Consider the following 67,743-nt stretch of genomic DNA (forward strand, 5'->3'; position numbering starts at 1 on the left):
CCGGAGTTCTCATAGAACTGAGGCAAAAAAAAGCATGCAGCTAACGTTACATGTTACACAACCTTTGGGTTGTACAATTGGATTAAGGCTTGTATGAATGTCCTGCTTAATATACGTGTCATTGCAAATAAACGGCATACTTAAACAGTCAACTTCAAGTAAAATGTTTTGCTACAGACTGTCAATGAGCGTTAGAGTTCTAGCTCACAACTGCTACATCCAAAATAATTTAGCAAAGATCACCACCAAATATAACCTTAGTGACTGTTAAAATGACATTGTAAGCCTATGAGAACAAAGTTATTTTGTTTAGAAGTAATAGAAACGTAATTCTAGGCTACGTTGAATGGGAACCCACTTTCTTTATGTAGGCGAAAGTCGAGCACTGAAAAGGGGCCTATGTCAGCCCATAAAGACAAACCGTACATGGTCAATGTCTCCACATAGCGGCATGTTTGGGAAATGCCCAGATGAGGCCCGCATCGAGAAACGTTCACCAGAGGGCCCTGAAAGTGATATTCCAATCAAATTATGTGAAAGTAGACTGCTATTCTTTATTTCTTATTGACTATTACATAATTACAGCTTGGAGGCCTTTAAAACTGATAAATATAAGAAACTATCTAGAAGAAAAATAAACGCACACCTATTTAGGCGAAGTGCTGGCTAGAGGAGTAGAAAACTTGAAAATAAATGAGAACCGCACACTCTAGGAGCTCGAATGCAAAAATGTAATTACCAACGTTTCATCAGGGTATAATCACAAACACTGCGGGATGACTCGTTTATATAGTGTCAAAAGACACTGGTGTCTGTAATCATGGCCAAGAGTGGCATATAATTGGTTAATTATCAAATATTAAAATGGCATACAAACAACAAATGGATAGCATACGATCATATACATTACTTTTAGACGACACAAGCTTACAAACAATGGCAAAGTCACAATAATCACAAGAATGGCTTCAGGTCTACGTTGAGACCGAAGGGAACAAGGGTCTTTAAGTTAAAGATCCAGCCTCTCGTTTTAACGATAAATTATCAAGGTCACCCCCTCTCCTAGGGAGGGTGACATGTTCGATGCCAATATAACGTATAGACGAAATCGAGTGGCCTGCCTCCAAGAAGGTGGCCGCAACTGGGTAAGTAACGTTTTTACACCTAATGGTGCTACGATGCTCTGAGATACGTACTTTTAATTCGCGCGTTGTTTTACCCACCCATATTTTTTTACCACAAGGACAACTGCCTTAGTGGAACACGTAATAACACCTTTGATTGGGATCGATTTCCCTGTTTGTGGGTGTTTGAGGGATCTACATTTTATAAGTACCATTGCATTGAGCACAGCCATTACATCCAGTAGGGGCGCAAATAGACGTTGTTCAGGAATATCTTGGGGTGGTAAATCAGTGCACCAATTGGTCTCTGAGATTTCTGCCCCGCGAGAATACGACCAAAGGAAGGTTCGAAAACCCATTACCGAGACTATCCTCGGATTTTAGAATGTGCCAATGTTTGTAATTGTTCAGAACGCTTTGAATAGCGGGTAGTTAGAACACAAGAATGCGTCTTTTTGCGAGACTGACCTTGAAAAAGGTCGTCTCGTTTTGTTTGGAATTTTCTCAATGGCAATATTAATCTGATCATTTTTGTAGCCCCTCTCCTTGAACTTTCTTTGCGTCTCAGCCATATTTCTGTCGAAATCTGATTGTTTTTTGCAAATTCTTTTGATTCGACAATTGGCTGTAGGGCAAACTATTTTTCAAGGGAAGTGGGTGACAACTATCTGCCCTCAACAAACTGTTACGATCAGTAGGCTTCCTGTAAAGATCAGTGTATAGAACATTATCTTCACACAAGATCAGAAGATCAAGAAAGCTGATTTGACGTGTATCAGATTGCATAGTAAATCTCAAATGATCAGAACAGGAGTTAAGAAAATCATGGAAAGCCTGGAGCAGTTTTGCATCACCTCTCCATAGAACAAAAATATCAACAATATACCGTTTCCAAATAATGATGTTAGGCAAGAAAACATTTGAGAGGTTTGAAAATAGACTGTTCTCCATTGTTAAAACGAGAGGATGTCTGGATCTTTAACTTAAAGACCCTTGTTCCCTTGTGATTATTGTGACTGCCATTGTAATTGTTTGTAAGCTTGTGTAGTCTAAAAGGAATGTATGCTTTCCATTTGTTTGTATGCTGTTCTTTGTATGCCATTTTAATATTTGATAATTAACCAATGATATTAGGCCACTCTTGGCCATGATTACAGACACCTGTGTCTTTTGACACTACATAAATGAGTAATTCCGCAGTGTTTGTGATTAACCCTGATGAAGACAGCTTGGCTGTCGAAACTTTGGTAATTACATTTTTGCATCTGAGCTCCTAGAGTGTGCGGTTCTCTTTTATTTTCAAATATAAGAAACGAACCTTGTGAATTTAACAAATTAGTGTAAACACAGAATACAACTTGGGCGGGGTCTTCAATGTGCCTTTGAGTGCAAAATTTCGTTCAGCCGCCTAGCTAGCTAATGAAATGTAAGATTGTCCAGCAATATTTAGCAGGTAAAAATATTAAAAACATCGCCCGAACAGGGACTTGAACCCTGGACCCTCAGATTAAAAGTCTGATGCTCTACCGACTGAGCTATCCGGGCTCTGGCTTCAGCTAGTCACGTATGTTATTTTAACAAATTTCTAAAACGCTAACCTCGTCTCAGGACCAGCTGTTCATATAGTTACAATGTCAGCTAGCGCCATATATTCGCTTATTTCACTAAACAACATGTGAATCTTTCCCTATTGACAATGCGAAATAGCTGTCCCTTTCTGTTCCATTCACTGCAAAACTCGTCCGTGGCAAGCTAAACGTAAACTGTTTTAGATCTCGGCCAGAAGCCACCAGCAAATTACATTATTGTTGCATACCACAGCAAAATTATCTGGGCTAATGTAGATTATACTTTATTCACTTACAATGCACTCCTCTTTTTTGTGGAACTGAGTTGTTTAGTGTATGTACACAAAAACAGCATTTGACATCTACACTTCTGTTTTTAAAAAAAAATGAATAATAATCAACTTGTCTTCCTTCACATATGACGCGACCATTGTGACGTTATTGTGTAAGGTATTTCGGGACACCGCAACCTTATATGAGCTAGTCCGTTACCTATCAACAGGTGGCTCCGTGGCGCAATGGATAGCGCATTGGACTTCTAGTCAAGCACTTGAGGAGTGATTCAAAGGTTGTGGGTTCGAGTCCCACCGGAGTCGCATCTTTTGCGGATTTCAGTAATTTCATATAACCCACGTTTTTTTCCCTGAAGTGCAACCAGTACGGTCTTTACACTCCTCAAGGCATATCAAACAATTTTAATCTCTATGCATTTCTCACGTCAAGTTTTTTACTTGATATCATTTTTTTTATAGCATATATCTAAATAATAGTTAATGTAGACCATTATAATCTAGGTAATTACTTTGAAGGGTATATATCTGTTTGTCACGTCAATGTCCAAGGTAGGCCTATTTCAATTAATGGGGATTAATGACTAACACTACTGAGTGAGGGGCATTTTTACTTTGCTTCCTCTACTTCAAACCTCTGTGAAAGGAGAGCACCACCCGGGTAAGGTGGACCCATAGTTTTAAAGAAGGGGATAAGCTAATATAGCCAGAAGGCTAAAACATTATGAACAGTGTAAGCTAACAGAACATTATAAAAAGTATAAATCCATAGATAGGCAAGCATACATTAGAACGTTAGCATTCCTGTTAGCATGCTAACATAAACTAGGCTATGGGAGCCGCCATCTTGGAATGGTCAGGGAGATGAGAGCTCAGTAGCCAGACATATTGGCATGCACTGTGCAGAATATCAGTTCTCAACAATGGAGAAGTATTTAATGTCCCCATTAGGCCTACCACACCATATATATATCTTATCATAAGCGCAACGTGATTCCAAGAGACAGGTTGGAACTTCTATATAGGACAAATCAACTATTTTTCTAAATAAGTGGTGTTTGAATTTGTTGATTTAATGTGGGACATGATTGATTGGTTGCAGTTAGCGGGAGGAAGGGCCACAATGCCTGAGTGTGTGTGTAATGCCCAAGGATATTTTTATCCCCTTTTTCATCACTTGTTTTATATAGATGTCCCTGAGGGGTTCCTGGCTTTCTCCAATGATATTCCCACAGATTTGTATTACCTTATTCAATCTGACTAGTGTTCCATAGAGCACAAAACCACCCCACAATATTAAAAGATGGGTGTGCTCCAGCAGCACTAGATTTCATCCTGAGTGTCTCTCCACCACTTCTTACAATGGTGTGAGTAAGGTTAAATCAAAGCTTAATCAGCGCCTTGGAAGATCACATAATGATTCATTAGTATTCTACATAACAGAAACAAATATAATAATACTGTATAAAAAGTTACTGTTACACAAATACACCACCTAATTTCTAATGAGATTTTAGGATGGTTAGCTGAATAGTCACAATTGTTTTCTCATGTGGCCAAAACTCGCACGTGCCACTAGGCAGAATGTGATTGGAATGAAACAAAATATAGGAAGGCTTTATATTGTTCTTAAGAGAATATGTATAGGAATAGGCAGATGTTGCAATTGGATGATGCATATTATACACTGAACAAAAATGTAAACACAACATGTGAAATGTTCCATACACACAAAAAGCTTATTTCGCTCAAATTTTGTGCACAAATTTGTTTACATCCCTGTTAGTGTGCATTTATACTTTGCCACGATAACCCATCCACCTGACAGGTGTGGCATATCAAGAAGCTAATTAAACAGCATGACCATTACACAGGTGCACCTTGTGCTGGGGACAATAAATGGCCACTCTAAAATGTGCAGTTTTGTCACACAACACCACAGTGCAATTGGCATGCTGACTGCAGGAATGTCCACCAGAGCTGTTGCCCAGAGAATGTAATGTTAATTTCTCTACCATAAGTCTCCTCCAACATCGTTTTAGAGAATTTGGCAGACCACATGTAACCATGCCAGCCCAGGACCTCCACATCTAGCTTCTTCACCTCCGGGAATGTCTGAGACCAGCCACCAAATAATTTCTGCACAAAATGTCAGAAACCATCTCAGGGAAGCTCATGAGCGTGCTCGTCGTCCTCATCAGGGTTCTGTGTCGTAACCGACTTCAGTGGGCAAATGCTCAACTTCGAATGCTACTGGCGAACTGGAGAAGTGTGCTCTTCAGGGATGAATCCAGGTTAGCCTAGTGGTTAGAGTGTTGGACTGGTAACCGCAAGGGTGCGAGTTCAAACCCCCAAGCTGACAAGGTACAAATCTGTCGTTCTGCACCTGAACAGGCAGTTAACCCACTGTTCCCAGGTCATCATTGAAAATAAGAATGTGTTCTTAACTGACTTGCCTGGTTAAATAAAGGTAAAATTAAAATTAAATTAAATGTCACCACCCATCTATGTGAAGGAGATGTTTTGCGCTGCATGAGGCAAATGGTGGTCACACCAAATATGGAATGGTTTACTGATCCACGCCCCTTTGTTTTTATGGTAGCTGTGACCAACATATGTATTTCCAGTCATTTAAAATCCATAGATTAGGGTTTAATTAATTAATTTCAATTGACTGATTTCCTTATATGAATTGTAACTAAGTAAAATCCTTGAAATTGTTGCATGTTGCATTTTATATTTTTGTTCAGTGTATAATGAGATTCAATAGGCTACATCTGTCGGTGCTGCCTCCTCAGAAAATGTCATGTAGGCGAGGCTGTCCTCTGAATGTCCAGCAAAATCATCCTGTTGTCCTACATTTTAATATTTGAAATGTGGTCACCCTAGGCCCTTTACACAGAAAAAGAGAACAATTACAATTGGACAATAGATCTACTAACAGGGCTGAGCTTTCTTTATGCAGCATCGCATCATGAACACAGACATCTGTGATTCAGAAGTTATTCATACAGTATGTCATCACTTTTATGTTGATTTGATTCATTCCAGTCAATCATTTGTAGGGTAACTATAGGCTCCCTTATTCAACCTAACATATCTCTCTTACCCTCTGTTTCATTCTCTGATACTATCTTGGTTTTCTCTATTTCTGTCTGTCTCTTGCACTCTCATATCAGCAAACTCTAGCTTAATCATATCCAATCTTGTTAATCATGTATTCATTTGAAATTCAATGCTTTATTGAACTCCTTCCCTGCCTTGTTTTCAGTGTTTTTTTTGTATTTTTATGTTTTATATGTTTTTGTATGAAACTAAATTTTGGATGAGCCATGACAATAATACAGTATTAAAGTGACAAGTGTTCAATGACTATGTACATAGGGCAGCAGTCTAACGCGCAGGGTAAAGTGCAGTGTCTAAGGTCCAGGGCAGGGTACCGGGCGGAGGCTAGCTAGTGATTAATGTTTAACAGTCAGATGGCCTGTAGATAGAAGCTGTTTCTCAGTCTCTTGGTCCCAGCTTTGATGCACTTGTATTGTCTTCGTCTTTTAGATCAGTGGTTCCCAACCAAGGGTACTGAGCCTATCTACATGGGGTACTTGAGAAGACTCATGAGACCATACACTTACTGGTAAAATGCACATGAGGGGGTACTTTATGGGTACTCCTGTTGGAGAAAGATTCAGTTGGTGGTACAGTAACTGAAAAAGGTTTGAAATCACTGTTCTAGATCCTAGCAGGGTGAACAGGCTGTGCTTCAGGTGGTTGGAAGTCCTTGATGATCTTCTTGGCCTTCCTGTGAAACCAGGTCCTGGAGATTTCCTGGCGGGCGGACAGTGTGTACCTGGGTGATGCGTTGGAACGCACCCCCCTTTGGGGAGCACTGCGGTTGCTGGCAATGCAGGCGGTTATACAGCCTGACAGAATGCGCTCGGTGGTGCATCTGTAGACTTTTGTGAGGGACTTAGTGGCCAAGCAGCATTTTTTTCAGCCTCCTGAGGGAGAGTAGGTAGTAGAGAGATACCATTATTAGCCATTTACACTTAGTAATTTAGCTACAACACCTACATAAACATTTCTTCCACCGACAAGGATGGGATTCAAACCCACGTCGTGCAGAGCACAATAGATTGGCAATCCATCGCCTTAACCACTCGGCCACCTCATCATGTACTTGTTAAGTTGTTTTTTTTGTGTTTTTTTTGCTCCAAGGGGTAAAAGATAACTTAAAATGAGGTACATGTTCAGGGTTTAATCAAAACTTTTAGAAATAATTTAGCGACACACTTTTGCTTCAATATACATTAATTTTTTTACAGTTTATAATTTTAAACATTTTAACCCGGCCCTTTTCTTGACCGCATGGGTAAATTGCAGGGGGGGGGGGGATCTCCTGCTTTTATATCCCACATTAACTGGATATAATATTTGAGTCAACACTCTCTCTCTCAGCTCTAAGGCCCGCTCTTGTTGTTATCACTAAGCAGGGGAAGGGATTTGGGGATAAGTAAATTATTGAAAGAGGAAGAAAAATACCCACATCAACTCTTGCTGAGTTACTCCTTCACCCCCTTTGTGACACCCCAATTGGCCACCTTTCGTTTACTCTTCTCTTTCCCAATGAGGCATTAGCTTCACCCATCTTTGTCTCTAAAGCACCAATGGCTACACGTTTTATTCCTATGTGGCTCTCCAAGTAAACGGGGTCGATAAAGCTGTGTAAGGGCCACGCAGCCAGAGCTCACTGAATGTTTGTACCCCGGGTCCTTTCCTGTAATAATTACAGTGTAATTGGCCCCTAGGTGCAAAACGGGGAGCAAGCTTTTACTCCGATCAGGCTGCGGAGCAGTGGGACTGTGGTCCATGACCAGGGCTAAATTGACTCCAATTCGCTTAAATCAAGCAATTGTTTATATGGATTTGATAAACATTTAACTAGATTTTTTTGTGTTTTATATAAAATATATTGGAAATAAACCAGTAACAAGGATATTCAGGGGGAGCTGGTGTCGTCAGTAGGTCAGAGACACAAGTCTGACTCTGACCCCAATCCAACTGAAGGAAGAGGAAGCCATACCTCACTCACATTTGCCACTGGAGCTATTTGTTAGAAATGAGAATGCAGCATTTAATGTGCCTTGCTCAGTTGTACTAAAGGCAATTGTGTGTGTACATCAGAGCATATGATTGTGTTATTACATTTGTATGCAAATTAAAGCTGCCTTGTTCATTCATACATAGGATTCATTCATTTTTTACAAATGCAAGCAGATAATTATTTTGTGGTGTAATGTTGCTAGAACACCATAAGGTAAAAAACATACTACTCATAGCATGTTTCAGCAGCATTGAAACATGCTATGAGGAGTATGGTCAAGCTTCATGAAATGTATCGATTGTTGCTTGTGATTGTAAATCTATGACCTCCATTGTCCTGTCTATATTGTATGATTGGTCCTTGCAATCTCGGTTCCATGGGACGACCCCATTGAAGTTGAAATAAAAAATGGTTACGATTAGGTACCGTTGTGATTAGGGTAACGGTAGGGGATAAATTTAGGGTTTAGGGTAGGGACGTCCCAAGGATCTCGGATAACACTAACCCCAAATGATTGGCCAGAACAGATAAGTACTTGCCCATGTATTAACCACTCCCCGCTCGCGCTTTCTTCACGTGATATTAAGACAGACGTTCCAAAGTTAAAAACAGACTTTGTTTATTTTTCAGGTCGCTGCTGAAAGGTGCACGGACTAGTTCTCTTTGCTCATCAGTTTTCCCATGCTCTTGTCAGATTTATTGTGAAAGGAGTGGTAGTTATATATTACTTTAATAAAAAGAAAGTGTCGAATTTATTTGATATTAATTTTGCTACTGCATTTCATATTTTGGGGGTATTACAGCTGACGTTATATAGCGCGAGCAAGCAAACTGAGGGTGAGGATGAACGTTCTCACAATTTTCGCCATGCATGTGCATAACATCAATGTATACTTTAGATGCACATTTTGTTTGTTCACGCTGTTTTGCACGTTTCTGCTATTTGTTTTCGTGACAGATCAAACGGTGGGGATTGCTATTAAACGGTAAACAACCATTTCAAGACAGCGCCATGGCGACTGAAGGGGAGACATGGACCACCGTTCAAAAGCATGATGGTGAGTTAGTTGAATAGCATATGCACGAATGCATGCTTATTTCAAGGCAGTAAGTCGTTTGGCTTGAACGAGGAAAACATGTTTGCCCACTTCGCTATTGTCTCGAAGGGTTGGGTTGCAGTTCCAGCCACACTCCACCATGTGCTCTACGTGCTCGAGCACTTGTACTAGCGCGAGACAGTTAGCAATTAAGCTAGATAGCAAGTTAGTTCGACGGCCAACTCACAAATTGCTGAACGACAAATTTGAGTATGTATAGTTTTTATTAATGACCCATTGTCTTGCTGGACATATATGAACACACACTAATATTTAACCCATTCGAAACTTGTGTTTTTGCAGTGTCCTAACTGGCTAGCCAGATACGTTAGCCTTTCGCCAAACAACATGCTGTAGTACACCGTTGTTGCGCAATCACTAGCAGCTATATACTGTCCTGTCAAATGTTTAAATTACGGACATTTGCCGACACATTTATTTGTATTAAGGGTTGTTTTGTGATTAACGTTACTGCTTTGAAAAAACACATTTCCTGTACCTCTTGTCTGGAATGTCCATAATCATTGATGCAACAGTGCTTTAATTTTTGGCCAATGATTAAAAACCATATAGCAATCTCGGTAATTTGATTAAATACTAAATACCCTGACAAACCCCTTTGTTTGCATAAGCATGCGGTCAAACGACGAACTCCATGTTCATGTTGTCAAACAACACCACGCCCCCTTACTAGAAGCGCAATCCGTTGCGTGTAATATCATTTTTATTGGGCTACTTGAAAAATACTTCAACAAACATCCGATTAACTTTTATGCATATTAGTTAAATACAACGTGTATGACATTGAACATCATTCATTATGTTGAATGGGACGGATTTGTAAATGAGCTCGACTCATCCTTTCTATCAGAACTACACAATGAAACCAAGATAATATTAATGAAATACACATGGTATAGAGAGGAATAGTCAGATAAATACTATATTAACTACAACTTAACTTCTTACCTTGGAATATTGAAGTCTCATGTTAAAAGGAACCACCAACTTTCACATGTTCTCATTTTCTGAGCAAGGAACTTAAACGTTAGCTTTTTTACATGGCACATATTGCACTTTTACTTCTCCAATAGTTTGTTTTTGCATTATTTAAACCAAATTGAACATGTTCAATTATTTATGCGGCTAAATAGATTTTTATTGATGTATTATATTAAGTTAAAATAAGTGTTCATTCAGTACTGTTATTGTCATTATTACAAATGCATAAATAAAAATTGTCCGATTTTAATCGGTATCTGCTTTTTTTGGTCCGCCAATAATCTGTATCGGCGTTGAAAAATCCTATTCGGTCGATCTCTACTTTATACCTGGTCAAACAACTCTGGATGGCAGTATGTACCCTTTCAGTTTGTTTGCCAACTCGTAATAGTAGAAGAAAATTGACTACTTCAAAATGGAGATGGCCTCAATCACGCCGTCTGTGTGCTCACAGACACCATAATGGGACATATACAAAGATGATATTTCTGTTTGTCACATACAACTGGGAAAAAGTCTATTTGAACGGCCCTCCATCTGGTAGATACAAGTGGGGAAACTAGTCGATCATCCTTCAGCTCCAAGTGGGAGGGTTAATTTACCATTTCATGTCGTAAATACCAGTTAGATGCATTTGCACACTGAACTCATTGAGAAACACCCAATTTGGCTAATGGCCAACAGGCTGTGTCAACCATAAACTAAAAGTACAGCTATCAGGCTTGTAAACAAATTATAGTGTTCAAAAACCGTATGAATAGATTGCATTAAAAATATTTTATAATTGCATTTATCAAGGTAATTTCCTTAGTAGGTGACATGCGGGAGAAGTCTGACTTGAGCGACGATAAATACGTTTCCCACAAGGAATTACCACTTGGAGGGCCGTTCAAATGTTTTTTTTCCCCCAGTCTTATGTGGTAAAGAATGATGAATATAATCTTTACATGTCCCATTATGGCATCTGAGCGCACGGGCAGCGCCAGTGAGGCAATCTCCATTTTGAAGTAGTACTTTTCCTTCTCTACTACTTCTATGTGTTGGCAAAAAAAACTGCAATGTTGTGTACTGTCAGTATGTTGCCTTAATACCTCTTCAAACAAGGTTAGTGATTTATTGCCACCTATATTTATGGAACGTTTGCTCACGTGTGTAATTCATTGCCTGTGATGACCTGGATGGAATCGTGTGATCCTTCCTTCACCGATGGGAAGGCCCACCCAGTTCACCATTTAAAATGGTAGAAGCCCTCAAGCGCAATGCACATTCCGAATTGGGTTTTATCTATCTGGAGTCCTATCTAACTCAGGTGGGAAATTCTCACTTCCAACTTGGTTACTAATGCAGCAATCAAGCCTTACAAGATTAGTGACGTGGGCATGTATAGCTCGCTATATGGACCAATAGAAATAATTGATGTAAGGCAGGTGCTTAACCTATTGATACTCCCCATCCTGGATCCGGGAGCGTAATCATCGACTGACACTAATTAGCATAACGCAACGGACATAAATATTACTAGAAAATATTCCTATTCATGAAAATCACAAGTGAAATATATTGAGACACATCTTAGCCTTTTGTTAATCACCCTGTCATCTCAGATCTTCAAAATATGCTTTACAGCCAAAGCAAGACAAGCATTTGTGTAAGTTTATTGATAGCCTAGCATAGCATTATGTCCAGCTAGCAGCAGGTAACTTGGTCACGGAAATCAGAAAAGCAATCAAATTAAATCGTTTACCTTTGAGCTTCAGGTGTTTTCACTCACGAGACTCCCAGTTAGATAGCCAATGTTCCTTTTTTTCCAAAAATATTATTTTTCTAGGCGAAATACCTCCGTTTGTTCTTCACGTTTGGCTGAGAAATCGACTGGAAATTGAGGTCACGGAAACGCCGAAAAATATTCAAAATTGGCTCCATAATATCGACAAACATGGCAAACGTTGTTTATAATCAATCCTCAAGGTGTTTTTCAAATATCTATTCGATAATATATCCACCGGGACAATTGGTTTTTCAGTAGGACCGATTGGAAAAATGGCTACCTCTGTATTTTACGCGAGAATCACTCAGAGCCATCAGCTGACCACTTACACAATGTAGCCGCTTACGGGTATTCTTCAACATAAATGCGTAAAACTACGTCACAATGCTGTAGACACCTTGGGAAATACGTAGAAAAAGTAATCTGGTTGATAGCCCATTCACTGCTCAATAGGGACGCATTGGAACGCAGAGCTTTCAAAACATGAGTCACTTCCGGATTGGATTTTTCTCAGGCTTTCGCCTGCAATATCAGTTCTGTTATACTCACAGACAATATTTTTACAGTTTTGGAAACTTTAGAGTGTTTTCTATCCTAAGCTGTCAATTATATGCATATTCTAGCATCTTGTCCTGACAAAATATCCCGTTTACTTTGGGTACGTTATTTTTCCAAAAATGAAAATACTGCCCCCTAGTCACAACAGGTTTTAATGTACTAATGTGAAATGGGTGCCCTTTTTACTTATAGTTTATAGATTATGGTTTGGAGATCAGGTTGCAATTGTGTCATTTGTTGAAGTATTACTAAAACCAACCTACAATTCCTACTTGGAATTTCTGATAAGGATTCAAATAATGATTACAATTCAGTGAAAATATTTTATTCATGAACATTAAATCCAACAAGTCTTAAGCATAATTAAAGCCAGGGTTTCATTCTAGTGTCACGTGTGAAAATACTCAAGTTATTGCCATTTGTAAAGTACATGCATTGGAATTTCTCCAACAACAAAAAGTGTTGCTTAGCAATTAGTGTTGAAAGTCAGTTTGGTTCCCTTTTTTTCCCCTTTTTTAAATGAAATAATAACATTTTGTATATTGCTTGCTTTTTATTTAACTAGTGTTATTTTTAATTCCACCGTCATCTCATCTCTGTGCAGGCAGTAGCAATCAAACAGCCAGACAACATTCTCTGTGTACCCCATACTGTACTGTCTTTAGTCCTCTTATATAGCTAGGCATGCTGCAGAGCTATCTGACAATCATTTTACTAGCTCTTCAAAGTAGATCGGGCATACTTTTATGAACCGTCTTTATCCCTCTCTTGGTTGTGTTCTTCTCTCGTGCAGTCTATGTGTGTCTAACATAGCAGGCATAAACGTGTATTCATCTCGGTCCGAGCCTGGAAAAATGGGCGCAATGGATTATGGTCATTGCAGTTAATTACCACATTGTTGTACTGAACTTCGCTGATTTTTTTTTTTAAATGAAAAACTACAACTCCATTCAGCCCAGCGTCCCACATAGGCCGTGGCATGATTTCTCTCCTGCAGGAATCTGCGTGCTGGGCTCATGAAAAAAAACTAAAAACTAAATGGAATTCAAGTAATTGAACCGAATTTGTCCACTTAGTTGTTTAATAACTGATTTTTTTGTTGTTGGGGTTAATCACTCAGATATACTAAAAATATTTTAAGAATCCCCCCCCCCCCCTCTCTCCCACATATGTAAGACAAGAAAGTGCACTTCAATGGTACCCTCTATAGTGTTGCTCTTCCATATGAGCTCTGTTGGCCCAAGTCTATTCGAGGAAGGCCTGTCGCGCTTGGTTAAACAGCTCAGCTGCTGTGGTGGTAACACTCCCTGTCAAAGACTCCTTTGTGTGGGTTGGAGTAAAAACCCTTCCGCAAACAGGCCTATGTGGGTCTATTGAGTTCAACGCAACTGTCAGTGAAATTATTTCACCCTTGAAATGCTGCAACGTCCACACCACTGCTTACATGTAGCCTAGCAGCAACTGGAACAAATTGCATTTGAATTATTAGTAGTATACTTGTTTGTTGACATTCTGATAATATACTTGCTTTGTCATGTCTTTATTTTATGATTATCTGACGCAGGTGTGGAACGTAACCCAGCTTTTGAATGGAGCAGCAACCTGCCTATCGAGTATTAATGTGATAGGCTGCTGAAATAGTGTTATTTTAGCAGCATTGTAGGGTACTACCTGTCAGCAGAACATGTATATAGACAGGCTGAAAAGTAAAGCATACTGGAGCGTGCACTACACTGAAACGGACGCTTAATTTCAAATGAGGACCGAAGACAAACCCAGCTGGGAAAAGATATAGCCTGTCCGAAATGGCACCATATTCCCCACCCCCTTCTCCCTCCTTAACCCAATTTGTAAAAATACAACAGATAAGTCTGTCTCGGATCAGGCCCCAGAGTGCTTGTTCGTGTTCAGCAGGGCACATCGAATAAATACATTTAGCAACAAATTAATTTGTGCTGTGGGTCCAGGTAGTAGCATCTCCCCCTTTAACCCTGTTTGAAAGCAAAAATTCTCCACACTGAACACGGCCATGTCGGACGGCAGATTTGGACTGCATTTCATCATGTGAAGGCCCCCTCCCTTGCCTTGTCTTTAGGGTTGCAAGACTTTGGTAACTTAACCAAAATCCTCAGGTTGGAGGATTCCTGGATTTCTTGCCTATTCCTTCTTGATTCTGTTAATCTTCCAACCAGTTTACGGAATCTTGAAAAAGCTTACGGATTTTTTCAAACCTACTTTAAGCCCATTACCACGCTGACTCCAATCCTTTTGGCTGTAAGTGACCTTACTGAACTGCCACTATCACCTCACACACAGCAGCCATTACAACTGTGGATCTGGGTCAATTCTCCCAGCTCCACTGACGCCCAAGGCCCCAGCCTCTCACCACATCCAAGCCAGTGCTAAGTGTAAACAGTGTACACACACTAGGGATGTGACAAATGAACAATTTTGCTTAACCTTTAAACTGCACATTTTTTACATGTTTTCTTTTCAAATTTGAAGGAAAAAAATTGAATAATGCAGAATAATGCAGAATAATGGTCCTGGTACGCATGTAGGAACGCTAAGGCCGGGCAATGAAGTTATATCTACCGCAGTCATATACCCTTGAATGCAACTCGGCTACTACAAGTGTACACTGGATTTTTAACGACGACGCAAAACCTTCTCTGGAGATAGTTTAGAAGCGCCACTGAACGGATATTTGATCCAGCAACCTTTCAGTTACTGGCCCAACGCTCTAACCACCTAGGCTACGGCAGGTCGGCCACCATACAGACTGAATCAGGACCGTGTACTAGGCCTATCTATCACCAATCAAAAGCTGTATTTCCCGGCTTGCAATGTCTTGCAACGTCAGTAAAGCAGGGCCTATCACCAATGAGTAGGCTAGGATATTCTATACGCTACAGACTGAACACACGCTCGCAACATTAGTGTAGAGAGAGGGCAGGCGAGCCAGCTGCAATGTGATTTAACATTTTGTGGGGAGGTGACGATGACAATTTCAGTTAGAGATCCCAATTTCATTCAAAAGTTCACTCACACACAGGCCAACTGAATACCGTTTACAGTTATAGTGGGAGTTAATCTCACGATTACCCATGTAGCCTACTGGCTACTAACACAGGAATGCAAGGGGTTGTTTTTGACAGCAAAGTTCCCCGTTGACTTGGATCAAGCCCAAAGCTTTTAGGAGGATCTGCTGTCTGCCCTGCTGTTTAGTGTTTTATTTTTATTCTGGTTAATTTACTAAGGTTACTGTAATACTGTTACGAGGAGTGATTGAGAGAAAATGAGTTTCAAACTGGGGGGGGGTAGCCTATGAGCTAGTAATATTATTGTCTGAGTGTTGGTGGGGAAGTCTGCATTAAATACAGAGTGCAGAATGGACCTGTCTGATTTGCATCAGTCATCGCCATGCAGAAACTTGCCACTCACATTTTTTAAAATAGTTTTTGAATCCACAAATTGCAATACAGTCGACGGATTCAAACATTTATTTTAAAGGACATATCTGGACACTTATGGCTACGGAAAGCACTTCTACATACAGCTAAGCTGCCTATGATAGACACTTGTTAAAAAAAATGTAAAACAAACTATACTGAAGTAGAAAAACTAGTTTCTAGCACGTTCAGTTGCCTATACAGTCAGTGACAACCCACATGGCCTCAGACCACAGATCACTGCATTATAAATGTCAAAAGGCATGTGGCCAGTACTAGCTAATTAGAGAGGGATAAAGTTACCTTTGCTTGTTAGGTAGCACATTTTCTTTTTCGGGTTTGCAGTGCTTGACTTGGCAGAAACCTATTTTCCTCTATGCTCTCTTCCTTTTCTTCCTGTTTCCAATTGGCCAGGTCTGTTTTTGGCTGGTTGACATTGGTCTTTCCCTAATTTACTGCTCTGGCATGTGCCTATTTGAAGGGAGTTGGAGGAGGACGAGAGACTTGGTCAGTTGTTTACAGGCCCAGGGAGTGGTTCTGACCAATGGTAGGCCGGCCCACGCTTGTGTTTAGAATCAGAGAGCGAGGACTCTTCTTGTGTATGTGCATACTGTACAGCAATCTGTTACAGCTTTTACACCCTGTAGGAATTCTCTTCACTTGTTCCATGTACTGACTGCTAGCTCATTTGAATGATTGACGTACCTGTGGGGTCCTGGCTCATACAGCCCTTCTAGGAGAGCAGGCACACAGGCTTTGTCCCAAAGTGCACTACTTTTAAACTGGGCCCACTGGGCTCAGAAGTAGTGCAATATCTAGGGACCAGGGTGCCATTTTGGATTTAGGCACACACAGCACTCATGGCCAGTAAAAGTAGTTTGGCTGGTGCTAGCTCCACTCCAGTCTCCAGACAGTGCTGGATCTGCTCTGTGGTTGGGCCACCCTCCTTGTCCCTGTAATCTATAGGGCCATACCTCCTCTTAGGGCTCTCCAGTGGGCTTTTGTAGGAGGGCTCTGGGGGTATTCGTTACACCCTTAGAAATTTCTGCTCCTCTTGAGGGGTCATTTGACTGCCTGGGCCCAACACTGCCATATGTAGTCAGACCCATGCAGAGGATTAGCGACAAGGAGGATTGAAAAAGCCCCCACGTCAGCATCCCCCCCCCATATGCCCTTTGCTTGCCCCCCACCACTACTAGGGCTCCACTTCATTTGTTATTGTTCCCACAGGATGCTTACAGTACACTGGGACTTGTCCTTTTCCCTGGCTCCATACACATGAGGGAATTATATTTTTTTGTTAATCCTCTAACAGTCTTAACTAGCTACTGCACCTGTGGGCTGAATGGCTGGTGAGTGCAGGAGAGTGTGTGTCTGTCAGTGTGGCTTGTGTTGTATGGTCCGTGTCCATAATAAACTGGGATTAGTGGGTTTCCCTGGTGTTGTAAGGGCAGAGGCCTTTGAGTCTTCTGTGTGCACAGGCTACCATGTGCCTGCTAAAAGGGTCGCCGCACAACTGTTTAATATTTGGAAGTTGGCCAACTATGCTGGCGTAGTCCTGGCAGTGTGTCTTACTGTGATTGGCATAATGCATGTAATTCTCGTTCTCCTGGTCTATTATTGTAGTTCAAAGGTGTTTCGAGACTTGTGTAGACTATTAGGTGCGTTTTGGTTTGTATATGTTGTGTACGTGTGGACTAGCCTCTGTAAATCACCTTATTAAGCTATGTAGTGTGAGCAGCCACCAGCTGGTAACGTCCCACGGGGCCTGAGCATGCTCTGCTGTTTGAGCTGACGTGTTGTTGATGTTAGAGCTGGAGAGGTTGGAGCTGGAGAGATTGAAGCGCTATCGTTGACCAAACCATTGGCTAGTCGTTTATCACTAGAATGCAAACCCTTTAAAAGCAGATAGGACTGATGGGTTATGCTTAACAGACCAATATTGATCAGAACTGACCTCCGTTCACCCAATTCTTGAGTTGACCTGATAATATAAGGCTTTATCGTAAAATAGGGAGGAGGCTCGACAGAGGAAGGTAACGGCCTAGTCTAAAGCTGGACTGTTTACCATTAAGACACCTTTTTATGATTCTGGCTTCATGGGTCTAAGCAGTTTGGTTAGTAAAGCTCTTAAACTCTGTAGGGCCCCATTCGATCGTGCAGCAATCAGCAGTTTAAACAACAAAGAACTCCCTGCCACTGTTGGACTAAAGCTGGGGGATGGGCTGGAGAAATGGAACCACTCAAATGTATAGACCGAGCTATCAATGCAAGGACTAGTTTTTATCATGTTTTGAGGCTATACAGTGTTTGTTTACGAACATTGGAGAAAAACAAGTGCATGTTTTGGATTCTGATGGGATAGGACAGTTCAACTAAGATCATGAGGCATTTATAGGTTATATTCTTCAAGATTCAATAGTTACTTCTAATTAAATTAAAGTCACAAAATTGATTGACTTCAGACGGACCCTTTTTAAAATTTAAAAAAAAAAAAATTAAAGCCACAAGCACACAAAAATAGACGCGGGCACATTTTTGACATGGCAGAACCGTGTCCGATGTGAAACACTTTGTGGTTGTTGGTTTAAAAGGTGCAATATGCAGAAATTGCTCCGCTACGGTATACTGGGGTATTTGGAAATAACCACAGGATGGTTTTTCAATACAGTTTAAACTATTTGTTCAAAGTTTTTCTGTAAATTATCATATTTGTAGCTACGTTAAACACATGCAGTCAACTAGGAGATAAGATCACATTCTTCATTTCACCTCACATTATTTTACATTATGAAGCTTACTGTTGAGCCAGTCATGTGTTTGTTTGCCAATAACACAATGGGAGAAAGCGGGAGTAGGTGAGTCCAACTGTATTGACAGGTGGGCCAGTAACCGGAAGGTCACTGCTTCAAATCGCAGAGCCGACTAGGTGAAAACTGTGCCCTTGAGCAAGCCACTTTACCAAAATTGGTTGTGTAAGTCACTCTGGATAAGATAAAATGTCAATTTTCTGAGTTAGTTCATATTAAGAAATCAGTCAATTGAAGTAAATTAATACGGCCCTAATCTATCAATTTCACATGACTTGGAATAGATGTGCATCTGTTGGTCACAGATACCTTTAAAAAATAAAATGGGCCTCAGGATCTCGTCAGTATTTTTGTGCATTCAAATTGATAAAATGCTGTTGTGTTTGTTGTCCATAGCTTGTCTGCCAATACCATAACCTCACAGCCATCACGGGGCACTCTGTTCACAATGTTGACATCAGCAAACTGCTCGCCCATTCGAAGCCATACATATGGTCTGTGGTTGTATGGCCATTGGAGGCAGCTTATGGTAGAGAAATGAACATTACATTATCTGGCAACAGCTCTGGTAGACATTCCTGCAGTCAACATCTGTGGCATTGTGTTTGTGAAAACTGCACATTTTAGTGGCCTTTTGTCCCAGTACATGGTGCACCTGTGTAATGATCATGCAGTTTCAGCAGCTTCTTGATGCCACACCTATCAGGTGGATGGATTAACCAATGTGTGCAAAAAATGAGTAGATTTTCATGCATATGCAACATTTCTGTGATCTTTTATTTCATGAAACATGGAACACTTTACATTTGCATTTATTTTGCTTCAGTGGATTAAGTAAAAATGTTTTGCTTCAATACAGTGATCAGGGGAGTGCAACTTTTTTCCTTCACAGAAAAAATGCATTGGTTCAACACATTCGGCAGAAAATGGCTTCATTTTCATCGGATAACAGAAGTGCAATGCTATTTGGCTGGCAGCCACAATTTTTCATAGCAAGCTCATATAATTAAGGTCTTTTCTAATGTTTATCCTAGAAAATTTGTAGCCAGCCACATTTCCCAATGTTTAGCCTAAATGTATCTGCATTTTACCTGAGAAAAGTAGGCTACACCGAAAATTAGAGGAGAAAATTAGCTACACAGTCAGAGCTCTTTTCTCAGTGGAGAAGTGCAACTGAAGCACAAAATTAGTCTTGAGACCGAGCAGAAATGACATTACCCCCCCCCCTCTTCTCCCCAATTTCGTGATATCCAAATTGATAGTTGATCTTGTCTCTTCGCTAGAGGCGGAGTTCTGCGTCCTCCGAAACATGACCCGCCAAGCACCGCTGCTTCTTAACACTGCTCGCTTAACCCGGAAGCCAGCCACACCATTCAACTGACGAGCGTGGTCAGCGTGCAGGCGCCTGTCCTGCCACAAGGAGTTGCTAGAATGCGATGAGTCAAGGAAATCCCCTGGCCAAGCTCTCCCCTAACCCGGGGCTCCCGGTCAAGGGCGGCACCTCAGGAGTGTAGCAAGATGTTTTTTGTTTGTTTGTTATCTGTGGCTGAATTAATAAGGAAGACGGGGCATCAGTGTTAGCTTTCTGCCGTGTTTGAGAAATCTGTACAGATGCTGCTAGCTTCATTTCCTTGCGTTTTTCTTCTCTCCTCTCAGTTCTCTGCCCATCTGCCACCACTCTTCTCCGAGCAGAGCAGGTAGGCCTGTTGCCTTAGCGACTCCAGAGTTCACACAGACACAGCGTGTACACATGCTGCTCCAGAGCCAGTACTGTTCTTCCTTCAGACAAGCATGCGTCAACTTTGTTCAATGTCTCTCATTCACATTCGCTTGTAAGTTTCCAAACGTACTAAAAACGACAGCCTCCTACCTAATATATGTATACCTTTTTATAAGTTAGATTGCTTGTCTTTGTAGTTTGTTTTTTCATTTGCGCTTGTTAGCATATTTAGCTAGCAGCCCCCATGGAAACTAAAACTCACATTTCTATGTGAATTTGGTCAGGTTGCCCAAAAAGTTATTGCAGCTTTAAGCTATTCTCAAAGGTTAACATGTGTCCTGTCCATTAAAAAGCCACCCGTCTCAATTTACACTAGACATGGTCCACGGTGCCAAAATAACGTTTGTTATCTGTAAGGGAAACAAGTCTCTTTTGAACATCGAGTTGTGAATATTCTCCTTGACTGACTGGCTCTCTCTCTGTAATCTGGACACGTTTCTCATACTTGGGGATTCTGCTTGTGTAATTTATGGTAGAAGTGTTGGCAGTTGACATCCAAATAGTTGTCATGTTTCCACAGACCTCTAAATCTTCTGAATATCCATCTCCATAATTTGCAACACTGAATGTAGTCTACACAACCAAATGTATACCTCCTGTTGTCAAAGGTGTATTCTTGTCTTTGTTCACCTGTGGCCACTGGAAGAACTGCACAAAAATGGTTTAATAAAAAATATGTATAATATGCAGACATGTATTTAAGCCAACCAGGGTTCAGTCCTGCCGATTCGATGTTATTAATATTTACATGTAATTGATTAAACTCCATACTGCACCTTTTAAACTCACTGCCTGTCCTTGTATCCAATTGCAGGGGTGTTATCCTTCGACGATGTGGACCATCCCTATGGCGATGAGGACGAGGCTGCGCTCGAGGCGGAGGTGAACGGCAACTGGACGCCACAGGAGAAGGCGCTCCACGAGGCACGGCTCAAGGCCAAGGCCAAGCGGCGTGTGCGCAAATCGTCATCCCGCAGCGAGTCGCTCTCTGAGTCGCTGTCGGGTGAGCTGGCCGATGGCGACTCCTACAGCTCCAAGGGCAAGGTGCCCGTCCCCAACGACCGCAAGTCCAGGACAGGCAAGGGCCGTGGCCTGCCCAAGAAAGGTATGTGCTAATAACCTTTGAGATGGAAGACTAAATGGGGCCTGCCTTTGAAAGGTCTGTGCTAGGCTAACTATGCAAATAATGGTTGAGATGTAAGTAATTTACTCTAAGCCCTGGTGGTCTCGTGCTAGTTTTGGTCTGGGGCTATAACAGTTTATATTTAGGATTGAAGTCTGGTAAACTGATCATAGAGCAGTAATCTCCCTGGGTTCACAAAACCCATATTCTAAACGTGTCTATAGTGCTAACTGACTAGCACTGATGTTGATGTGGTCCTTACACTACAGGTGGCGCAGGGGGTAAAGGTGTGTGGGGAGCAGCCGGGATGGTGTACGAGGTAGAGGAACCAGATGTCAAGGACCCCAACTACGACGAGGTTGCACAGGTGAGGTGTACGTGTGTGAACAACATGAGCGCTCTCCAACCCCAACCTATACAATAGAGCCTCTGCACGCACCCCTCTTCTCCTGTACACCAGTGTCCCACGTTGTTACGACAACAGTTGCTTACATGAGGGGTCTACTATAGGCCAGGTTCTTTCGGTCTGAGGGTTGTTGCTTATAATTTGTTTATATTTTTTACTTTAAACACGTCAGTTAAAAGTGGATATCACAGGCTTTGTTTGCTATCCTGTGTAGTGGGAAAGTGCCTCCAAGGCTAATGTTTAAGAGAACCTAGAAAAAGAATGGTACAAATTGCAGTTTGGCCTTGAGTGCCGCTGTTTCAGAAACAGTACTGGAGCAGTCGTCCTGTGGCAGCAGATAACTAGGACAGAGTTGGTGACACTGGAGCGCAGCTCTACTGACCTCTGAAAGCATATAGCCCTATGGGCCTGCCCCTGGTAAAAAGTAGTGCACTATATAGGGAATAGGATGCCATTTGGACGCAACATTCTCTTGAGACACACAGGTCTGCTCTCCAGTATATCCCAGTAGTAGTGTGTCTGGGATCCCCACTAGCTCGGTGGTATGTGTCGTAAGGGAGTGGTTAGAGTCACATGGATCCTGTTTGACCCATGGGTCCTCCTCCCTTCCTGGAAGTAACCGCTCATCAATCACGGCTGGGTCTGTGGAAGTTAAATGGTGTGATCAAATTCAATCAAGTTCGATCAATGGTTACTTTAAGGGAGTTGCAGAATATTTTAAAGTATTCCAACAATACCAGAACAGGTCATTGGTGCAGTCTGAACATTTGTGGTTATTCTTAAAGGTCAAGTATACTTCTGAAACCGGGAGGGGAAAACAGGAAAGTGAGTCGGTGTGTTGGGTAATGGCTGAAACCCTCCCTCCCTCTAGTGATATTTTCCCCTCTTTTCAACGCAGGTCAAAACAATAGAGGTCTCACACTCCGCTCTCGTTTCCTGAAGCCCTGCTCACTGAGGAAGTTTGCTTTCTCTTGAATCAGCCAAAGGCACTCATCTGCCTAAATTTGATGGCAGTTATTGACCCCTGCAATATACCTTAAAAGGCCCAGTGCAGTCAGTGATTTTTCTTCCTGTGTTTTACATAGATTTTGACCCAAGGTTGGAATAGTACTGTGACATTGTACAAATTATGAATTTGCCCTTTTTTAGTTTAAAAACTGTTTGAAAAGACCACCTGACATTTCTGCCTGTATTGGTGGGAGGGAGTTTTGGCCTTCCATGTTGACGTCACTGTGTAGTAAATTAGTTTTCGCCTCACCACTTGGACAGACCTAGCAGAATTCTTGCTTGACAAATTGCTCTTTGCTAAGAAGCCATTTTATTTATTTTTGACTAATTGAAAACAATCACAGTAAGGAACTTCATTGTTACCCAGAAATGGTTTGATATTGAAATAACAACAGCTGCATTGGACTTAACAAATGCATCAGTAGCATTTCAGAATTACAGGCTAATCCTGCCTAATGAGCGGGCCGGCCATGTTATTAGATGGCTATTCCTGACCTATAATGTCTATTTCATTTTGAAGGGAGACACTGTGTACGCAACAGTTGTTCCAGAGGTGGACGAGGGGGAACTGGAGAAGACTGTCAACCCCATCGTACGGGAGTACTTTGAGCACGGGGACACAAAAGAGGTCCAAGTAAGTGTTTGATGTTTTACTAAAGAGAGGAAGGTGGGTTATTTGAGGAGGCATTTAGGTGAGGGTGCATCCATTTTCGTTTACTGTTTTGTCCACGCAGAGTTCCAACATATAATTTTACTTCACGTTAACTGTCTTTATGTGTGTGTGTACCCTACCCCCTCTTCCACTCCCAGATGCTGCTGAAGGAGCTGAACCTGGGCCACCACAAGTACGAGTTCTCCAGCCTGGCAGTGTCCCTGTCTCTAGAGGGGAAGGCCAGCCACCGGGAGCTCACCTCCAGGCTGCTCCGTGACCTGGTCGGCAAGGTGCTCTCGGAGTCCGACATGGCCCGCGCCTTCGACAAAATCCTCAAAGAGCTGCCTGACCTTATGCTGGACACGCCAGAGGCTCCACAGGTACTGGATTGGGGGAAAATACATTGTCTTCGTCACAAATGGCACTTTATTCCCTATTTAGTACACTACTTTTGACCATGGACCAAGGGTCTCTGGTCTGAAGTAGTGCACTACATAAGGAATAAATGGGGTGCCATTTGTTAAGCAGTCTTTGTACATTTTCTTTAAGACAAATTATAATTTGTCATGCTGCTTTAAACCCAATCCCATCTTTATTTACTTAGAATAACCAATCATATACCGTAGGTTTAACCTTTAGCTCTCTCCAATTCTACAGATGCTGGGACAGTTTATTGCCCGAGCCATCGCAGACCACGCTCTACCTATGGCATTCCTGGACCGCTACAAAGGCAAGGTGGACTGCGACCACGCTAGGTGAGCAGGGGTTAGAGGTCAATTCTCATTATAAATGTTGATGAAAATTCAAGTGTTATGCATTAAACTTTAGATAGACGTCTACCTTAATGCAACCGCTGTGTCAGATCTTTAATCTGAGAACAGCGCTCAGAGCCCAATCCAGCCAGAGAAATATCCACCATGTTGGGTATTCAACATTATTCATAAATAGCATTATAAATATTCACTTACCTTTGATCTTCATCAGAATGCACTCTCAGGAATCTCAGTTCCACAATAAATGCTTGTTTTGTTCGATAATGTCCATTTATGTCCAATAGCTTCTTTTGTTAGGGCGCTTGGTAAACAAATCCAAAAGCGCGATCTGGTCCAGTTGGACGAAAAGTTATAATACAGGGCGAAGAAACTTGTCAAACTAAGTATAGAATCAATCTTTAGGATGTTTTTATCATAAAAGTTCAATTATGTTCCAACCAGAGAATTCCATTGTCTGTAGAAAAGCAATGGAACGAGAGCTACCTCATGTGAAAGCGCGTGACTAAGAACGAGGCTGCAGGCAGACCCCTTAGTCAAACAGCTCCCATCCGGCCCCCCTTCACATGAGAAGACTGAAACAACATTCTAAAGACGGTTGACATCGAGTGGAAGCTTTAGGAAGTGCAAAATAACCCATATCCTACTGTGTATTCGATAGGGGTGAGTTCAAAAACTACCAATCTCAGATTTCCCAATTCCTATTTGGATTTTTTTCTCAGGTTTTTGCCTGCCATAGGAGTTCTGTTATACTCAGACATCATTCAAACAGTTTTAGAAACTTCAGTGTTTTCTATCCAATAATAATGTGCATATATTAAAATCTGGGACTGAGTAGGAGGCAGTTCACTCTGGGCACGCTATTCATCCAAAAGTGAAAATGCTGCCCCCTATCCCAAAGAAATTTACCTTAAATCTGTGGCCAACAAGGAACATGGGGAATAGCCCACTCCACATCAAAGCGGTGGTTACCTACCTCTGTCGCTGATGTCATCAGATAATTGCTTAAGAACCGCCTGATAAGGGGCCAGGGTAAATGTTTCCGTCTTCTCACCATGAAAGCGTAGTCATTCTCCAAGCAACTGAATGATTCCTCTCCAGAACTGATTGTAGCCACATGTCATGCCTAGGATTACCATTTTTGGTTTTACCTAATGTTTAATCTCCCATTTTCTGTTAGCTGCACTACTCCAACCTGAATGCAAATTCCAATGCAAATTATACTGTTATTTATTCTGATGAGTTGGGAATGTCCATGTTGTAGTTAACCTGCTGTTACCTGACACTGTTTTGTAATACACATTCCCTGGCCAATTTTATTCAGAAAATCATTTTGTTCTGAATTCATGTGACCATGTTCAATATCTAGCCGTGACTTGACACGTTCCCCTTCTTCTCATTGCGTCTCCGTGGTTATGGTCACGAGGATGACTGTTGTGGTTATTCCCCTCCCCACAGAGCTGCGTTGGACCGCGCGGCGGTGCTCCTCTCCATGAAGAGGGAGATGGTGCGGCTAGACAACGTGTGGGGCGTGGGTGGTGGCCTCAGACCTGTCAAACACCTCGTCAAAGAGGTAAGAGGCCCTTGCTGCCAAGAAGACCTGGCTCCCTGCCTGCCAATCATCACATGCCAGTGTTGTATCTTGTGACTCATAACAAAACATTCCAGTTTGACAAGCAACCTCTCATTCCGGATGTTGTCTCTGCATGCATGAAATGTGATGCCTTGTTGGAAGTGATAGGAGAAACCTAATGAGAATCAAATGTGGGTAAATGGCAACCTGGGTTCTGTTTATTATTTGAAGTACAATATATTCAGCTAACACCCATCTATCAGAGCTAGAAACATGCAAAACCAATCAATGGAGAGCTTTGTTATATTTCTCTGCAGCCTTTCATTGTGGGTCAACTGTATTTACACACAGTCGAGATTACCTTTTTGTTCTCTCCACCTGAACTGATACTCTCGGTGCAGAGAGACGGGCTCTGTCAGGCTGTGTCCCAAATGGCACCCTATTTACTATATAGTCCCCAAATGTAGTGCACTAAACATGGAATAGGGTGCCATTTGGACACATACTGCCTGTCTGGTGTTCTGGATCTGCACTCGTCTGTTATGTAACGTAAACACAACAAGGCGGAGAGAGAACTGCATGCTGGGAAAAGAGCCACAGGAAGCCCTGCTAGGCTGATGTCAGCACAACGCTGTCCCTCAGAGCTTGGATCTGACTGCAAAGCCTGGAACAAAGAGGCCAATGCTCACACTCACAGGGTAAACCGATGAACAGGGACACACACACCTGAGTGCAGGTTTAAGTCATGAGGGGTGTGTGCATGCATTTGTATAGTCTAGAGTGGTCAAAGGGGCCTTTGCTCCCTGAACTAAATGGATAATTTGGCACCCGTGTGTGTGAACGTGCACGGCTACACACGCATGTGATGTTTCAGGAATGAGTATGCAGAGCAAGAGTATTGTGTAACTCATTATACGTTAGTCTCTGTAGGCTGCAGACTCCAGACCAGGTTTAAATTTCCTGCCTGTCCTTGTTGGGCCTCAGGCCCTGATCGAGTGGGTCTTCACTGGGCTACAGAGGGCACACAGCCTGCCAGAACAGGAGCTACTAGCGTGCGTGCCAAATGGCACCTTATCGCCTGTATACTGCATTACTGACCAGAGCCCTACGGGTCCTGGCCAAAAGTAGTGCACAACATGGGGGGGATAGGATTATTAGGGAAACAGATTTTGCCTCTTTCGTCTGGGTTTGATCAAATCGCTCTGCCACAGACTACATTGAAGTCAAGAGTATGGATATTAAGAGATTTGAATAGCAGTATCCCCCTGCAGCGTTTTCACACAGATTTGGTACTGTGGTGAGGTTCCCTGGAGCTTTCTTTCATGACCTGGAAATAACCGTTTCAGGGTGTGATTTGACAACACGCTCCAAGAACCGGATGATACAGGGATGTGTGTGTAGTCAGACAAGTGCCCTTATTCCCCTGGGTGTGTGTAGAGTATATTTGTAAACAAAACTGCCTGTGACTACTGCACAAACATTTAAGCCAGAGTTTATTGAATACCGTACCATTGAATACACAAACCGAATAGGACTGATAAGTCAGTGCTGTGAGTGACTAGGAGTCTTCGTGAGCATCCTTTGTGTCCCAAATGGCACCCTATATCCTTTAGTGTACTGCTTTTAACCAGAGCCCATAAGTAGTGCACTTTAAAGGGAATTGGGTCAGGGTGCCATTTGGGACACATGTCTGTCTGTCTGGCTTCTCTTAATCTGGGCTTTTATCCCCCTGGCCGTGCCTTTATGCCCTTATTCTTACCACTTAAACACAGTCTGCCAGAGGACCGGATTGGTATTGTATGGCAGTATCATGCTTACTGCTCAGGGGTGAAGCCTTGGTCACGAGATTGAACACCAGTTAAAGCCCCAGCGGCAGCAACCGCTGGAACCCTGCCCCTATTTCTCTATGGAGGGGGGTAGTCGGCAGTGTGCCTGCTCCAGCTGAGGGATGTTTGGAGAGGGTGTGTGTTTGGGGGGCTAGGTGTTCACTCCTGCAAGTGCATTCCATAAGAGATTGTTTACAGCTGGGGCCGTACCAAGAGAACCAATAAGGCTATCCCAGACAACAAAGACAAAAAAATGTACTTGGTTGACTGAGTCTCGTCTGTTCTTTTGACCAATCGATTGGTTCCAACATTTTTTTCATAGACACATCCTGTGTTTTAATCAAATCAACTATACGCACTGAGCTTGTCTGATGCTTTAAGGGCACCGTTTGATGAAATGACACATGACTAGAGGGAGTCCGACCGCAATTGATTTGATTGTGCCTGGCCGGGCTCAGACTTTCTGTGCAATAAAAATAAATAAACTGACTGACCCATTGTCTCTTTCCCTGCTGCAGCGACCACGCTTTCGGTGGTACTGAAACGGCAAAATAATTATAGCCATTTGACTGAACGGTTCTGTTACCAAAATGATTTGTTCAAGAAAACATTCCTTATTCCCTCAACCCTTGCTCTCTTTACATGACAGGTGTATAAATCGCATCGGGCCTGACCTATAGCATATTACATTAATACATTTGTTAAACTCTGAACACTGGAATACATATGTGAGAGCAAAATGGATGCAGATGACGTGAAAGTTGAAATGGGGGAAATCTTTGTGGCCCTTAATTACAGCAAAGACTAAAGTCTCATACATTTGTGAATGCAATTGCCGACATCGAGCGGTTTATTTATTGTTTACGCTAATTAGTCACTTATTTTAAAACTAAAATCCTTGATTGCATTTCAAATCATGACTCACATCTGCTGATGTAAAAATTGGTTTATAAATAGATTTATCAAAGTGCAAATACAGAAACCCAGCCTAAAACCCCAAATGGCAAGCAATGCAGATGTATAGGCATGGGGGCTATGAAAAACATCAGAGAAAAGCAGGAACCTAGAGGTACCTGGCTCTGAGGTACCCGGGTGGGACACTGCCATTAACTTAATTTGGATAGGGGGCAGCATTTTCACTTTTGGATGAAAAGCATGCCCAGAGTAAACTGCCTCCTCAGTCCCAGATGTTAATATATGCATATTATTAGTAGTATTGGATAGAAAACACTGAAGTTTCTAAAACTGTTTGAATGATGTCTGTGAGTATAACAGAACTAATGGCAGGCAAAAACCTGAGAAAAAAATTCCAAACAGGAAGTGGAAAATCTGAGGTTTGTAGATTTCAACTCAGCCCCCTATTGAAGATAGTGGGATATTGGTTGTTGCACTTCCTAAGGCCTCCACTAGATGTCAACCGTCTTTAGAATGTTGTTTGATGCTTCTACTATGAAGGGGGGCTGAATGAGAGGGGAATGAGTCAGAGGTCTGCCAGCAGCCACGAGCTCAGTCACATGCATTCACATGAGGTAGCTCCCGTTCCATTGCTTTTCTACAGACAATATAATTTTCTGGTTGGAACATAATTGAACTTTTATATAAACATCCTGAAGATTGATATGTTTCTACGACCAGTAATAACTTTTTGGAAATTCTGTCCGACCTTTCCGCTGGAAGTTGCATGTGCGTTAAGATTTGTTTACCAAACTCCCTAACAGAAGGAGGTATATGGACAAAAATTCTGAACTTTATCGAACAAATCAAACATTTTATTGTGGAACTGGGATTCAAAGGTAAGTGAATATTTATAATGCTATTTCTGACTAATGTTGACTGCGCAACATGGCGGATATTTATTTTGGCTGGTTTGGGCTCTGAGCTCCGTACTCAGATTATTGCATGGTATGCTTTTTCCGTAAAGTTTTTTTGAAATCTGACACAGCGGTTGCATTAGAGACGTTTAATTAAAGTTCCATGCATAACAGTTGTATTTTCATCAACATTTATGAGTATTTCTGTAAATTGATGTGGCTCTCTGCAAAATCACTGCATGTTTTGGAACTACTGAACATAACACGCCAATGTAAAATGAGTTTTGGATATAAATATGCACTTTATCAAACAAAACATACATGTATTGTGTAACGAAGTCCTATGAGTGTCATCTGATGAAGATCATCAAAGGTTAGTGATTAATTTCATCTCTATTTGTGCTTTTTGTGACTCCTCTCTTTGGCTGGAAAACTGGCTGGGTTTTTCTGTGACTTGGTGGGGACCTAACAATCGTTTGTGGAGCTTTCCCTGTAAAGCATTTTTGAAATTTGACACTGGCTGGATTAACGAGAATTTTATCTTTAATGGGGTGCCTAATCGTTGTATGTTTGAGAACTCTGTTGATTTGTATTTGGCGCCCTGCAATTTCATTGGCTGTTGGCTAGCAGAACCCCGTTTCCAGACAGGTTAAGGCCAGATTGTTTTTCAAGATGTTCATAGATGACCAGCAGGGTCAACTAGTAATCAGTGGTTGTAGAGGGCGCAACTGGTTATTACCTCAGGAGTAAATATCAGTTTGCTTTTTATAGCCGAGCAATCAGAGTTCTAAACAGCAGGAGAGGGAGAGTTGAAAACAGCAGCATGTCCAGTGAACAGGTCAGGGTTCCATAGCCGCAGGCAGAACAGTTGTCACTGGAGCAGCAGCACAACCAGGTGGACTGGGGACAGCCAGGAGTAATCAGGCCAGGCATTCCTGAGGCATGGTCCTAGAGCACAGGTCCTCCGGGAGGAGAGGGAGAGCGCGAATTGGAGGGTGCATACTTAAATTCACATGACACCAGATGAGGAGAATTACATCAGATATAACAGACTGGCGCTAGCCCCCTGGCACAGACTATTGCAGCATAGATACCCCCGGACAGGGTCAACCCGGCAGGATATCACCCCACCAACTATACACAGCCTCCACACCACTAGAGGGATAAACAGACCAACGTACTACCCTGAAGGAGCTAATTATAGCCTACGAAGAGCCCCTACACCGGCACGACCCCGAGGGGGTGCAAAATCGGACATGATCACGTCAGTGACTCAACCCACTCAAGTGAAAGAGCACTAGTAAGCCAGTGACCCAGCCCCCGTAATAGGGTCAGAAACAGAGAATCTCAGTGGAGAGGGGAGCCGGCAAGGCAAAAACAGCAAAGATGGTTTGTCGCTCCAGTGCCTTGCCGTTCACCTTTGCACTCCTGGGTCAGACTACACTCAATCATAGGACCTACTGAAGAGATGAGTCTTCAATAAAGACTTAAAGGTCAAGATCGAGTTTGCGTCTCTCACATGAATAGGCAGACCATTACATAAAAATGGAGCTCTATAGGAGAAAGCCCTGCCTCCAGCTGTTTGCTTAGAAATTCTAAGTACAATAAGGAGGCCTGTATATAACCCTATAAAATTTCAGTAGCATGTCTTGATCTGATGGACTGTGCCATCCCCACTGCCTACACAATAGATGTGTCTACTCAGACAGGTGTCTTGTACACCATGCAATTTAAAAAATATATGTTCAACTAAAGACTATTGTCGACCAACAGCCAGCGAAGCACCAAGTGTTTGCGGAATTGCAGTTGAACTCAAGGTTCATAACTGAACAGAAATGAGGGTTGAGTACTACACACAAAACCAGACATTGTTTGACATTGAGCATCGTGATTGACTATTTGCTCCATTTGTCCAGCCAGTAATCGCTCGGGAGTCCTCTCCCCGATTCATGATTACCTTTTGACAGGGAAAACCTTGCACTACCAAATAAACCAGGCTCGGTAGTCACTGCTGAGAAATGTCAAACTATAGATAAGATTCATATTTTATCTATTGGATTTAGGCTTTAGTTCAGTGGGATAAGTCTTCGATCCTTGGTCGGTCAAATCCACATTGGGCAGTATTTTCACCATGGGTGGTGAAAGATGGAGTGTTTTCATTCATACTTTATCGATATGTGTTTCAGATGAACTTTCTGCTGAAGGAGTACTTGGTATCAGGAGAGGTGAAGGAGGCGGAACGCTGCCTGCGGGACCTAGAAGTACCTCACTTCCACCACGAGCTTGTCTACGAGGTAAACACTACTAAAAGCGCTTTGGTCCAGTATAGAAGGGCACACTGTATCAAAAAATTTTTTGCAATAGAAGGCAAAAATGTTATTTGGCAACCATAAAGATGTTCTAATAAGAAAGGCCACACCCTGTCGTTTCCAATGGGAGGCAAGCGAGCCAAGTAGGTGGGATCAAGTGTCGATGGGTTTTTCAAAGTCTCGTTGGCTTAGTGATGTCAATAATTGTCATTCAAATTATGTTAAAAATGAGATGATATTTGAAGACATAGTAACTAGTCGTTGTTGAGACTTAACGCCACCAAGATAAATATAGTTAAATTTGATACATTATCTAAATTAGATCAAATGTTTTGTAGAGGGCATTAGCTAAAGTAATGGTACTGTTTGTAGGTAGCTAAAAGTTAGCTATTGTAAAATGCAAGAGAACTGTATATAGATATTTTCTGTTAATTATTATTTATTTTTTTACTGCATGGAGATCAAATGTTTAATTGAAAATTAGCTAAATCCATCGAGCTCAATCTTCTCACACTGCTGGCCACTGGGCTTCCTCTCACTACCATATTTGGTAGTGAGAGGAAAAGCCAACCAGACGTCGGTGAAATATCTGTCATCTATCTTTGACTACATGGAGTATCTTTTATTTTTTTCCTCTATACTGAACATTGTCTTTGCTGTCAGCACAAGGATATTGATAGCGCTACTGTACTTTCAATAGCTAGTTGGCTATGTGTGCAATGTTGAATATGTGTGGCGTAATCTTTTTAATAATGGTAAGACTAAGTCAAACCTTTTTAATAATTGGTGCTTCTACACCTGCATTGCTTACTGTTTGGGGTTTTAATGCTGGGTTTCTGTACAGCACTTTGAGATATCAGCTGATGTACGAAGGGCTATATAAATAAATTAGGTTTGATTTAAGTCAAACCTATCTTAAATGCATCTACGGTCCATTCTGCTGCAAATAAAGTTTGATTTGTTTCTGTTATTTTGCAAACTATTACTTAACATTATTCCACCAGCAACAGTATCCTAGATACTAATTAAATGTAATCTGTTACTCAAGATTGCCAAATCCATGCAGTATGGTGAGAATTAAAGCAATGATGCCCCAATGTGGTTAAATAAGGGATTGAAACCTCACTGAAAATAGCAAGATGACCACAGCCTTTTGTCATTCTTCCTCCACTCTTCAGTCTCATCTTGGTCAAGCTGACAATCCACATAACAGAAAATGTAAAACTGTCCATGACATAACCGGTGTTCCAAATGGCACACTGTTCCCTTTATAGTGCGCTGGGCAAAGGTAATGCACAACATAGGGAATAGGGTGCCATTTGGGGCACTTTTTAAAAATTTATTTTACAACATTTTGTACATGAAACATCCTGTTCAGACGTTAGCATGAACTCTAATGCATTTTCTTCTCCTCTCTTCTGGCTGGTCGCCAGGCTGTTGTCATGGTGCTAGAGTCCAAGGGGGACACTGCCGTCAAGATGTGTAATCTCCTCCAGGCCTTCTGGAAAATTGGCCTCATCACAGTGGACCAGATGAACCGGGTACGTCCCCTTACGCACCAGAAAGTACTACCAAATTCACTGGTAGCACTAGCACACAATAACTTTAACTTCTAAACTATTTCCAGTGAAATGCCTGCAGGTTTTCCTTTTCCAGCACTACAATTAACATAGCATGAATCAAATGTTAAATTAGTAATTGTCAACGTCAGACCTTGTGGATTTAAACCCATCTGTAAACATCCTCAGTCAAGGCATATTTGCTGATATAGCTACAGTATTCGGTCATATTCTCCCTATAACTACAGTATATATATTGTTCTCTGTAGTCACTGTCAAGGCATTTGTTTGTTACCTGACAAGCTCTGAAGTGACTGAATTGATTCATCTTCTCTTATATTGCCCTATGATTGGCTTACTCATCAAGTATTGTGTTGTAACTTCCAGGGCTTCCAGCGTGTGTATGACGAGCTGCCAGAGATTAACCTGGATGTGCCTCATGCCCACTCCATCATGGAGTCCTTTACAGACCTCTGCTACCAGGAGTCTGTTATCACCAAACAGTTGAGGGACTCCTGTCCCTCCAGGTCAGTGTGTTGTAAACTCCCTTTCATTTAGTCACTTGGGTATAGTCAGTCCCTCCAGGATTCTGAGATTGCATTTGAGAAGAATCAACAATTCCCTGCATATGAGGGTGAATCACTGCACTATTTCTGCATAAGACTAAAAACATTGACCCATCACTTCAATCAAGTTATTAGCGTACATGTAAACCCACTCAATGAGTATATGAATTACTTTAGAAAAGGCTTTTCACTAGGCCCCAAGTGTTTTTATATTGTAAGGCTGAGGACTCGTCTCTAAACTCATTGGTAGCCTATAAAGTACTGAATCACCTGTTCTATCCACCAGGGGGCGGAAGCGGTTTGTGAGTGAGGGAGACGGGGGCCTGATCAAGAACTAGTGTGTAGGAGGGGGGGGGGGGGGTTGCTCGACGTCCCCCCCCACCGCCCCTAGATCCGCAGGCCTGAGGCTGGGCAAGGCTCGCGGTCAGACTCCTCTGCTTTATCTCCGACCCACTCATCACCACCACACACTGACATCAGGTGAAGGCGGACCGAGGAGAAAGGCCCGGGCGATCTTTTTTTTTTTCTCTCTCTCTTTGGTCATTTTTGTAAGAAAGCAACAAAAAAACATGGGGTTGGTGATTATTCTTTTCAGTCTGTTCTTTGAGTTGAGTTGAGACCATGGAGAAAGGGGCTCAATGGAGTCACTTAAGATGGCATCATGGGTTTAAGGGTCAACTGGGAAGTGGAAAGAGGATTATGTATTGTCTTGTGCTGGCCACGGGTTATTTTGGCTTGACATTTTTATTTGCTACACCATTGACTGTCTTAAATTTTTTATTTTTGCTTAGCATGTATAACGCTCATAAAAAAATACAACTTGTCAGCATACTGCATTGCAAGCTCTTATGAACTGAATCACTCTTTGGAATGACCTGGACCTCTGCATTTATTTTTGGCCAAAGCGTTCTGTAATTACATAAAGACAGTTCTATTTTTCTGTTGGTGGTTTTGCTCTGTGTCAGTTGGATTATTTCTGTCCACTCCACGTTTGTATCTCGATCCTAGGCAGGGTTGTTAAACTGTTAAGCACAGCAGCAGTTACAAAAGTCTGTCTGGTTTATAAAAAGAGCCCAGATCAGGGCCTTCCTCCTTCCCCTTAGTGGAGGATTCTCCTGACTAGTACACTGTAATTGAGTGTCAGAATGGGAGTGGGGAATCAGCATCTCGAAATATACAGTACAAATACTCAGGATCTCTAGAACCCCTCTTCCTTTCACTGAGCTGTTGATAGACAAACTGGAACGCCATGCAGGCTTTTGTAGTGTGATGTTTCATTCACGAACTCCAACTGTTAGATGTCAACCAGTGGAATCTCTCTTAGGCAGACCTGGGTTTAAAAAGTAGGATTATCATCAAATACATTATTGCTCTTGATTACACTTGTCTGGTCCAATGGAAACAAATTAGTCTCCCTACCTTTGGCACTCCAGGCAGGCTACATCAAAAGCTCAATAAGTATGTGAAAGAAAAAGCATTTGAACCCAGATCTGGCCCTAGGAGAGTGCGAAGAAAAGAAGTCTTATCGCTGATCGAGTGTCTCGTATGAGAATGCAATGGATTTTTCCTGTCTTTGATGACCAATGTAAAGTAATAAGCTCCGATTCGTAATGTGAGGGTTCTGGATGGGGAAAACATACAGCTTATCATTGATTTAAAAATTCATAAAACTGGGGTTGAGTGTCATCACCCCCGTTTGTTTACATAAACTGGTTTGGGAATGGCTATAACAATGAGCTAGAAGTGAGTGGTCATCGCTACCTAGGGCTCAGAGGATGTGCCTGACGTCAGCGTTTACTCCGAGTCATCAGCTCTGAATCACATGTTCCTGATTGCTATTCTCCATACAATCACTTATTTTACAGTGTTTAAATTGAGAAGTTCATAACTGATACATAAAGGAACATCTTTAGTCTTGTTACTTATACAAATCACGCAACTGCAGTTTGATAAGTATCTCAATCATATTCACAGTTCAATGCATTGTGTCCAGCTTATGTGAATATGTCCAACGAATACTGAGGGTTTTTATACATAAGCCCCACAGAGCCATCTTTGTATAGCTATGAACCACTTTTAAAGGTTGGAACTGTTTCCAATGCCCTTCCTCATGCAGTTCATTTTACAATTTCAATAAAAATTACATATTTCTCTTCAGTGTAATATTCTTTGGGGACATTTTTGTATAACCAGTTCCTATCACACGCTACATGATAGTGGTAGTCATATGGCAAATAAATGCTCGATCCACACTGGATAGAAAATTGATAGGATTGAATGCTCAACACTGGAATGCGTTGCACAACCTGTCCCAATTCAACTACATTCATTTAAGAATAGCTGCATATTCTGGTTTAGTGAACATTTAGGATAGCATAGTCCCAAATGTCATTGCATCAGTAGACTGTACAGTATGGTTTGCATGGATTCAATGTTGTGACCTCTGGCCAGACAACTCGAGCTGGGGTGTAATCATTAGTCAGTTGCAACGTTCCGTTTTGCAACAAAGGAGTTTAATTTGGACTAATTCGGGTAGGTATTTCCGTTTCGTTTTCTTCCTTTTAAGAAACGCTTTGCAACAATAGGCGTAATGAATATGCCCCTTGCGTGGGTTGTCAACACTTATGTACACGTCAGTGTTTCGCAAGGGAACCAGGAAGTAGCGCGAATTATGTGCAGCTGATATTCTGTATATTTGAAAGGTGAGTCCCCCCCCCCCCACCATTTACTGTCCATATTACATTTTCTCGGTGCTTTTTTTATGTGCTGCATTATTGGCATGAAAGCGTCTTTCAAAAATCTGCAAACTCGTTCTGAAACGGGTCTGCCCGATACCTTAGTGACAGCCACCGGTTTGCTAACTATTCATTAGCCAGTTAGCTTTAGCCGAAAAGCTTGAATGTATGCTTTGCCAAGCGCAGTTCCTAAAATATTTTAATACGTTGTAATAGTTAAAGGTATTTCTTTATACAACTTTGCAGGTAACGGTATGTATTTCTTTTCATAGTCGACGAGGCAACATTGCATTGGCTATAAAACTACTAGTTAGTACTGTACAGTAGTTGCAAGCAATGTTGTTGCCTACTGCTGAAGATGAGGTCTAGGTAGCTAGCTGCTTTTAGCAACTCTAGTATTTACACACTAGCGTTGTCAATTAGCTTACAAAACAACTTAATATTCCCCCGGAAGCCAGAAGTTAAATACATTTTCAATTTACTCTATATTGACTGTAGGCGGAATGCCACAAGAGGGGGGAAAATATGAATGTAGAAATAAACAATACCCAAACGTAGGTCTGTTGTAGACCCATGTAGTTCCTCCGCGAGATTTGCCAGACAATTTAAACAGAGTTATTCTGCTGCTCTATGTTTGCTACATACTTCAGTCGTTTTGGGGGTTGTACATAGCAAGTAGCCAGCAATTGAAGTATCAAAGCCAATGAATGATTTCAAAACGCTGCTAAAACCACGTGTGGCTCTGGCCCAACCCATCGGTTTCAGTGACCAATTAGAATGGTTAGAATGTGTTTGCGTTCTAGAAATAGTTGGGGGGTGGTACTCAGATCCAGACTCATTGCTGGGAAGAAACTAAAGGCTTCTGCATGCTTTGGTTCGGCTGGCACCTAGAGGAGTGAACAAGTGTGCTCTCGTACTCCCTTTGAAGACCTTCACTTTGAAAAACAAGTGGCAATAGTACTGTTAAATGCCATAGCCAGCATACAAAATAGCCCGAATTAATCAAAGATATAGCAATTACGTTCTTAAGTTAACTAGGATGTTTGATGCAGTATTTCTCAAATAGAAAATGTGCATGAAAACGAGTCGTCTATTGTTGAATGACGGTGAACACTTCATTGAAGAATCCCTACTGTTGACCAATGAGCGACGAAGGGAAAAATGTAATGTGCACGAACAGCCGAAAAACCCTTTTGCCACATTTACTTTGCAGTGCTACTTCAGTGCCTTGTTGCGAACAGGATGCAGGTTTTGGAATAGTTTTTATTCTGTACGGGCTTCCTTCTTTTCACTGTCAATTAGGTAAGTATTGTAGAGTGTAGATCAATGTTGTTGATCCATCCTCAGTTTTCTCCTATCACCTATAACTGTTTTAAAGTCACCATTGACCTCATGGTAAAATCCCTAAGCGGTTACGTTCCTCTCATACAACTCAGTTAGGAAGGACACCTGTATCTTTTCTTCCTCCTCAGCTGGAAGGATGGGCAGGCAGAGGAAGAGAGTGGTGACCGGCGAGGCTGACCCCCCTCCCACAAGGAAAGACGAGAAGCCTGCCACCCTACAACGCAAGGAGAAAAAAAAGAAGCTCGACATTGGCAAAATCTTCATCAACATCTCCATCGGCCTCTGCATCTTCAGCCTTATCTGGTTCTTCTATGCCCTTTACATGCGTTCCTCGCTGGCCAAACGGGTGGTAACTTTGCACCACTCGTCGCCTGTCCTCGATGCCAACAGCACCAGCGCTGAGGTCTCCCCTGAGAGGTTTTGGGGCTCCTACCGACCCCAGGTCTACTTTGGGATGAAAACCAGGAGCCCAAGATCTGTTGTCACAGGTACAAGACTGTTGTTTCTCTACATTCATCCTTAAATATTTGCTAATACTATTGACTAAAGTGGCAGTTGGCAATAACTGTGTGCTATGTGGCAAGCAGTACTAACCCGTTAGTTACTTGCCAGAGGAACACAATGGAAATAAATTGTATAAGTGTTAACCTCATATTATATCAGGGTTTATGTTAGGAACCTACCTCTTAAGGAGCCTATCGTTACCCCTTAAGGTCGAAGGATTTTATCTTATTTTCAGAGGTAGACTGGGTCTGGCAGCTAAAACAGCCAAATACCCTTATCTAAACTTGATCGATTATTAATTGAGATTTGGTTCTAGAAATATAAAGCCCTTTACTTTCATGTCACATCAAAAATCATTTTACAAATTATATTTATACTGTACACTGTTTTATCACAGTTGCAGCCAACAGTATTTTTCAGTGACGACACGTTTCTGGCGGCCTTCTTCCGTTACACACATGTGTTCGGAGCATGCTAGTAAGCACAGGGTGACCGTTTGTCTACCGTAAACACTCGCTGTAACATGGAGATAAGACCGTGTGGGAAGACTAACCCTATCTTTTTATTTCTCAACTGGTAATTGAAGCGAGCTTGCCATTCAGGTGCATAGACAACTAGGCAGGCTTCAACGCGTCACACACCACTTTGCAATGAACTGGAGGCAGTATGGATTTTGAAAACATATACTTAATTGTTTGAAACCCCAACGTCTTACTACATATTATGAGGCATGTCTTTCCTTGATTCAAAGTAGCCTAGCCAAAATGCAAACAAACGTGCAGGTAATTATTTTTTATAAAGACTTCCATACGCCATTGAAACCAACTGTAATTTATTGACCCGTAGCCAAAGGCACAATACTAGTCGTATTAACAACCCAGGCTCGTTGTCTTTAGATCTCCACTCTTTCATCATTTCTAATGGATATTTTCATCTGTCTCGTGAAACCGCTAATTGTATTAGGGAACGAACATTCGCGCATAGCCTAACTGCCTTTTGCGCATTTATAATGTGAATAAATCATATTTGATCAACATTTTAAGCTAAACGTTCGGATCTGTTATATGAACCTTGTAGTTTATTGTGTTTTTTTAATGTAGCCTAGACCTACTGATTGTATGGTTTTGGGATCTATCGTCTCAACTGTCCCTGTCTGTTATATTTCTTTCTCGCACAGAACAAGCTGACCAAAATTATAGGTCAACTTTTCTGCTATGGGGGATAGTAGATTGACATAGGCGAGTGATTTTTTTATTTATTTTTGTTACACGTCTCGTTGGCTGCGGAAAAGTACATGTGGACAGCTATTCGTCAAATTGCTAATCGAGATTCGGTAGGAAGGACACACGCCATTGCATCCTCAAATTGCCTGTTTTGTTAAGATGAATAACGGTAATGTGATTTATTTCATTCTGAGCACCATGGGTGGACGCTCTAACCAGGTTACGCACTTAACTGCGTATGGATCCGTTACATGTATTAAATGTCCGGTAAATTAAAATGCTGCTGGTCAAATGTCCAGCGCCACATTTCTCAAACGGAAACGCTGGATTTTGGGGTTTCCGTTAGAAAAATGTGGCGCTGGACATTTGACCAGCAGTCATTTTAATTTATACATAATCCATGAACATGTTTAACATTTCATATTTTGGGGAATGATGAAATAAATCATGTGTTTCCATTTTTCTACAGGGATGATGTGGATGCGTCAGTTCTCTGAGGTGGACGTGAACCTCAGGCACACGTGCGAGCAGGGTGACAGGCTGCAGGGCTATGGCTGGCTGATGCATGATGGCCTCAGCTTTGGTGTGCAGGAGATCCACGACAGCGACTTTACGCTCACCACAGAGTTTGTCAAGCGGATGGGCGGTGAGCACGGAGGGGACTGGACCTGGAGGATCACAGCCAAGCAGCATGTGAGTGTGGCAGGATACATTCACACACCTTTAAACCCATATTTTATTCTGATTATTTGTCTTACATTGAAAGACATTTGAGTTTTGAAACTATTCATATTGTCTAATGGTATGAAGAGAAAAAAAAGAATTAGAATGCTACTGAACACAGAGATTTTCTCTCCCATTTCGCTAAGTTTCAAAACATTTTCTCCATCTTACTGAACATGACCCAGTTCTTCCTTCCCCCAGAGTTCGGCTCCCCACGCGCCAGTCATCTCCCTGATGTTCTACGCTGCTGCCGACACCCAGGGTTATCTGGAGGCCCACGTGGAAGAGAGGAACCGTCTAGGTTCCATCACTGGGTTCTCAGAGGAGCTGGGGAATTTCAAGATCACCTTCCGCAAGCCTGTCGCTGGGGAGTCTTCCAGTGCAAAATATGCCAGGTAGGTACTCCTCCCAAACTGCTAACGTTAGCATTTTCTAACCCAAAAACCATCAGAGAGAAAGATTTTTGAAAACAGTGGACAAATATGCCACAATAGACCTTATTAATATAATACCAAGCAATATTAAATACATGAAGAAAATCAGAAGAAGATTTTCTAAATGAAAAATAGAAATAGCACATAATCAATCTTTATCAATTAAGTCAGTGAGCCTGTCAAGAGGGAAACATGATATGTGAAAGAAATCATGTAGAATGAAACAAAGCATTGCAAATAATAAAGGCACAGCTGCTACCGCAATGCATTGAGACACAAAGCAGAGCTAGGACATGTCCTCAGTGTCTGCGATGAAGATGGCCAACCAAACTGCTGTTCTGGCTCTGATATAAAGGTTTTGTTCAACCTATTGAGGGACAGAACAGAGAGACATTGATCTGTTCCAGTGGTAAAGTCAATAGAGACTCCGATGCATAGGAATTGAAGGAACAGCAAGATTTCATGAGGAGGTTTCATAATCAAGCCACAATGCAGGCCAGTAAAGAGTGTTGAATAGAAGGTCGGAAGAGCAGGAACACAGCAACCAAAACAAGCCGATCACAAGTGTGTCTGCCATTTAGACAGGAAAGGACAAGGCTCCTTTTCAGTTTTCATTCAACATAACACATCGGTCAGTATGCGGTACTCTTTGTCCCTGACCCTTGGCTGAAGTAGTATGAAATCACAGGTCTTGCCACTTTTCAGGAGGCCAATGCACTCTGAAGGGTATAAAACCCCATGGTGACTGCAGGTCAAAGATATTGGTGCCTTGCTCCAATTCTGAGAGGAAGCTTTGGAAAAATGAGAACATGAGAGATTCCTGCTACCTTCAGGGTGGTTCACCTTTGTCTTCTCTCCTTTCCTCAGCTACAACTACCTCCAGACCATGTCGCCAGGCTTGGAGAGGCTGACGGACATTGTGAGGAACAGCTTGAACCGCAGATTTGTCTACAGCCACCCCTCTGGCGAGAAGAGGCAGTACATTGCGGTGGACACCTACAAACCCCAGCACCAGCCGAAATCAGCCGACCCCAGAAAGGAGAGCGACTTTGTCCTGCACCAGGTCACCGTCCAGACGCCCTTCCAGATTGAGGTCCTGTTCGAGTCTGGTAGCTTCCGCGATCGTCCCAACCAGCTGTCTGCGGCGGCCATGACAGAGGAGCTGGAGAAGAGGAAGGCGGCGTTCGACGCCAAGTTCGAGAAGACGTTCGGCCTCCAGGCCAAAGGCTTGGGCCAGGCCCAGGTGAAGTTCAGCAAGGCGGCGCTGAGCAACATGCTGGGCGGGATGGGTTACTTCTACGGCCAGTCGGTGGTCCAGTCGGTGTACAATGAGTACCCGCTGCTCTACCCCGAGGGTGCTCTGTTCACCGCCGTGCCCTCGCGTTCCTTCTTCCCCCGGGGGTTCCTGTGGGACGAAGGCTTCCACCAGCTGCTGCTCAGCAAGTGGGACCCGCAGGTGACGCGGGAGGCCACGGCTCACTGGTTGGACCTGGTCAATATGGAGGGATGGATTCCCCGGGAGCAGATCCTTGGTGACGAGGCGCGCAGCAAGGTTCCTGCCGAGTTTGTGGTGCAGCGCAATGAGAACGCCAACCCGCCCACCCTCTTCTTGGCCCTGCAGAAGCTAGTGGAGCAGCTCCAAGCCAACCCGGACGCAGAGTCCTCACGGCCCACCCTGCCCTTCCTCCGCAGGCTCTACCCCCGGCTCCAGACGTGGTTTGAGTGGTACAACACCACCCAGACAGGCCCGCTGCCCAACTCCTACCGCTGGCGGGGCCGTGACAAGGACACCAACCTCTTCCTCAATCCCAAGACGCTGACATCTGGCCTGGATGACTATCCGCGGGCCTCGCATCCATCAGCTGAGGAGCGCCACGTGGACCTGCACTGCTGGATGGCCTTGGCGTCAGGCACCATGGCCAGCGTAGCCCGGCTGCTGGGAGAGCCACACCAGGAGTACGAGCGCACCCACCAGACGCTCAGCGACAACGCACTGCTGGACGAGCTGCACTGGTCAGACCAGCTTCGCTCCTTCAGCGACTATGGAAACCACACGCAGGCGGTGTCGCTGCAGCAGGAGAAGGTGTATGTGCCCCCAGGGCAGCCGAGGCACCAGTTTCCCGTGGCGCGCCTGGTGCGCTCAGTCCGCCGGGCCCCCAAGCCGCAGTTCGTCAATGCTTTGGGCTACATCAGCCTATTCCCCTTCCTGCTGCACGTCCTAACGCCCGACTCGCCCAAGCTAGAGCACATCTTCAGAGACATGAGGGACGCGGACAAGCTGTGGACGCCCTACGGCCTGCGCTCTCTGTCCAGGGCCGACCCACTCTACATGAAACGCAACACAGAGCACGATGCCCCCTACTGGCGGGGCCCCATATGGATCAACATTAACTACCTGGCTGTCAGGGCCCTGCACCACTATGGCAACACTGAGGGGCCATATCAGGAGAAGGCGGCCACCCTCTACCAGGAACTCAGAACTAATATCATGAACAATGTTTACAGACAGTATGCAGAGACTGGGTATATATGGGAACAGTACAATGACAGCACGGGCAGTGGGCAAGGGAGCCATCCCTTCACCGGCTGGTCGGCACTAACTGTTTTGATAATGGCTGAGCAGTATTGACACTGATGCAAAAAAAAAATATCTTGCTTTTTGTAAGATGTTCTCTTAAAATGTGCCATTTTTACTCCCTCCATCTGTCTCCTTAATGCCAATAGATGTTAGGTCTATAATTTTAAGATTTTCTCAAATAATATGATTTTCTCAAATGATAACTAAAGAACTCCAATGTTCCAATTTTTCACCTTTGGCTGTCTCATTGAGTGTTTGTACAAAGCCCATACCCAAAAGAACGCATGAAAGGTTATTTTTGACTACCCCATATACTTCTCAATGAACTCCCCAAGTGCAGCCTGACTGAGAGAAGTCTGTCTGATGGCAGAAACCTTTTTAAGAACTATAGTAACAATAGTAGTAGCAAAAGAATAGTCTTGACATAAATCATTCAAATGGTATCATATCAAGACTACTGCAGGAACTGATGCACTTTTCAAAGTCAATCATTCAAGCGTTTTTTTTTTTTTGTCTCCTCAGATGTTTTCTGTTGAACAAAATAATACTTGTATTGAGAAATAGTGTATTCAGTCTTAAAATATTTGATCCCTAGGTTAATTTTGTTTCGGGTTGCTTTGTCCCGTCATACAATCTCATTTAAGCCCGTATAAAATTGAGAAATAAGTTTTGATGTCGTCAAGTGTTTTGCTGCGAACAAACGGTTTCCTGTTAATTTTATCAATGCAAAACAAGACGGAGATGTGTTGTATCTCCACTGGTAGCAGATGCCCTGAGTGAGTGGCACGGAATAACATGACTAACTTCATTGCGTTGGTTTGTTACATCTTCAGTGGAAAGAACAATAAACATTTCAAACCCTTATGTATTGTTTCTGACTGCTGATTTCCTTTTTTTTTCAGTGTCTGTGGGAAGGATGATTTACATTCAAGTCATTATCGCCTTTTAGGAAAGACATATATTTGCTCAAAATCTACCATTGTGTGGTGTTACTCTAGCCTCTGGTTTTGGTAACCAATCATTACATATTAGCAAGTTAATGAAAGTAGATCTTTTTTTTAAATAGTTTATAGCAGTGCTTATTAAGGTGTATTAAACTACAGCTGATAATGTACACTTCTAATAGGAGTGACCCTCCAGATCGGTGACTGGGTCAATTTGTCTCTCTTTGATTCCTTGCATCCTCTCTCCTAACCTCCTCCTCAACCATATTGGACAAGATGGTCCATGGATCCTTCCCTGGGAGCTCTTTCTCCGATGGGTTTTAAGTAACAGGAGAGGCGAGGAAAGGTGAATTGAGAAAGAGCCACTATGGGAGCCTGAACCTGGTCCTTTGTCAGACTGCGACACACGAAGGACAGCCGCTGACGTCAATCCGCAGAGAGTCATTGTTTCTGCGGTGCCCGTTACCATGGCGAGGCGTCGTTGTGAAGGGGCCCCTGGGCAAATTGGATAAAATGGACAGGCTCGGAGTGCATCGCCGGTGTCAACTTCTTTTCAAGTGTTGACATGCAGAGAGTCGAGACACATACAAACACGACAGGAGCATAGTGTACAGTGGCTAGATCTTTGTTAACACAGCAGTGTGTGTATGAACACCATTCCAGAGGGCCTGGCTCCTGATTGCACTGATGTTGGTTTCCAGCTTCCACGTGACCCTGGGACAGAATCCTTTCTGGCTTTCATGTTATCACAGCCTTTGATTAGATGTGTAGTTCAAGGTTGGTCTCGGCGCTGTCAGGTTTGCAGTTCTATAAATAGGCCTATGCTCAGGAGAAAGAGGCACTGGCTGTAGCTAGTTTGGCTCCAAAGTGCAGTTAGAGAATGATTGCAAAAGTTGAAAAAGAGAGCAACTCAACATTCAGTATTTATCTTAAAACTGTCATCACCAACATAAAGCAGACATCTTTTCTGTGTTCTTGTCATTTCCCTCACTTTTGGGAAGTAGGCTACTGGAAATGTTTTATTAAAAAACAGAAGCGCAACTGCCATAGTCCTTATTTCACGTTCTGCTAATGGTGATTTATCCTTTTTATTGATATACATAGAGACATTTATTGTTCATCGTCGTTAGCCCCAATGTAGAATAGGGTTGCAAAAGTCCTGTAACTTTCCCCAAATTCCCAGGTTTTCCAGCCTACTGATTCCCAGGAACATCCCAAACAAAATGTATAATGTAAAAAGAAATGGGAATTTTGGAAATGTTAGCAACCAACAATTGAGTGGAGTGTGGAAGTGATAGTTCACTCTGTTGTTCGGTAGGGAGGAGATGTGTCAGAGGTTCCACATCAGAGGACGGCAGTGCAGAGGGTTTAGCACAGTGGTATTCAGACCTTTTCAGCGGAGACCCTCATTTTTCCGCCAGAATTTCAGTGGACCCCATTTTTTTCCACAATAATTTGTTGCAAACCCACCCCAAGTGACACAACCTTAAAATCGGTCAATTTAGATTTTTACATCAACAAATAACCTTAAAATCATTGCATTTATCTCTTATGAAATAAGTACATAAGTACATTTACTCAATAACATGTCAATACTCAATAACATTGTATCTTTCAAATTTTCTTTCTAAAAAACATATGTATATTGTTCTATACAATAATCTCTACTCTTAAATATGATATATATTTTTTAAATCACATTTTGGGGAAACCATTGCAGTTTCCACATGACCGGTTTAGCACAGTGCTGCTGGGTCAAATGTGCATGGGTAATATATTGTTGCTTTAGAATTTGACCCCTTGACCTGATAATGCTGGTCATCATGGGCCTTGGGCCTGAGTAATATGGTAGAACCACAAGCGCACACCTCTCTCTCACTCTCACACTGAGGAAATGTATTCCACATTTCCACATCCCCTCCAAGCAATGGCAGTCAGTCAGAAAAAAACGTGTTAATTCCTTTGAAGAGAGCGGCCCATCAGTGTGACTAAAGCATTCACCGAGCATTTCCCCTGTTCCGAAGACCCCTTTTTTCACAGTGAAATGGGATAATAGCCAAATGGCATCGGAGCTCACTAATGTGGCTGTATAATAAACAGATGAGTCAGGCCCATGGTGTCGGTCTATTCATTGGTGCATTTTCTCTGTATGGATTTACAGCCAACAATATGTGAGCTTCCTCTGGAGAATTTGTGACTGCCCAATACCCTGTTAGAAGGAAGCAATGTGTAGGGCAAAGTCTCACATTTCAATTATTGCATTGTTTGCCTTTAAAAAAAGCAAATGACATATGGAGAGCATCATTCAAGTAATGCTGGTTGGAGATCGAAATGGAGAACCCCTCTTTCAGCACAGCTATCTAGAATGCAATGACTAGAAAGTTATGCTAGAGGGAGCTGATTAATAACCAAGTGTGTTTCTTCATTCCAAATGGACCCTTAATCCCCTGCCTCCTACCCCTTAGGACTTCCTGTAGACATGGAAGGCTTGCATGAATGTAAGCAGTATGGTAAATCACTTTACCTTACCCTCTGATAGGTTGGGTGGAGTTTTGCTTATCCAATCCTTTCAGATCGACAGGAGTGTCCAGGACAAGGGGTCCATTCGGAATTGAACATTGCACTGCCGGCAGATTTGTACGTCGGGATGTTAAGGAAATGTTCGGGGTTAGAGTTAGGTTAATGGGGCTGAGGTTAGGGTGAAAGTTATGGTCAGATTTGACTGTTTTCCCTCACCTTTTGCCCTTTGTCATTTTTTTCTCCCTCTTTCTTTGTTTTGTGTGTAAGGAGTATTTTGACACATTTGTTTGTAAAATACACTGTAAATAAATGTTGATTTGATTTGGTTAGGCATATGGTGAGTCTGACCGACTTCAGGCACCATACAAAATCTGCCGGCCGCATATAGCAACACTTCCAACGAATCAAGCTTTTCTGGAGTTGGAGAAAAGCTCTTTTTGAATACAGTTCGACTATCGCTTTACACTTACAATTGAGAAGTGCAGTACATTAGCCCTATAAATGGGTAATTATGCTAATGGATCAATTTGTGTTACATGTGATGGTGGTAATGAAGAGTATCTCTAGGCAATTCACTGGCTGTGCGTAGATCCTAGATCATTGTTTCATGCTGACACGTACATTAGAGTCAATGGAGCGTGTTCTCATAGATACAGGGGAGACTTGTCAGCGGCTTTGTCCTGGGGTGATATGATAATGTTGGGGGGGGGGATCACCTTACTCTCCGCTGACACAGGTTTTCAAATTAGGTGAGAATGCCGGCAGCCTCTGGCTCTGTCTATGAGCTCACGCTATGACGTTTAGGTTTGTTTGTGCGTGTGACTGTGTGTGGATTCCACAACACACCCCGTGGCTAAACTGGCCCCTCTGAGCTCGGCTAATGTTTTTTTTTCCCTCACTCCCAGCTCCCAAACACTCATTAGCGCGTCTCACAATTATTAAAATGCTGATGTTGACGCCAAGCGGCGGGCGTACACTCTGGTGGCGCCTCGCCTCTGACATCACTGCCTCTCCCAGGGGAGCATGGGATGTCGATAGACGCAAGAGCGGAGCGTCGAGTGTGTGGTGTGTGTCCGTCCGTCCGTTAGCAAAACAAAACAACATCCTCTTCCTGCGCAGCTCCCTGTCTTCCCTCCCCTCACTAGTTAGGCCTATTGTCCTCACCACCACCGACAACAAATGCCCTCCACACTTTCTTATCTTTCATAATAGAGCTCACCTGATATGCCACCACACTCACTCCCTTCCTCCCTCCCTTCCTTCTCTCTCCCCAGGACTGGTTCTCGCATCTCTCCGTGACCCTCTCCCCGCCCTCATGCCCAGCACCTCTACCCCTCTGCCCCCTTCAGAAGCCTACAGTGCATTCCAGCAACCAGAAGCACCCAGCAGCAGCCGCTCCATCCAGTATCTCTACAGTACCCACACTGCCCTCTGTGCTGGTTATGTAAAGCCTGGCCGCTATAAATAGTGCTCACCCAGGATCTTTTGTCTTTACCTGCTCTTCGCTCTTAGCCCAACAGTTTTATATCTGGAGTGAAGCTGTGGAAAGCTAGTGCCATGCCGAGCGGCCGTAACCATAGTTACTTTTGTTAGCCCGGCCGAGCCTTTGCATTCTCTCAGTCTTGTTGCCTCAGAACAGCTGCAAGTTATTTGTTTGTATTCACTATTCCCTCTCACTATCTATCTCTATCTATCTCTCTCTCTTGTGATTGTGCATCAAAAAGGTGATTGAATCACTGTTTGGCCTATCAGATATCCTTTATTTCGAGCGTGGACTGTCATCATAACCCATTCTCCCTGTTGCATATTGTCTATGTATCAAATAAGCAAGACTGCATCAAACTCAGCAGTCAATATATGCTTGTAGAATATCTCACAAATGGCAGTCGAAGGCAGTCAGAATGTTGGCCCCTATTGATTTTGAATAGTACAGATGGTTTTTAAGTGGGGTCTAGATTTTGCGTGGACATTTGGGTAGGGCATTTTGTGCCCTTGGAGGTAGTTGTTGCACCTTGCAGAGAAAATCATACAGCTTTCCTCAGCTTTGTTTTAACTGTATAATCATCACCCTACTGTACAAGTGATTTTCACTGTTCAAGGCCATCTGTCACTCACAACACAATGACAGCCTAGCACTTCAGGTTCTATTTCACCCTGAGTAACTTCCAACCAAGCTAAATATTGCCCTTACCCTCAACATCGACCACAAAGGGTATCATTTCACTGTTATAATTTCACTCTGCGTTCCATTACGCCACTTTAACTTCCAAGCCTCTGAGTAGTTAGGTAACGGTAGGTAGCTGGCACAGGGCCAGTGGGACCAGCAAGTTGGCCTGTCAGAGTGCTACTCGAGCGGGGATCCTGTGGTGAGAGGAGGGCAGGGTTGGGTAGGGGCCCAGATGAGTGTGAGATGTGTGGGGGTGTTTTGGCGAGGGGGAGGGCTGGGTGAACCGCTGGTGCTGAAGCCCACTGCCACCATCTGCAGTCCCGATTGGAGAAAGAAGTGCAGGCTCTAATCCCATCGCTGCTGGAGAGGAGAGGAAAAGTGAGGAGAGAAGAGAGGGAAGGGGCGGCCGGGGACAGAGGTGGGCGAGCGGACGGGTGTATTTTAAGAACACAGGGGGAACCTGCCACACCGACCAACAGACAGGGGCCTAGTTACCCGGGCTTCCCTAACCCATCACTCCCACAGAGACAGAGAGAAAGAGCTGCTCCTTCAAAAGAAAAACCACGCTTCCGCTCCTCTCTCTCTTTCTCTCTCTCCCTCTTTCTCTCTGCTCTCTCCATCACCCGGTGTTTGAATGATGGTATATGTAACTATGCGTGGCCCAACGAGAGAGAGATCGAGAGAGGGAAGGGATAAAAAAATATATAAAAAATACTTGGCAGCCGAGGCGAGCATCTTGTATTTATAGCGAGTCGTGTTTCCGGCAGAGGTTTCTTGGTGTTTACCACTCCCAATCCATTTGATTCGCTTCTCTTCAGAAGCCCTATTCTACATCCATCCAGGTTTAGACTGAGATGTTCTCTCATCTGTTGCCTAAGGGGGGTATTTCATATTTTAATGTGGGGGACTTTCTTGTCAGAAATGGACTGGGTGGGGGGTGGGGGGGGGGGGTTATAGGATTTCTCCTTCTCTTTTTGTGGTATTGCCTCCAAAAACCTGTTGTATCTAGGTAATTAAATTCAAATGTATCGGTGAATAAACAGCTCTTGAGCTCAAGCCTGAATACTGGATATAAATGATTATGGTTGTGTTCCCCATAGTGTGCTACTTTTGACCAACGCCCTATGGGGACGAAATACGGAATAGGGTGCCATTTTAGGACACAGTCCTGCATTATAGAGTATGATAGTGTATGCATTTCATTACCATATGGATGGTTTCAGGGGAGGATACTCTATGCTCTGTATACAGTCTTCCCTCTATAAGGAATTGTATATAAAGGATTCTCTCTATTCTCTACCAGGAACTGTATATGTCCAATGGGGAGCTTCTAATGACCACAGATGTTATGCTTTGATGAAGGTTAATTGGCACATTCAATTGGCTAAAGAGAGAGCGCATGCTTAACCCTTATCCCTATATCCTTCTAGGCCTTTCAGCATGCTCTGCAGTTTCCTTCAAGCATCCTGCTTTGTGTGCTCTTTCAGCAATGGGATAGGCACCATGTTTACTGTAGGTCATCCATGATGTCTCAACTGGCACTGTATTCCCTACATAGGGCTTCTGGTTAAAAACGTTTTACTGTAAAGGAAATAGGTGCCATTTGGTTAACAGCCCAGTTTTAAAAAATCAAATCAAATCACACCCAGTTCAATAAAAAGATAGCCTGGTCCCAGATCTGTATGTGCTGTCTCGCCAACTTGACAATGACCATAGGAGTTGACCAGGCTAGGACAGTTTTCAAAGGTCCATATTCAATATGTAGGTCATTATTGTCCTGGTAAAGGAAGTGTGTTTCATCATCTGTAACTTTATTAATAGTGGTGTAGCAATGATTGTGTTGTACTTCTATTATGCGTCCCAAATGGCACCCTTTTCCCTACATGCCATGGTCAAAGGTAGTGCACTATATGGGAAATAGGGTGCCATTTGGGATGGACATTATTCAAAGTGTGCCTCCTGAACCTGGGAAGATATCCTTTCATTCCAGCCATGTTTTGTGTTTTAGCACTAGCCAACTCGTTGAACATTATTCTTTGATGTCAACGCCATGCTATGATCTAGAAGGAGCATCCAATCCTAAAACTAGCCTACCAAATTCCATAATAGAAATCCGACTTCTTTTACACAGCATACAATAACACCTGTGTCTGATTAAACTTTTACATGCACTAAATTGGGCTCTGTGCAATAATCTCGGTAAGTGCTGACATTACGCAAATCCATTAGGCTTCTTGGCCCTGTGGTATTTCGCCAGGGAGCAGAGAGGTTAGCGTGCACTCTGCAGTTATCTTAACAGCGTTCTAAACCCTGTGGCTCTAAATGGCACACTATTCCCTATATGGTGCACTAGCTTCGACCCAAGACCTGGTCAAAAGTAGTGCACTATATGGTGCTATTCGGGACGGATACCTCTGTGTGATCAGATCTGTTTTAATAGACTTCAATGGGTTTACTTGAAGACATCTCCGAGAGACGTAACATTTCGAGGCCCTAGAATTAGAGCAGCTAGAGGCACGTCACTGAGGTGAAAACGATTTGTTCCAGAGAATGTCAAAGCCTCGCTGGCTGGCGCGAGCAGTAGCGCATTAGGCTATTATCATAACTTAGAAAGTGGACGGGGAGTGCTCCTCTCTCCATATGCAGTTACGGCAACGATTTTGAAGATCCATTCTTACTCTTCAAATCGGTGTCATTTGCGAGCTAGGAGAGAACACAACTGAGATGGCAAACCATGTGTGTTTTATTTGAAATTGCCAGCCTATAAGTTTTACAAAGAGACACCCCCACACCATGTATTTGGCTTTAGCGAGTTTAGGTAGGCAATACCATTACCACTTGTCATCGTATTGCAATATGTAGCCTAGACTATCGGTTCAATACACTTGTGCAATAATATAGATTACATGTGAAATGAATTAAGCAGGGAATATGATCCAATGAGCTTCCATAGCGTTTATATGGTGACAGTGCTCAAATCTGCACTGGCGTGTTCCTGAAATCACCCATGTAAGGGCGATGGAATGTGGCGATACAAGGGTGCTTTCAGGACCGTGGACAGCGCAACGGCTGATTTGCGCTGCTTGTATGAAAGTGTACACTCGGTGTACAAAACATTAAGAACACCTGCTCTTTCCATGACAGACTGACCAGGTGAAACTCAATATTAGGAAGGTGTTCTTAATGTTTTGTACACTCAGTGTTTATCGACTTTTTGATATCATAGAAAGAAAACTCATGCACATAACAGTTTGTCCCCTCGATTTAAACAACTTTCCCCATAGGGACATGTGCTACATCGCCTCTATGGACCCAGCATCAGATAGAGAAAATAAAACGCCTTTTTTATTGTTTGAAATGTCAACGTCTGTGAGGACAGGTTGGTTCAACCACTGAACACTTCGGGGTATTATCGATTTCCCCCGCATACCTGAAAGGCCAACCCTTTAGATAGCCTAGTGTTTTGTAGTTTAGGCTCTCAGCACGGTGACAACACCACCACAGCGGTCACGTTTGCTATTAGACAACGATGGAAGTGAATGAGTGAAAACAGTTCAGTGCTGAGCAGCAACAGCGTGTAGGAAGCAATTACCAGCAAGGACTTTTCCTGAGTCGCATTTATAAAAGAAAACAGCATCCAGGCCTACCTTTCTGTCGCCCACATGTGCTCAGTGGGGCCACGACATTAGAACTGATCGAGTTTGAAGTAGCAGCAGCTACACTATATATACAAAGTATGTGATACAAAAGTATGTGGACATCCCTTCAAATGAGTGGATTCGGCTATTTCAGCCACACCCCGTTGATGACAGAATTGAGCACACAGCCATGCAATCGCCATAGACAAACATTGGCAGTAGAATGGCCTTACTGAAGAGTTCAGTGACTTTCAACGTGGCACCATCATAGGATTCCACCTTTCCAACAAGTCAGTTCATCAAATTTCTTCCCTGCTAGAGATGCCCCGGTCAATTGTCAGTGCTGTTATTGTGAAGTGGAAACATCTAGGACCAACAATGGCTCGCCCGTCAAGTGGTAGCCCACACAAGCTCACAGAATGGGACCACCGAGTGCTGAAGCGCATAGCTCGTAAAAATCGTCTGTTGCACCACTCACTACCAAATTCCTAACTGCCTCTGAAGCAAGGTCAGCCCAAGAACTGTTAGTCGGCAGCTTCATGAAATGGGTTTCCATGGCTGAGCAGCTGCACACAAGCCTAAGATCACCATGCTCATTGACAAGCGTCGGCTGGAGTGGTGTAAAGCTCGCCGCCATTGGACTCTGGAGCAGTGGAAACACGTTCTCTAGAGTGGCGAATCACGCTTCATCATCTGGCAGTCCAACAGACTAATCTGGGTTTGGCGGTTGCCAGGAGAACGCTACCTGACCCAATGCATAGTGTCAACTGTAAAGTTTGGTGGAGAAGAAATAATGGCCTTGGGGCTGTTTTTCATGGTTCGGGCTAGGCCCCTTAAATCGAGTGAAGGGAATTCCTAACGCTACAGCATACACTGACACTCTAGATGATTCTGTGCTTCCAATTTTGTGGCAACAGTTTGGTGAAGGCCCTTTCCTGTTTCAGCATGACAATGCCCCTGTGCACAAAGTGAGGTCTATAAAGAAATTGTTTGTCAAGATCGGTGTGGAAGAACTTGACTGGCCTGCACATAGCCCTGACCTCAACCCTACACAAAGCCCTGACCCCAACCCTATCAAGCACCTTTGGGATGAATTGTAACGCTGATTGCGAGCTAGGCCTAATTGCCCAACATCAGTGCCGACCTCACTAATGCTCTTGCAGCAATGTTCCAACATCTAGTGGATAGCCTTCCCAGAAGAGTGGAGGTTGTTATAGCAGCAAAGGGGGGGGGGGCAACTCCATATTAATGCCCATGATTTTGGCTGACGAGCAGGTGTCCAGATACCTTTGGTCATGTAGTGTACAACAAAAATCTCAAATGTTTCAAGGATTAGGTCTATAACCTCTGTTATAAGGTGACCCAGTGCCTCTCTCTTTTGAGTTTAAGGTGTGTCATCTTTTGATGTGAGCAATTGCATTACCTAGATAACCTACAGGTTGCATCCCAAAGGGCACCCTATTCCCCATGGGCCCTGTGTCAAAATCAGTGCACTACAAAGGAAACAGGGTGCCTACAACTGTTACCTTTTTATGTTATACAAGCCCATGGTCAAACTTTCAGAACCAGTTAAATATTGATGGGTGCAGTAACTTCAGCTGCCACAATAGAAGGGGGTGGGGGGTGTATCTCTTCTTCCTTGGCTACATCACAGTTAACTTGATTTGTATAGTATCTCTTCTATTAATCCTACAGTGAAGTGAAATTGACGCTCAGTAGCCTAAACGTAACGTCATATGGTCTAAAGCCTTCCCAATCCTAATTTGTTTGCTTCATGAGAAAGTTATTAAGTGTGTTGGTGTGTTGATTGGTGGCAGAAGACATTGTACATCTCCACACGGCATCGAATGACTGTCTAAAAGCTACCATGTTTTCTAGTCGACCGAGTTAAATGCAAGAACACTTGCCATGCCACTGCCATGATATATTGTTATCATGATTTGATAAATCAAGCGTTTATTCTCATACATAACATTAACATACCCGATGGTAAATCAATGGCAGTCTCTCTCGCAGATCCAAGAGACTTGTTGCAACGTCAGAATCGTAACTCTCCTTTTTTTGGGGAAGCCCGTCACATCCTCTGTCCATGTATGGGCATGAAGTTTACACGCAGCGGGGAATCCTCTCACTGGAGCCGGTGAATGGGGGGAGGGGTCTATCGACCCGCCGGAGTGTATATAAGGAGAGGGAAGCCACTGGTGTGAAACCTACCCACAGCAACAGATAGCCGAAAAGCTACAAAGCGATACAACACGCAGTCATCTGGACAAAAAGGAAATTTCCAAATATTTATTGACACCTTTTTCCTCAAACGACCACCAGCACATTTCGGGGATAATTGACGGCCCCGTGCATCAGAGGGGAAAGGACACATAATTTGTATTTGTTTCGTTTAGTTAAAAAAAAAAATCTACCTACACTTACCTGGATTGACAGACTTGAAATCAATCTCGCAATCATGCTGAATAACATGGATATGAACTCTAAAGATTCCTTCTACCCTCAGTTTGAGAATTGTAACGGTTCTTCCCTGGGGATGGAAAATAGTGCTCGGAAAGATACCCAGGAGATGTTTTCGGACGCAGAGAGAGGAACACCTACCCAGTTTACCCATGGTAAATTCGCAGTAGCCTCTTGCTGCATTGCATAATGTGATAAATCAATATGCATGCATTGATAGTTTGAATAACATAGTTTGTGGTTGCACATTGTATTTTATTAAAAACATCGCATGGATTTCACTTGTCCCATTTGCGACGGTGCATGTTACGCATGTATGCTTATTGATTACATAACGACTTTCATTTATGTGCATTTTTTAGTCTAAAATCAACATTTGTAATGACAAACTTTCCCTCTTTCTTTTTCAGAGGGAGCACCTGTAACCCTGAAAACCGAGGCCTCCAACTCAGATTTCGCCTTTAATCCCTGCGAGGGGCCCAAAGGCAGCTACTCCTCCTCCCTCGCCTACTCAGGCAGCTTCTATGTCGAGGCGACTCAGGGGGGGCCGTGCAGCACAGAGACATTGCTCAACATGATCACAGAAATTGTCGGTATTTCTACGTTACCAATCTCCGAAGTTCAACTGAGCACCATGGACAGCAGCAGCTTCGGCGACGCCGGCGTCCAGAGGCAATCCACCTGCAGCGCCACCCCGCCCCTGTACTCGCCGGGGCAGACATGTCCCAGCTACCCCGACGGTCAATCCGGCGGCCAAGCTCAAGATTCAGCCTCTCCCCAGGTGAGCTTCGGCTCCCCAGCTCAAGTCCGAAACAGCACCACCGAGCCACAGTCAGAAGCTGCGCCTTTTCCAGTGGTGGTTAAGAATGAGTTCGAGAGCAGCTGTTACGAATGGGGCACGTTCAATAAATCGGACTCCTATTTGGAAACGGGCTTCCAATCATCAGAAACGTTCCCGATGTCCACTGACTTCCCGTCTGACCAACAAGTGGATGTAAAGGACCTTTTGGACTCATTTTCCCCAATGTGTCCAAACTCAGGGATGGAGTTCAAAGTTGAAGGCGGAATCAAGCAGGAGCAGTGCTATTCTGACACCTGCTCTCAGAGTTTCTGCAGTTCTCTTTACTCCAACTACCCAGTGCCAGTCATGGACCTCTCAACCAACAACCTCCTCAAGCCAGCTATGTTTCCCAACATGGAACTTCCGCCATTATCTAATCAGTGCGATTCGTCTTGCCAGCTGACCTCACCAGCTTTACCCAGTACTATAGACTCAATTCTTTACTCCTCCTTATTGCCAGACTCCTTTGCCCAAAGTTACACGCCGCGCGCGCAAAAGGCACCGCGTGTTAGAAAAAGCCCCGCGGCCTCCACCGGGCCTGCCAAAGAGAAACCCTTCACCTGCCCCATGGAGAACTGCGACCGGCGCTTCTCACGCTCGGATGAACTCAACAGGCACATCCGCATCCACACCGGACACAAACCTTTTCAGTGCCGCATCTGTCTGCGCAGTTTCAGCCGTAGCGATCACCTCACCACCCACACCCGGACTCACACGGGAGAGAAGCCGTTCTCCTGCGACGTATGCGGCAAAAGGTTCGCCCGGAGCGACGAGAGGAAAAGGCACGGTCGCGTGCACCTGAAACAGAAAGAGAAGATGGAGCTGAAGCCACAAGTGATCACCGCGTGGCCATTTACTCTTCCGGATGGAATTTGAAGAGACACCACTACGCACACGAGTGGCTCTGTCCACACAACATTACAATCTTTCCGTCGAAGATAAAAAGCTTGACAGTTCATTGCTGATTACAGGTCGACGTATCAACGTTTGCGATGTGACATATAGGTCGAGTGAAATTGGTTTGACTGTGAAAGTCTCTGTAGGGAGTCTTATAATAAGGATGTTTTGCGAGTTTGATTTGCATAATGCTATATCGGAAAGTGAATTGTGAAAAGGGTCTGCTCTTTCGACCCTGGTTTATTTGCTGCTGTTGACTATGCAACACATGCATAACTTGATTGTAAAACCTTCCCGAGTTGACAGCTCAACAGACACGTGTTGTGTTTCTCTGTTACAATCAACCAATTTGGTCATGCCAAACCAAACACCAAGGCATCATAACAAATGCCTGCAGCAGTTCAGCACCCTTTCGTCTGGACAGCTCCAACTTCAAACCTCGACGAAGAAATATACCAATAAGAAAACGAACTGCATCGAAAGTGCTGGGCTGTATTGCGCTTATATCTAATTTGAGATATCCTCTATCCACTAGAAAGTCTTATATTTTATGCTTTCGAGGCTTTTTGTATTCCACTAACACTGCAACCAGTCAGATAGTGTTTCTTCAAATGCATGCTTATGTTCATGTGGTATTATTGAATATAGCCAACAAATTACTTAGTCCTCCACTTGCCGAATGGAAGTACAGGAGACTTCGTTTTATGACATGAATGTAACACATTATTCTTGGCTTTAGTCACGAAGCAGTCCATTTGTGCCAAGGTTTTGAGAATTGATTTTGCTTTGCTATCAGTATTCTATTGATTTGGTCTTTGTGTTGTATTTGAACAAAATGGTTGAATTATTACATCGTGAAAGTTATACCATAAATGGAAAATAAATATATTTGTATGACTGTACTTTGTATTTTTATAGCTGTGTATATACATATTTCAAAAGACCACTGTTTAACCTTGAATTGTTCAAGTGGGAAAGGCTTTCTTTCTTTTTTAAACATACTCACAATGTTTTACGTGTACCTTTTGGAGGGCTGGTAGCAAAATAGTGTTTTAGGTAGAGATTGTCATTTGATATAAATATATTTCTAAGACAAGTAAAAGATGACCTAACTGTTCGTGTAATAGCGACTCGAAATCTCATTTGATTCCACTGCTAATCAGTTCGTGATGAGGACTATAGTGTTAAACTAGTAAGTCATTATACATGGCTCTGGTACAGTACGATGTACTGTATTGTACTGTCAAGCCAGAATTGACTAGCAGCACAACACTAAAACATTGCTGTTGAGTAATCAGGTAGCACACATTGCTGCGAGTTTATGTACTTTTCAGATGAGATGATTTAAGACTTGACAAGGCATTGCTGATGAGGAAGCTATTCACTTTAGAAAGAAAAAAAACTATGGTTATGGCTTGGCGAGAATGTCACCAATCAGTCAGGGTACTGTAAAAAAAAAGTGTTTTAACTCGCATTAAGTTATATTAACTGCTTGGGTATATCATGAATTTTGTATATATACACAGTTTATACGAAAATACTTTCGATAAATTGAATATTGATGTTGTTATTTTTATGACAAATGTTTATGAATAAAATGTTTGGTTTTCTGGAAACATTGCAAGAGTCATTTGTCCATGCATAGAAATTCCTCAGTCCTTCCTCACCTATGCTGACAACTTCCTTTATGTAAGTAACACAGTATCTTCCACCAAAAGCAGTCATATGGATGACTATTGCGGCTGTTCCTAAAAATACACGTTCTAACGGGGCAACCTAGCACCAGCAGATAGTGGAATCCCAACATTAGACATCACAGTTCTATGTAATGTTGACTCACGAGGCTTTGGGCTCCAACACATTAAAGTGAATACCCTATTACTCAGTGTTGTGATTCTGGTCCCTCTGACATGAAAAAGGTCATGGGTTTATAGCTACCAAATGTGGAGATGAGACACTCACATTAGCTGAGGGAGAGGACACCATTATAATTGGTATTTATTTGGTATAACCTCGGGTGCAGATGTTTCGGTTTAAAACAGACCTTCATCAGAAAGACACCTTAACCATACTTCCTCTTTCCATGGAGGTCCATGGCCTGCTGTATGTTGTTCATCTCAAAGGGCCCCATAGAGATACTGTATGTCTCTATGTTTAGCCTCTCCCACGTCTAACCTGTCATCCATTCCCACAATGCTGATAGATAAGAGATCAATGATTGTTTGTTTCTCTCTCTTTGTCTCCTTGTGACCCAGTAGCGTTGCAATCTTCCCTTTTGACCTCCTCCTTTTCATGCTGTCTGTGTCGGAGAGAATGTTTACCCACTGACAGTTGTTGCTCTGACTCGCTCATCATTCGTATCCTTCGTGTCACTTATCAAAAGGAATATGCACAAAGGAAATAACATGTCCAATAACACGCCCTGCTAATTCAACGGTACTGTGACTTTGTGTGTGGTGCTGGTCTTTACCAGTATACAGTATGTCTGCTAAATGCAAATGAGCCCATTTGAATCAATGTGTCAGAGGTATTAAAAAAAAGGAAAGAAAGAAAATATTTCAATTTCTAATATTATTTCTATGCAAATGACAGATTGCACTCTTATCTGGCTATTGTGCTCTTGAGCTCGCGATCAGGGATCTCATTGGTCACTTATGAGTAAGATCAGACTTGATAAGGTTGCCTGAACAGAAACAAGCATTCTTCATGTGTTATTATGGCCCATTATTGTGCTACACTTGAGCTTTTAATAACCAATTTCTTTGAATACAATACTTATACTGTGTCACAGTCACATCATATAGTGTTAAGCCGTTGTGTCCTGAAAGTTCAATTCCCAACACTTGCATGCGAAAAGGCCTACAGTAACATCTCCAAAAAATGAAGTTATTTTATTCTATTATATTCTATGTTTGGTCGTTCTGGCTGTTTGTCAACATTAGAGCAGAGTAGAGCAGGATCTTCCCTGACTGTGGTCAAGGCAACTCAGCCCGTTGTGTCCTCCACGGAAGGGGAGTAGTGATTACCAAGAGAGGAGACAGAGAGAGTTATATCGGGATAACACAGGAGAGACCGTCGAGATCTTCAGCACACTTCCTTCTGCAGACAACTCGCTTGGACTCTCTCCGGGCAATCTGTCGTCAAATCAAATCAAATCAAATCAAATCAAATTTTATTTGTCACATACACATGGTTAGCAGATGTTAATGCGAGTGTAGCGAAATGCTTGTGCTTCTAGTTCCGACAATGCAGTGATAACCAACAAGTAATCTAACTAACAATTCCAAAACTACAGTCTTATACACAGTGTAAGGGGATAAGGAATATTTACATAAGGATATATGAATGAGTGATGGTACAGAGCAGCATACAGTAGATGGTATCGAGTACAGTATATACATATGAGATGAGTGTGTAGACAAAGTAAACAAAGTGGCATAGTTAAAGTGGCTAGTGATACATGTGTTACATAAGGATGCAGTCGATGTTGTAGAGTACAGTATATACATATGTATATGAGATGAATAATGTAGGGTAAGTAACATTATATAAGGTAGCATTGTTTAAAGTGGCTAGTGATATATTTACATCATTTCCCATCAATTCCCATTATTAAAATGGCTGGAGTTGGGTCAGTGTCAATGACAGTGTGTCGGTAGTGGTATCGGCATGCAAACAGGCAGGCAATTTAGAACACCCTGTGTGCCTGTGACGTGGCTGCCTGGCAGAACATTGCCCCTTGCCCACACCGGTGCGTAAGAGCCTGCGTTCTCTCCCGGTCTCTCTGACAACACAACGCACCATACCAGGCAGCGTGAAACATGTGACCCTTACCACATGGAGCTCAATGTATATCACCAACTCCTGTCCATCATCCCTTATGGATGGCAACAGTTCTCTTCAATCCATCCTCACCACTTCTGAAAGCACAGTGGACAGGGGGGACAGGGACGGGGGGGGGGGGTATTCAGTGGTATAGCACATTGTTTAAGTAGCCAACATGTCCAGTGGAGGGTGGTTGAAATCTGAATTGCATAGCTGTGCAGTTACAGTGATTCATTATCCAGACACTTGAAGTCTGAAGAGCTGTTGAACTGTGCCACTGATGGAATTCCGCACGGAGCAGCTTAAACTGGTATTCTTTTCCCGCATTCAGATCTAGAACATGACTCCGGTGAACCCCATGACAGCAGCCTCAACCATCTCAGCTGTAATTACCAACCCCCTCCTAAACAGCCTGAACACGAGTTGCTCTCAGACACATGGGTAATGTTGTTTCAAACCATGTATTTCACAGAGATGAGAGTCCAGTCCGCAATGCATCAACTCCACTTTCGGAGTTTGACATTTATGGAGCTGGAGCCACACGGTGGTTGTTAATAATTATATGAAGGCCATTAAGTAGTCCAGTCGGGAAAGCTGGCGAACCCCCCGCGGAGACCTGTGTTTTCACAGGGGTAGGCCCTGCACGACGGCGATGACAACTCATTGCGTCAATCAGACCCCAGCCGTCAGGTCCGTAATGCATAGTGTTGACATGAAGAGCAAACGACAACTACAGGAGAAAGGGAGAGTCATAAAAGTAGAATTACTAGAACGGAAATCCCCATTCAAGTCAATGTTCTGTGATGGGTATTGAGTTTTAGTCATTCAATTCATATGTCGAGACTATCCCCTACAATTTCTGTGTGATCGATGCTTTCCAAGGGGCAAGTGAGACAAAACACGTAGCCCAGTTGTCTATTGTCTTTTCCATTCAATCGCATTTCAACAGGATATGAAGTCAACCTGAACGATATTCGTGTTTTGGCTGAGGATTAGATGAAAAACCCTGACGCGGGGAGTGAAACCTAGTAAAGGATTAGATATTGTACTGAATTCAGGGGTAGCCCCGACTGGGACTCGAACCCATGTCCAGCGACTCTCAAGCCAACACCTTATATGCGCTATGCCAGTTATGCCTTGTTGTTGACGTTGCTAGGTGTTGGGTTAAGTTCGCTACATTACCCCTTCCTTTGGGAGAGCGTGTCCTCACGCTTCTCTATGCCAAGTCACTCTCGTGTACACATCTCTCCCATGGCTGCCATCCCACTTCTGACACCAGTGTAGCAAATTAGGGTTAGGGTTATCAACCCTATGTGTGGCCTTGTGTACTAGGTCTATTGGAAACTTTAAAAAATCCCATGTACATTTGGTGTGTTTGCATACCATCTTGATCTCACAAGCACACTTCTGTTCTTGGCATTTATCCAACATCTGCAAACATTATGACTTAGGATGCAATAACCTAGACGGGTTACGGTTAGATAATAACCCCTGTGTGGTTAAGGTCAGTGTATGGTTTAGGTACAGACAGCTCCATAATAACGTTTCAAAAAATCACTACTAAAATGCCTATAATCGATTTAAAAAAAAGTTGCACTCCATCCACTGCATTCGGGCCGAAATGAGGTAAGGAACGCCTATTTAAGTAGCTATTGCCCTAGGCCTCTCAAGAGCACAAAACAACCCCCTTGTCTATGCTTGAACTCCAAACATTTCTGTGTCTACAGCAATAATCCAATAATCACTCGTCTGAAACGTATTATGAATGCATTTGGTTATATTACGCATCAAGGTCCGATTTAACAGTTCAAGTCTACAGCGTTCAGGCCACCTCAAGTACCCATTAATAATCACAGTCATCCTTCTTCAGACGCACGTCTATATCGTGTATGACCACACCGGCCGCCACGTCTCGATTGATCTGTTACAAAGTAATCACTGCGTAATTTGATTCGCACCTAGAGAACGCGTAGAAGCAGGCGCGCCATGGTCCTTGGGGTGGGCTCGGTAATCAAGCTGCATAATCACACCGCGGTAATAGCAATCAGGTTTAGCGGATTAGATCATTTCCCGGTCCGGTGGTCCCCATATCTGATCCTGAAGAAGGGTGTAGGTGTTCTGGAGAGCGCCAGGTGATTAAGACTAGAAACTGTTGAAAACGGCAAAGGAGCTCGTTATGCAAACATGTTCTCCAAGTGTCTAATTCTTTCCCATTGTTCCGGAGGCGCCACATTTCTTCATTAATATGACAGATCAGGCGAGGCACTATAGCGGATGGACGGGAGGGAAAACGCACTGTGCTAATTTATCTTATTTCTTCCCCTGACAAATTGCGTATCAAACCAAAGGGTCAATGAGTCTTCGTTTGCTGTTCTATTCCCGCGCGCAACATCTCCTTGGTAACAGCTCCAGTCAAAGGTGTTGCACGGGTGCACAGCACAGAAAGGTGAACATTTCTTGGCGCGAGGTAAATGTCTTCAATGCAATTCAATCACCGCTGGACAATTCACCACCGTCCTTGATGCAGCCGTTAAAAGCAAAGGCCCTCATAATAACCCTGGATTGTTAGTGTACTGGGCATCTGCCATGACAGGCATTCTTGGAGAAAAATATTGATTGAAGATCCTTGCAGGCAGTGTCTGCTCTAATTTGACCGTTGATGAGTCACAAATGGCACGTGCAGCTTTATATTGTATACTGTGCATCAGGGATGTGCAACTTTGATGGGGAAGGGGGGTCACGGAAAATCGGAACTCACCCGCAATTGCTTGCAGATCTGCAAGCAAAACATTTGATTGGCCTCCCTATTTGACAGCTGAGAGCATTTTTTTTTTTACTTTTTAGAGTTCATTTCGTGCAATTCTACACATTTTGCCATGGGTTGTAGTGAATAGGTTGCAATTTTAAAGCATGTTAACTGCAATTCTACACTTGTTACCATGGGTTGTAGTGAAAAGGTTGCAATTTTAAAGCATGTTAACTGCAATTCTACACTTTTTGCCATGGTTCTGAGAGCATATTTAGCAATTTTATAACATGCAATTTTACAAATTTTGTAATGGGTTGGAGAGGAAAATTAGCTGTTTTTCAGCTAATTTCATGCAATTCTACACATTTTACCATAAGGTGGAGTGAGATGTTTGCAGTTTTTAATATGAAATCGGAGTTAGACTGACTAACAAAATCAATGGGGGCCCCCAGCCAGTAATTCCACCTCGATAACAAGTTTCGATAGTTTTAGCGGCCAGCTAATTAGCAATCTAAAAAGTGTTAGCTGACATGGGCTAATTGACTGATTATCAGTGACCGACATCATAAGAGAAAAACTGCTGACGCAACAACCGAATGTCGAAATTGCACCTTGTTCTATTATTCTATTCCAACGCGCCACCGTAAATTGAGGCCCCAATTGAGTTTTTTTGTGGAAATTGAACCCAGAACCTTAAAAAAAAGGGGGAACCCATCCCTGCCCTATATAGTGCATCACCTTTGACCAGAGCCCCATGCGGTTGTTTTGTGTTTAAAATGACCAAATAAATCAATGAAACAAATCAAATAAATAAAGGGAACAGGGTGCCATTTTGGACACATGTCATGTTAACACAGGGCGACAATGCAGTTTCCCAGTATCTCTGGTAGGATTCATTTATTGAGAATCTATAAATTCACGGCTCTAAATGGAAATGCGAATGAATTACTCTGGAAATGACCAATGTACCCTAGCAATGTACAGTACCATCATCTACTCTACCAATGCAAATATATATCTCAGGTGTACTTTACTGCACTAGTTGTCACTCTGGATGCAGTACCATCATGTACTGTACCAATGTCAATTATATCTTAGGTGTATTCTACTGCAGTAGTTGTCGCTCTGGATAAGAGCATCTGCTAAATTACTAAATGCAAGTTTACTCACTGTATATACCTGTGGCTTCTTGCAAGATGTCAAACTGATAGATTTGGAGGAATGTCTAAATAAATTCAATTACAGTTGATACTCATTGGATAATAAATGCTTACAGTTGTACTTATAGCCCTGAGTCATCGACATGTCATTGCGTAGTTTTTTTTACGAAGATCTTTGATTCCAAACCAATGAGACTAGAAACAAAGAAATGACAAGGAAAACCCCAAAGCGAGAACCCAAGACAGGAGCACTCTGTCACGACAACAACCTCCCCCCCCCCCTCTCTCAGTGTTGCCTTAGCCTACATTGGGATTTTATCAGCCCCCCTGGCCATAACAATGCCCCTGACAGTGGCCCCGCCTGTATCGGACAGCATCCGGCAGATCCAAGATGGATGACAGGATGCAATGGGTTAACCATTAACCCGGTCCAGCCGGTGGCACTGGCAGCACAGCAACAGGCTCAGCGACTCTCAGCGGCTCAACTTCCTCTAGTCTAGTGTGATGGATCAGTCTGTGATGACCGTCATTGTGTATAGATTCTACAGGACACCTCTCCTGTTTTCCCCGGATTGGGTTTAGCTGTAGTGCGCTGGGGCCCCTGTGATGGCTGGTTCCTGCCACGCCCAGTGATGGATGGATCGGCTTCACCACTCTGCTGATTCAGCGATGCACTCCTAGTGTCTGCAGAGTAGTGTGTGTGTGTGTGTGTGTGTGTGTGTGTGTGTGTGTGTGTGTGTGTGTGTGTGTGTGTGTGTGTGTGTGTGTGTGTGTGTGTGTGTGTGTGTGTGTGTGTGTGTGTGTGTGTGTGTGTGTGTGTGTGTGTAGTTCACACCTTGCAATACATTTTTCTTAGTGGAAACAAATTACAACAGCGAAGCGTTGTATCAGAATGTTGGAGTTGGACTTCAACCATGTCATAGTTGTGCGACTACATTTAGCCACCCTTTATTGGCCAGAGACCCATCCCCCCCCCCCTTCCAACTGACTCTCAAAGCATCCAGCTTCATGGCAGCCTGTTTCAAGTTCTCCAATTTAATAAACATCTACAAACAGTCATGCATTATGAACACAATCACACCAAATCCTCTCCTAAAAGAAAGCCTCATGTGTGTCCAGGGCCGGCAGATCAGTGTGTGACCAGTGAGCGATGACTTCAGGGGGTGACATTTGAGGAGCATTAACGAGGCATGTCTTGTGGCAGCTGTGTCACTACGAGCCGTCTGTTTGCGGTCTTGCTGTACTGTCGCGATGCAGGCGAACCACTTGGGAAGGAGATGTACTGTGGCCAAGCGATGGCACCGGTGCACCGCTCTCCTCTAACGATGGCTCACCCACCGAGCGTCACTGCAAATGGCAGAGGCCTGGAGAATACTCGGTGTGTGTGTGTGTGTGCATTTGTGCTTGCATTTGTGTGTGTGTGTGTGTGTGCATTTGTGCTTGCATTTGTGTGTGTGTGTGTGTGTGTGCATTTGTGCTTGCATTTGTGTGTGTGTGTGTGTGTGTGTGTGTGTGTGTGTGTGTGTGTGTGTGCGTGCATGTGCATGTGCATGTGTGTTAATGATACCCCCTCTGTCACAGGCAGGATGGAATCAGAGAGCCTGAAAGAGACAGAGAGAGAGCAGAAGGGAGGAGAGAGAGAGAGAGAGAGAAAGAGAGAGAGAAGCCTGAGCCATAAAGAATAGCAGCATAAAATGAGTGGGCTGAACGGAACGCGGGCTCTGCTAGTACACTGAACCTTCAGCTTGAGCAGGGTGAGGATTTGCATTCGCTTACCAGGCTCCACGCAGCTCTCTGTTTCCTGCATCTGAATTAACCATCAAATCAAGCATCGCACATCTGAGCCGCGTGAAATGTATGCAAAACGTACCTACTACAGTAGTAACAGCATCGATCATCTAGCAGGGGATATGGTGTGCATGTCAAATACTGTGTTGCTATAGCAGTGAATTATAACCATTAGCTGGGGAACTAACCATGTAAACCTAGTAATTCTCCTTAGTGGATGGACAGTATAACAATAATAAATGCCATTTAGCAGACACTTTATCCAAAGCGACTTACAGTCATGCGTGCATACATGTTTTTATGTACAGTTCATTCGGAAAGTATTCAGACCCATTGACTTTTTCCACATTTTGTTACGCTACACAGCCTTATTCTAAAATGGGTTAGATAAAAAATGTTCCTCATCAATCTACACTGAAAAACAGGTTTTTAGAAAGTTGTGCAAATTTGTAAAAACAATTAACAGAAATACCTTTTTACGGCTTCCCGGGTGGCGCAGTGGTTAAGGGCGCTGTACTGCAGCGCCAGCTGCGCCACCAGAGACTCTGGGTTCACGCCCAGGCTCTGCCGCGACTGGGAGGTCCGTGGGGTGACGCACAATTGGCCTAGCGTCGTCCGGGTTAGGCCGGAAGCGAAATCCTTGTCTCATCGCGCACCAGCGACTGTGGCGGGCCGGGCGCAGTGTGCGCTAACCAAGGTTGCCAGGTGCACGGTGTTTCCTCTGACACATTGGTGCGGCTGGCTTCCGGGTTGGATGGCGCTGTGTTAAGAAGCAGTGCGGCTTGGTTGGGTTGTGTATCGGAGGACGCATGACTTTCAACCTTCGTCTCTCCCGAGCCCGTACAGGAGGGAAAGATTAACGGAGCAAAGTACAGAGAGATCCTTGATGAAAGAGCGCTCATGACCTCAGACTGGGCAACGGTAATTCTTCCAACAGGACAATGACCCTAAGCACACAGCCAAGACAATGCAAGTGTGGCTTTGGGACAAGTCTCTGAATGTTCTTGAGTGGCCCAGCCAGAGCCCGGACTTGAACCTGATTAAACATCTCTGGAGA

General features: G+C 43.2%; 3 protein-coding genes and 2 non-coding genes across 8 annotated transcripts; 4 read left to right on the top strand and 1 right to left on the bottom strand.

The window, feature by feature from the left end:
* Positions 1–2,596: 2,596 nt before the first annotated feature.
* trnak-uuu lies at positions 2,597–2,669 on the bottom strand. The gene has a single exon. It is a non-coding gene; the product is annotated as a tRNA-Lys (tRNA).
* Positions 2,670–3,196: 527 nt separating this feature from the next.
* trnar-ucu lies at positions 3,197–3,288 on the top strand. The gene is given in 2 exon segments: positions 3,197–3,233; positions 3,253–3,288. It is a non-coding gene; the product is annotated as a tRNA-Arg (tRNA).
* A 5,402-nt stretch (positions 3,289–8,690) lies between these two features.
* LOC124012335 (programmed cell death protein 4-like) lies at positions 8,691–36,316 on the top strand. The gene is made up of 12 exons (XM_046325837.1): positions 8,691–8,920; positions 9,042–9,141; positions 21,365–21,655; positions 21,943–22,040; positions 23,608–23,721; positions 23,898–24,119; positions 24,397–24,494; positions 25,968–26,082; positions 31,906–32,013; positions 33,462–33,569; positions 33,975–34,114; positions 34,440–36,316. Exons 2-12 carry the CDS (start codon positions 9,096–9,098, stop codon positions 34,489–34,491), a joined length of 1,392 nt encoding a protein of 463 aa, XP_046181793.1. The 5' UTR covers positions 8,691–8,920; positions 9,042–9,095; the 3' UTR covers positions 34,492–36,316.
* Positions 36,317–36,724: 408 nt separating this feature from the next.
* Positions 36,725–44,558, top strand: LOC124012877 (mannosyl-oligosaccharide glucosidase-like). Of its 4 annotated transcripts, none has more exons than XM_046326894.1 (5): positions 36,725–36,855; positions 38,361–38,720; positions 40,429–40,652; positions 40,884–41,077; positions 41,984–44,558. In XM_046326894.1, the coding sequence occupies exons 2-5, from the start codon at positions 38,369–38,371 to the stop codon at positions 43,743–43,745; spliced, it is 2,532 nt and encodes an 843-aa protein (XP_046182850.1). In that variant the 5' UTR covers positions 36,725–36,855; positions 38,361–38,368; the 3' UTR covers positions 43,746–44,558. The 4 variants fall into 4 exon arrangements, with proteins under 4 accessions (XP_046182850.1, XP_046182849.1, XP_046182852.1 ...); XM_046326893.1 differs by lacking the exon at positions 36,725–36,855 and adding an exon at positions 36,924–38,190; XM_046326896.1 differs by lacking the exons at positions 36,725–36,855; positions 38,361–38,720 and adding an exon at positions 39,353–39,518.
* Positions 44,559–55,184: 10,626 nt separating this feature from the next.
* On the top strand, positions 55,185–58,780 carry LOC124013205 (early growth response protein 4-like). Its single transcript, XM_046327449.1, has 2 exons — positions 55,185–55,581; positions 55,837–58,780. Exons 1-2 carry the CDS (start codon positions 55,425–55,427, stop codon positions 57,141–57,143), a joined length of 1,464 nt encoding a protein of 487 aa, XP_046183405.1. The 5' UTR covers positions 55,185–55,424; the 3' UTR covers positions 57,144–58,780.
* The last annotated feature ends 8,963 nt before the right edge of the window (positions 58,781–67,743 follow it).

This window comes from Oncorhynchus gorbuscha, linkage group LG24 (genome assembly GCF_021184085.1).
Source record: "Oncorhynchus gorbuscha isolate QuinsamMale2020 ecotype Even-year linkage group LG24, OgorEven_v1.0, whole genome shotgun sequence".
NCBI lineage: Eukaryota > Metazoa > Chordata > Actinopteri > Salmoniformes > Salmonidae > Oncorhynchus > Oncorhynchus gorbuscha.

Excerpts from the sequence above, each read along its gene's own strand:
- LOC124012877 (XM_046326893.1), top strand. The coding sequence starts at position 38,031 with ATGAGCGACGAAGGGAAAAATGTAATGTGCACGAACAGCCGAAAAACC. Across the intron at positions 38,191-38,360 it reads TTCTTTTCACTGTCAATTAG|CTGGAAGGATGGGCAGGCAG; the intron begins GTAAGTATTGTA and ends CTTCCTCCTCAG. Across the intron at positions 41,078-41,983 it reads TCCAGTGCAAAATATGCCAG|CTACAACTACCTCCAGACCA; the intron begins GTAGGTACTCCT and ends TCCTTTCCTCAG.
- LOC124013205 (XM_046327449.1), top strand. The coding sequence starts at position 55,425 with ATGCTGAATAACATGGATATGAACTCTAAAGATTCCTTCTACCCTCAG. Across the intron at positions 55,582-55,836 it reads ACCTACCCAGTTTACCCATG|AGGGAGCACCTGTAACCCTG; the intron begins GTAAATTCGCAG and ends TTTCTTTTTCAG.
- LOC124012335 (XM_046325837.1), top strand. The coding sequence starts at position 9,096 with ATGGCGACTGAAGGGGAGACATGGACCACCGTTCAAAAGCATGATG. Across the intron at positions 23,722-23,897 it reads GGGACACAAAAGAGGTCCAA|ATGCTGCTGAAGGAGCTGAA; the intron begins GTAAGTGTTTGA and ends TTCCACTCCCAG. Across the intron at positions 33,570-33,974 it reads CAGTGGACCAGATGAACCGG|GGCTTCCAGCGTGTGTATGA; the intron begins GTACGTCCCCTT and ends TGTAACTTCCAG.